At 45.6% G+C, this 72,089-nt stretch overlaps 1 long non-coding RNA gene across 1 annotated transcript; it reads right to left on the minus strand.

The window, feature by feature from the left end:
• Positions 1-619: 619 nt before the first annotated feature.
• LOC139045548 (uncharacterized) lies at positions 620-39,113 on the minus strand. The gene is made up of 3 exons (XR_011504117.1): positions 33,722-39,113; positions 30,786-31,116; positions 620-30,160 (listed from the first exon to the last, which is right to left on the minus strand). It is a non-coding gene; the product is annotated as an uncharacterized lncRNA (long non-coding RNA).
• Between the last annotated feature and the right edge of the window lie 32,976 nt (positions 39,114-72,089).

Consider the following 72,089-nt stretch of genomic DNA (forward strand, 5'->3'; position numbering starts at 1 on the left):
ATGATGTCTGTCATGATCATTTGCAGGGCTGTCCATAGCGAGGCTCTCAGGAGGCCAACTACATTCTGGGCATCTCCCTCCTATGTGCCACAGTCTATCTTTCTCTTTGTCCTCTAAAGTATCTATAGGCATTGTCTTTTTTCTTGATTAACTTTATCTATCTTTACTCATCTCCATGACTCTGTTTATGGAGACTTTCCTCATTTGTTCGTTGACTTTTGCTATTTCTGCTCCACTTTCTTCACCTTTATAGGGGACAAAATGCTCTGCGTTGATCACACCTGAGCAAGGGGAGGGCTATTCTGTTATTTAAAGTCCTTGGCTTGGTGCCTTCCTTTGAGCATTTTGAATGTATTTTTAACATGTCCTACTTCTTCAAGGCATCTTGAAAAGGGAGCAAGTCTCCTCTCCCCTTAATGATCCCTTTTTAGTTCTAATTTCTTCCTGTTCCAACATAAATTTGCATATTCTCTATTGGATCTCGCCAAGCTTCCAAGATTTTGAGAATTCCATTTTGATCAGGAGAGAGAATCTTGGTCATCACCCCACTTCTATGAGCCATGTGACTTTGGGTCAATTGCTTAGCTCTGTGGACCTCTATTTTTCCATTTACCTACAAGGATAAACATACTTTACCAAGAGGCAAAGTGATGGAGAAGACAGTTTCTCAAACATCGTTACTGCTTTAACACCTGGACTTCTATGATCAGAAAAGAGATGGCTTTTGTTTTGTAACAATCTTTATTTCATGCATATCCTGCCCTTTCTACTAGCCTATTTCTCTCTCACTTTTCTTTTAGTAAGTTTATGTAATGTTATTGGGGTAATAAAAAAAGTTTGTGTAGCACTTTACAGTTTTCAAATACCTTCCATATGCATTATCTAGCCTTGTTCCATAGAGCCTCCATTTCTGTATTTTAAAAAATTGCCACATAAAGTACAATCAAGCTATGCTTCATCTCCCTCACTCTGCTTTTCCCCACCATATTATCATAAACTCATTGAAAAGTTAACATATGTAGCTTTACTTTATTCTTTTTAATGGCTGCATAGTATTCAATTGTATGGATGTATCATGATGTATCTAATTATTTTCCTATAAGTGAGATAATCAGGTCTTCTTTTTTTCTCTCTCATAAATTTTACTGCAGTGAATGTGCTTGTAAATATATATATTCATGCAATTATTTCTGTATGATATTTTCCTAGAGGTAGGATTATTGCTTCTAGGATATGCTCACTCTTAGTTTAATAGCAATGAGTCCTAAATATTCGCATCCATACATTATTTTTTAACAGCTGCCTCTGTCCCTCTTCCTCATGACAATTGAATTCTTCTCTCTACATTTAAAGTATGACATTGTTCTAAAATGTATATGTCCTTTCTTTGATGCAAAAATTCCAATTCTGGAAATTTACTTTGTAGAAATAATTAAGGATGACTACAGAGATTAGCTATAGGATTTTAAAAATTATTATCATTATTACTAAATACCTATTGTGTGTCAGGCATTGTATAAAGTGTTTTAAATATATAATTTCACTTAATTCTAACAATAGGTTTTGGTATTGAGACTATCATCAAACCGATTCAATACACAAAAAAACTGAGCCTTAAAGAGATTAAGTCACTTTCCCATTGACATACAGTCTATAGGCAGGGAATGAGTGGTGAACCTAGATAATTTGTCAGCAGATCCCATAGGTTTAGCCACTACATGAACTTCCTATAGAACATAAAGAAATGTTAGAAATAGCCTAACTACCCAAAAATGAAGGAATGGTTAAATAATTATGACATGTTTATCCAATAAATATTATGTGTAACCATTAAAATTGTGTTGCTCAAATTTATTTATTGTTACCTATATGACAAAATATTCCCAGCATGCTGGTTATTTGAAAAGACATATTGCAAAATGGTATGATGATGACCTCATATTTGTTTAAGAAAAAAGTGAGTGAACCCCGTTCCTTCTATATGTCTAGAAGAGTTAGAAGAGTGTTTGACAGATTGTCTTTGGGTTCATAGGATTGAGCATATTTTTTAATATTGTCTTTTCAGCTTGTTTATTTATTCTGATTTTTTTCTATAATGATCATATGTTACTTTTCTAATAAAATAAAAATAAATACTTTTAAAAATAGGAAGGAGATCCAGTTTTGCCAAAGAGGTTATTTGGTTTTTGTTTTTTTACATATTGCAGAAAAAAGTTGAATATTATTGAACTGGGTTTGAATTTCCAAAAAATTTATTTCCTCTATTTGATATTTTAGCTTGTTTCAGATATTAACCATAAATTTACATAAAATAATCAACTTTTTCCTTTTGCTCTTTTTGGGAAAATCATGAATATTTGCAAGTTTGTTCTTTTACTTTCCCTTTTCCTTTTCCTTTCTTTTTCACGTTTGGTCACCCTTCCAACCAGCTTGCATAGCTTTTGAAAACCCACATTCCTCTCAGGGCCTTACTTCTACTTTTGGAGATGTTGGGCTGTGACACACATATGACCCATCACCCCCTGTCTCCTCACCCTGTAGAGTTTCTATGTGACTCTTTTATTCATTTTTTAGGAAGCTAGTTCAAACACTGCATATGTTTAACTAGGGTTTTACAGTTTAAAAGTGCTTTCATACACATAATCTTATTTGATTTTCCAAGTAGATCTTTATAGGAAGGAGAAAATAAAACTGAGTTTCACCAAGTTTGACTTCACTAAAGCCGGACATCTAGCATGTGGCAATGCTGGGAGCAAACCCTGGGTCTCCCGTTTCCAAGCCCAGTACTCTCTCTCTCCCATCCCATACCACCTCCGAATAGAGCTGTCAAAGGCCACAAGATGGGTAACAACTATTCCCCACATCTAAGACTTCTACCTTAATTGGGTGAGCAGATGCTTTTAACATCCAAAATAGGACCCAGGCCGTAAGGACAATCAAGGTAGCCCTTGTCTATCTTGTTAGAACAGGCAGAGCTATCCATGGTCCTGAGATAGCCTGCCCACGCTGACCCCTAGGGCTCTCGCCCATCTGACTTGTTCGTTACTTGGCCATTATTGTGCCACTTATTTTTTTGAATCTCACTGACTGTTCTGTCTAATGTTGCCTCTATTTATTGTCTATCATTTCAGCAGGTCTCAGGGGCAGTGGTGTCTACTGATTCAGAATTCCATATATACTCCATGAAAACTTTTTCCTGTGTGATTGCCATCCTTGAATCCAGGATTAAACCCAGCTCCTTGATAATAATGAATTTCTTTATTCATCTTTAGCCTTGAAAAGTGAAAATCAACTTGCATCCAATTTTTTCTCCTTATGCTTCCTCATATTTATGCCATTTGTTCCATGTGTTTCTGCTTTTAGTCATGTTTTACCAATACTTGTGTTAACATCTTTTCTCCTTCAAGTCTTTTTTCCTCTCTCTTTCTTAAATTTGTCTTGTTTGTCTCTCGCTTGCTTCTCAGGCTTTGCACAATGCTTTACTTCTATTGCCACTTCCTACTTCTGGGTTTTTAGTCCCAGCAATAGTTAACCAATGTGCTTCTTAGTTTTAATTTGTCTTATCTGGCTCAGTGTTTTTCAAAGAGTGGCCCAGAGTCTATCTGAATCAATATCCTCTGTGACTATCACTAACATTTAGATTTCTGGGGTCCATCTCTGATTGATTTTCTACTTTGGTCTGAGGTCCTTCTCCTTCTGGTTTCCCTTCTTATGATCTGGGAAACCCCTGTCTCCAGCAAAGCCCTGGCCAGTACATGGGAAAGTGGATCTGAGCTCTGACTTTCCAAGACCCCACGCTCTCATTCCTATTGGCGGATATTTCTACTCTGCTCCCCTCTGCCCCCCACTGGACTGTGTATGGTTTGTGACCACACTATACTCACATATCTATCCCCTCCTGCTCCTCCTTCCTTCTCATCATCCTCTTCATCCTCTACCTTAACCCCATTTTTCTTTATTCCTCTCTTTGGCAGCCTGTGTGAATTGCTCTAGCATTTCTTATAGCTCTCTTATCTAGTTTTAATAGTTATAGTATTCCCATAATATTTCCTCACTCTTCTCTTTTTTTTATCATTTCTGGGGGACATGTGTTTTCATCTCAGAAGTTATTTATAAGGCAAAGCTACTTTGGTTCTAATGATAAAGTTGTAAGAGAAGTGAAATATGTATTATCATTCCTTTTGTACAGGTAAAGAAATTGAGATCTGGAAAACTTTATGTTCAAGGCCAGTGACAGAGGTTATACTAGAGGCATGGTCTAAAGACTTTTATATAGCAGTTCAATTCCACAAATACATCCTGAGACTCTACTATGGGCAAGCCACTAGAGATACAAACATCAGAAAAACTGCCCTGTCTGGTTTCATGAAGCTTCCAGTGGTCATGAGGAAGTTAAGAAATGCCCAAGTAAAAGCACCAGGCACTGTGTACAGTGCCTCAAGCTCTAATACATTTACTCATGAAATATGAGGACCCGGAGGATGGGGGAATTCTTGAATGCTTTTAACTAGGAGGTAAGGAGAGGTGGCACAGGGAGGAATTCTGGGGCGTGTGGAGTTTGATATGGGCATTGGAAACCACATAGAACTACTAGCGGGCGTACACTGCATATTTGGAGAATGCCCTGGGATTTCAGCGTTGGGGGTTGAGAGATTCAAGAAGTAAGTTTAGGGAGATACCTTGAGGCCACATCATGTAAGGACTTTAATCTTGGAGATAGGGGAAGTCAAAAACTCTTATCATTAGGCCAGGCTGTCTTCACGCATGCATGAGATAAACAGAGAATCTTAAGTATCATTTCACAAATAATAGCACAAATTCAGGCACAGGAAGTGGAGAACTTGCCAAAAATGGTGGGCAAGACAAGCACAAGAACACCTGGGCAAGGTGGTGGCAGTAGTTCTGAGTAGCAAGTGGAGAATCAAACGTCAAAGAGTTGCTTTGGAGAGGGCAGCCTCCATCTCAAAGAGAATCCTGGCCCATGCTGCCCAGGGCTTGTGTTGTCTTTCTGATGAGCGTCCTAAGTCTGAATATAGCATTTATAGCCTGAATCTTGGGGTCTCTGCAGTCTCGCGTTGTAGTAATGGTAAACAAAAATTCCCATAAATGCCTCAAGCCACTTGGGCAGTGAAATGGGGGAGTGTGGAGAAAGGTGATATTTAAGTACAAGGCAAAGAACTGACCTTTCTAAAGCAAGTATTAGCAGCCTGTGGTTAAAAATAGCTGCCTGTTCCAGGTCGGATTCCAAATTGGAAGAGCTCTTCACATACCAGATTCAAAAAGCATCTGTCACCCGGTAGCCATGGCAACAGGCATCCCTGAATAAATGTGGAGAGATGTTTTTGGAAAGGGGCTGGGAAAGGAAGTGGACATGACAGCCTCTGGATAAGGGGTGAGCCTTTCTGTTCCTCCGCTGAGTTGAAGCCTCATCTTTCGTTCCCACTTCCCAGTCCTTCTAACTTTGCACAGTCATTGCAATACTTCTAGAGTTAGTTAGTGACTTTCCAATAGACTGGACAGGGAGAGGAGATGGGGAGTATGGTCAGACATCCCACTGGCATGAAGAGATGGGATGTGAGGCTGAGCTACTTGGGTGAGCCTTTGGAGCTTCTGGAGAAGGGAGTGGCTCAGAATCTAATGTGTGCTATATTAGTTTACTGTTCACATATTTCCTTTGTCAGTGCTCCTCTTAAAATGTATTTGTCACTTCATGTTGACAATACTAAATGCTATGAATCTCTTTGTCTCTAATGCTTTTTATTCTCTGTAAACTCCTTGAGGGCAGGAGTCCTCTTTCTAGTTCCTCTCATAGCACTTGAACATTCCTCCAATCTGTCATTGTTGCTTTCATGATACAGCAGCATGAAATTCTCTCAAGACTCAGAATGCCTACCCCAAGGCTATATTTAGCTTCCCATCTGCCAACTCTCAGAATCTCCAATTCTGACAAATGGTTGAAATGTGTAAAGTAGGAATCTGTTGTACAGGTTCTCCTTGAAGACAGTTGTAACCTATGAACTAGACCACTCTGAATCATTGTGCACAAGAAACACTCTTAAATGTATGAATAAATGTAAATGACTAAGGATGCTTGGAATGACTTTGGTGATGATGGCAGAAATGCAAACATGAAAAAAAGCCAGAATCTCTTGAGTATGTTCTCCGGGTGACCAACAGCCTGAACGAGGCAGATATTTGGCCCCTGGAGAATGAGGATTAAAATCAGATCAGATGAGGGTCAGTATACATATTCTGAAGACGAAGTCAGGAGGCCTGTGGCATTCACGAGACCTTCACTAGAAAAAATTTGAAAACTATGTAAGTTCCTCTAGGAAGAGCTCTTCACAAGCATGTAGGTATTAAGGTTGCTGAGAGTCTCTTTTCTCTGGTATTCATCTTATTGCCATCTTGCTTACCTGATGAAGAAAATGACGTATTTATTGAGCACCTACACCCATGTGTCCTTCACAGTGCATGAAGCTCTAGGCTCAGCAGGATGGGACCATGCATTCAGTTACTCATTCAAAAAACCTTCCTGAGTGCTATTGTGTGCTAAGGTCCTTGTCCTCATGGACCTTACATATGGACAAGAATGGGACACTGTTGCTATTATCATGATGGTTCCTGATGATGGTGACAATCACTCCAGCCATGGCAAGAGTATTCACAAGGCAGCCTAGTTTAGTGCACAAGTGTATTGACTATATTTTCTGTATTCTTTATTTTTTGGGGAGGAAGTTCTGCCCTAAGCTAACATCCATTGCCAATCTTCCTTTTTTTCTTGCTTGAGGAAGATTAGCCCTGAGCTAACATCTGTGCCAATCTTCCTCTGTTTTGTATGTGGGATGCCTCCAAGGCATGACTGATGAGTGGAGTAGGTCCACATCCAGGATCCAAACCTGCAACCCTGCGCGGCCACAGCGCAGTGGAGTGTGTGAAATTTTAAGCACTTGGACACGGGGGTCAGCCCCTACTTTCTGTATTCTTGATGCTCTGCCATCTTGCTCATCTTGGAGCCTTGCTCATCTTGGAGATACTGGCCTCCCAGGGCTTGTTAATTCCTAGAGATAGCAAATGACTCCCCAGTAAGTATGCCTTTCATATGGAAACCAACCAATCCAGAGCCCAGACTTGCCAACTGTCTCCTTTATCAAGCTCTCGCTGATTGCCCCATTATCCAACTGCCATAATCACCCCAGGGCCAGGTACCAGGAAACTAGGGACAGTCCCTACAACCTAGGAGCCCGCTCCAATTACTCAGACTAGCCAATCCTAAACCTGAAGAACCTGCTCACCCTGCCTTGCCCATTCTTCCCCTTGAAAACCACAATAAAGGCTCTTGCCCATGCTTTTCTCTTACTCCTTCTGCCTTCTGACCCAAACCTCATGCTTCCCTGCGTGGCCCTGCATGGTGTGGAGTGTCCCCTCCTCTTGGGAACTATAACAAACTATCTTTTCGATGGCAATTTCCTCCTGATCTGTTGGTCTCCTCATACTTGAATAACAATAAAACCTATATTTTAAAACAATACAAGCTAAAGCCTAGTGTCAGATATCCTGGGTTCAAACTTATCTCCAGCATCTACTGACTCTGGGACAAAGGCTCAATTTTTCATCTCTACAACAGAAACAATAATATCCAACCTATTGGGCTGTTAGGAGGATTAAATGAGAGGATCCAAATAAAACACTTAACATACAGTAAGTGCCATATGTGAATGCTAAATAAACATGAGATCTAGATTTGTATTTGGGAGGAAAAAGGATGCAGGGACCCTGCCTTTTTGAAGTCTATAATCAAATGGAACTTTCTAGAATTTCCAAAGAATCTTCATATTCATTATTCATTTGCTCCTTACAGCTCTGTGAAGCTAGATGGGTTGGTGGGGCACCCATGTTTTACAGACAAGGAAATTAAGACTAAAAGAGTACTAGCTACTCAGACAAGTTTGAACAAGGATCCAGCTCTCCTGACAACTGGTTCTTTCTCCCAGGCTTTTCTGCTGAGAGGCCAGATGTGGCGTGAATGAGGACTTGGCAGTCAGACAGACCAGGCTTAAAAGCCAGCTTCACCACTTCTTAACTTGCACACGCTGAGGAAGGTTGGAAGTCTCTGAGCTTCCATTTTATCAGCTGTTGAAAAGGGGAAAATAATCTTTTCACTCATGACTTCTTTGAGACTTTTAAAATGGAATTAAATCAAAGCTGGTTAGGGTATGGGAAAATGAGCACACTCATATACTGAAGCACTCTTATTTTCTTACAAGGACAATCTCAAATATAGAAAGAGCCTTATGCACAGGATTGCTTATCACAATATGATCTAAATACAATTTGGAAGCAAATGACATATTCAATAACAGAGAAATAAATAAATTGTAGTATATTTGCATGATGGATAATATACGGCATTAAAAATTATGTTTACAAAGTTTGTAACAAGATCCGTGTTTCCTGTTAGGTCAGTAAATCTTTCCTTGTCTCCCTTGTTGAGGCCGTTGATTCATTTTCATCAAAGTTACACAAAGATTAAAGAGGCAAATAGCTTGACAAGACTTGCCAGGAAAAACAACCGTTCTCCCATGCATTCTTATTTCCCCTCTCCAGAGGCAACTTCATCCAGCTCCTTTAGCTGATTATTTGGTATTTTCTTTTCTAGGTCTAAATAATAAATTTTATTATTACTTCTTGATTTTTTAAACTCAGAAAAAGAGACCAGAAAAAGACTCGTTCCCACTCTGCCTCTTTTCTCTGTTTCACCCCTCAGCAGTGCTGGAAGAATTCCTCCCAGGGCCCCCGTCCCTCAGGAATGGAATGGATGTCCTCTCTCCACCATGTAAAATGTACAAGTAAGAGACAAGCATTTCTGTCTTAATGTTTGCAAAGTATGAAGTAATGCGGGAGAATTGTTTCTGTTTTAATATTGAGTGGTAAATGAAGCCAGTGCGGTTTCAACTAGATACACATGGATAAGGGGCCAGGAGGAAACAACTACTACATTGAAGGTAATTTCCGCATGGTAGAATTATGGGTGAGGTTTTCTTTCTTTTCTTCATATTTTCCAAAATTTCTATAATGATCATTCCATTTGTTTATTGTGGATAAAATCTTTAGTTCTAAAAAGTTGACGCAAACTCTATTTATTTCTTGCAATTGTTGTGAGCCCATACCTGCATGAGCCTGGTTCATATTAATTGGGCACCCCAGAAATTGCAATCTCCTTTCCTCTGTCATCCCTGACCATCCCTGAGGCCTTCACTCCTCGTCAAATGGACGATGAGGTGGACACTGGAAATCGGATCCAGGAGGGGATCATCTGGGTGCTATTGAACTGCAGTTGGAATTTGACACAGCAGCATCTGCTTAGAGACCCCGCAAAGGCATTTGGGTTTGGGGTGAGGGCATGACCAACAGCAGGTCTCAGCCACCCAGACGCAGGTCCACCCCAACCTGCTGGTTACTCGGTCCTGCACTGACTCAGCCAAGGATGAAGGGAGGGCCCTGGCCAGGAGAACTGTGCAGGCAGGTGAAGCGCTGAGACTTGTGGGGACAGGGCTGGCTTAGAGTGGGGTACATGGAAAGGGGTGCAAAGGAAGTTAATAATAATAGGGCTCCCTAGGCCCTAGGGAGGAAAAAAGGTAGCTTTAATGTCTCAGTTTGGGTTCCCCCAGAAACCAAGCCTGGGGCAAAGATTCAAGGGCAAGCAGTTTACCAGGCAAGAGCAGGAAACACCCAGAGGGGAATGAGGAAGTGGGACAGGCCTGGGGGCAGCCAGTAAAGGGTGTGCTATGAAGCAACCCTACTGCGGGCAACTGGAGCATAATCTTACTGGAAAACTCTGGGAAATGGTGTAGGGTCCATGCCATCCTAGGGCTGAGGATGCTGGGCTATTATACACAGTCCTCTCCTGTCACTGGCGGAAGGCTGCTCCTGGGAGATGTTGATTCTCTGGTGTTATTGGCCTGGTGTGCAGTTGGCCAGAGTAGCTCTTGGTGCCTTGCAAAAACTTCTCAAGTAAACAGAGGCAGCTACTGGCAGGTGACAATCTGGAGGAGATCACTGACATGGTAAGGCCGAAGGGGCAGGCCCTGCCACCCCCTGGTTGAGGGTGTTATTTCCCAGCCAGTGGGTCAATAAAACTTAATTTTGTCCTCCCTATGGGGCAGCTGTATAATTTATTATCCAAACTACAACAATTTCAAAGTGAAATGGGACACTATTAAAATTGATGCTGGGATAACAGGTATAAACAGAGACTGTCTGAGTTCCCTGGGCGTGTAGTCACGGCTCCTCTCTGGATATCCTTCTGAACTGGGCCTGTAAACTTTCTCCCTTTTGCTTTTCTGTTAAGAAGTTCTATGGTGATTAAAACAACTGAGGAAAGGGTAGTCAAAGTGTTAACTAACGTGCTTGGATATATAACAAAGACTATGGAAGATGCAAGAGATTCATTCATTCTTTCATTCATTCATTCATCAAAACTAAGTATCTACTCTGTCTCAGGCACCGTTCTACACTTGGGGGCCACAGAGATGACTGGGACAGCATTCTTGTCCCCATGAGACTCATAGCATAGCAGAGGAGACAGGCATACAACCAAATAAACTACAACATAGTGTGTAGATGCAATGAAAACCTTTTCCTAAACCATATGGATCACAATGGTAGCACTGGGAAGAGAGTGATTAACTCTGTGTGTGTGTGTATGTGTGTGTATCTGTGTGTGTGGTTGGGGTTGTTAGGAAAGGCTTCCTGGGGAAGGTGAAATGTGTGCTTACCATAAAAAGAGTTTATCCAAGAACAAGGAAAGGGGGAATGGCAATAATATAGGCAAGGATGTACAAGATTCCTGTTTTCATTTGCACACAATGGTTATAGCAGCAGTATTCACAACAGCCAAAAGGAGGAAACAACCCAAGTGTTCTTCAACAGATGAATGGATAAACAAAATGTGGTATTTATTTACAATGGAATATTTTTCAGTCATAAAAAGGAATGAAGTTCTGGTACACGCTACAACATGGATGAACCTTGAAAACATGTGCTAAGTGAGGTAAACCAGACACAAAAGGACAAATACTGTATGACTCCACTTATATGAGGTACCTAGAGTAGACAAATTCATAGAGACAGAAAGTAGAATAGGGGTTACCAGGGGCTGGGAGAGGTGATAATGGGAAGTTATTATTTATTGGATACAGAGTTTCTTTTTGGGATGGTGAAAAAGTTCTGGAAATGTATAGTGATGATGGTTGCACAAAAATGTGAATGCACTTAATGCCATTGAATTGTACATTTAAAAATGGTTAAAATGGTAAATTTTGTTATGTATACTTTACACAATTTAAAAAAAGTATTCCTGTTTTCATAGATCTTTTCTTTCAGTAGAGGAAACAGATAATAAATGGATGAACAGATAATAGACCCAACTATTAGAGATATGACAAATGTAATGAAGAAAAAACCCTGAGAGCTAAGATAGAACAACTAGGGGAGTTTATTTTAGGGCAGTCAACTTGTTGTGTTGGGGGACCAATTTGATACCCCTAGGGAATCAAGATTAAGAGAAGAACAGTGGGCGATGGGGCTAGAAAAGTAGGTGGGCGCCAGGGTTGACATTATTCAAGAAACTTGAATGTCATATCAAGATGTTTTAGCTTTATCCTGAGAACCAGTGAAAGCTTTTAAGAAAGTCAGTAGTATGGTTGGCTGTGGCCCAGTGTGCAGGAAGCACTAGGGGGTGAAGCCGGGTGCAGGAACACCACCGCAGGAGGCTGTTTCCTCTAGTCTGGTCAGAGATGAGGAAAGCCTTGGCTTGGGTGGTGGCAGAGGATGAGAAGAGTGGAGAAGTATTCCAGAGATAAAATCAGCAAGCGCTGGGGACTGGTCAGAGGTGAAAAGTGAGGGACGGGAAGGGATGCAAGTTTCTGGCTTGAGAGACTGGGTGGATGGTGGTACGTCAGCTAAGTGAGGGATCCGGTCTGGAGGAAAAGATAATGAGTTTGAAATTGAACATACTGTGTCTGAAGGGCCTAGAGAAGCCATTGATAGCCTTGTCTCTGGAATGTGAGAGTGATTTGAATCAGAAATATAGATCATGGAGTCATAAGTGTTGAGGTAGGGTAAAAATCATGAAGATGGCTGAAAATTTCTGAGAAGTGGGTGTAGAGTGAGAAGAGGAGAGGCCCAGAATCAGGATCCTGGGGAATGCCTGATACCAAAAAACCTGAGACCCGAGAGATGGAGGAGAAACAGAAAAATGATGACCAGAGAGACAGGCAGTCAGGGGAGAGAAGTAGTCACTGAGCTATACTCATTGTATCAAGCAGTTCAGAGTGCTTGGTGGTCTTTGCCAATGCAGATTCCGTGGGGGATTGGGGTAGAGACCCAAATGTAAGGAGAAAAGCAGTGAATGGGAAGAAAGTAGATACAATGTATGTGGACTAGTCTTTCAAGAAACTTGACTGGGAAGGGAAGGAAAGAGACAGAGGAGTAGATAGAGATGTGGGGTTAAGGGAGGTTTTTGTTTTTTAAAGAATGGAAGTCTTTTTTTAAAAAAAAAATACGCATCTTGAAATAATTTTAGATTTACAAAAAAAGTTGCCAAAATTGTAGAGTTCCTTTATGTCTTCCACCCAGCTTCCCATAATCATATGTAACAATTTCCTAATTTTATATAACCATTGTACTATTATCAAGACCAGAAAATCGACACTGATACAATACTATTAACTAATTTACATGCCTTAGTCAAATTTCACCAATTGCCCCATCAATGTCCTGTTCTGGTTGCAGGATCCAATTCAGGATCTCACACTGCACTTCAATCTGTGACAGTTCCTTAGTCTTTCACGGCCTTAACACTTTTTAAGAGTGCCGGCCAGTTAATCTGTAGACCGTCTCTCAGTTGAGTTTGGCTCATATTTTCCCATGACTGGATTGAGAGTAAGCATTTTTGGCAATAACACCACAGAAACGATATTGAGCTATTCTCAGTGCATCACATCAGAGGTGCATGATGTCGCTGTCCCATTAGTTCTGATATAAACTTTGATCACTTGCTTATAGGGGTATCTGCCATGCTTCTCCACTGCGAAGTTACTATTTTTTCCCCTTGTAATTAATAAATATCTTGTGAGGAGACTATGCAAATGATGTTTCTTATTATAGTATGTTCACTAATTTTAGGATCTATCAAAGGTCCTTGCCGGCAATAGTTATTACTGTGGTATTTGCCTAAAGATGATTGTCTATTTTCATCATTCCTTCCAAATTTATTCATTGGAATTCTACTGTATGGAGGAGCTGTTCCCTCTTCTGGATATTTATGCTGATTATTTTGTTGCTCAGCTTGTCCCAGATTTGGCTGTTAGGAGCTCCTCTAGGGTAAAGAGGAAGACTGAGTCTGGTGTCAGGTCATGGTGTCATGGTCTTCCTTATTCCTTGCTCCACAGTCCTCTAAGGTCCCAGGATGAGTCAAGTCAATCTGTAGCTGAAGGTGAGGCTCCCCTGACATTCATCGATAGAAGCAAGACTTGAATTCAGTAGTTCTCAGCCTCAGCTTTGGGGGCCCTTAGTCCTGGTGTCACTCTGAACTGGACCCACTACCTGTCTGGTTCAGGTTGACTCCAGTCCTCTTGAGGTATGGACTTGGGACCCAAGAATCAGTTTCAGGGAGTGCCATTGGTTGTGATGAATGCAACAATTCAGTTGCATTGATCTCCTGGTCTCAGACTTACCTTCTGGATTCATCCCCACCTGCTGGACAACATCTAGATCTGCTTGGACTCCTGGGTGCAAGTCTTCCTGCTCTGGCCCATTTTGGTATCACATGAGTGCTGAATGGGGACTCCTAGAGGCCAGCAAGAGCATCACAAAGTGAAAAGGTCTAGAAAACAACAGATCTAGAAGGTAGGCTATGAGTCCACAGACTGGGCACGTGCTCCCCACTTCTTCAGTGAGCACTATGATGAGACCCTGGAAAGGTTACCTTTGTTCTCCTCACATGGGACCATTATCCGTCTCTTTCTGAGCATTTCTGGATGGATTCATACCCTAGTGCTTCACACTAATGAGGCGACACTTCCTTCACCTCCTTTCCATGCTGTCCAAAACTGCTTTGCTCTGCGCCTCGAAGTTCGCCCTGCCTGGACCTGAGCTTTCCCTCACACGAGTCAGCTTAAATATTCCTTGCTCTGGACATCTTTCCTGACATGTAACAGGATTGGATGCACCTACTGTGTGCTTCTGCGTTGGAGGAACGTCTCTGTCAGTATGCTCATCAGTCTCCACTGTAGTCACTGGGCAAATATCCTGCTTCCCCATAGGGCTGAAAGCTCCTCCAGGGCAGGAGCTGGGTTGTCTTTCGCACCATCATTTCTCCAGCACTCCACACGCAGGATGCAGAGGCTCAATATACTTTAGTCAATGAATAAATGAATGACGTGCGTACACATGTATATCTGCATGCATGTGCTTGTTTGCGTGTAAGGAGGATTTAGGGTATGAGTTTCTGGAATTCTGAGGAACAGGAAGTAGAACTCTTCCAGCTGACAGGTCCCCTCCTCTCTGCTTATACTGGGAAATGGCAAAGCCAGCAGTACCCACCAGGATACGAGCATTAACCTTGTGCCGCCCTGTGTATCACAGACAGCCTCAGGAAGGACTGAGGGCTGCTGCTGGCCTCTTTTCTCTGCCTAGCCCAGCAGAAGTTCTGGGACAGCCCTCCAGGGGCTGGTGCTATGCAGCCAGTACAGGCTACTGAGCCGAAAGAGGCTCTGAAGGGGAGGTTTTGAGGGGCGTGCTCTCTCCTCGAAACCTGAGCAGGGCCTCTGCGCTCCTTTGGCACTATTTGTGTATCTTCCTGCTTCCTCCCAAACAGCTCATCCCAGCTGGATCATAAATAAGAGAACAATATAGCCACATATTTATAGTCTCTGTGAATCACTGGTGACTAATTTTTCCCATTCTGTAACCCCAAATAGTTTTCTCTTTAGGTGCCCCGTGAGGGCACAAACCAGTCAATAATTTAGATGACAATGCACATTTTTATTAAAAGTAAAAAGTCCCTTTCTTAATGTGGGACAGAAGGTTGGCAAATAAAATGCTTAACCAAAGAATTAGCGGTTTTCTTTCCTTAAGTTGACATTCTTATCAGCTCCCAGCTCAGGAGAGTCAAAGAACTTTTCCCAATGAATCTTTCCATCGGTAGGACTTTCCAAGGCTCTATGGTCGGCCCTCTAACACCCAGGGAAGACTTAAAAATAAAAAAAGCTCCCAGAGTTAAAGGTATTCCTCCTGTTTTTCCACTGTGTTTGTTGGCTGGGTCCCCTTAGCAAAGAAATGGCCTTCCAGTATTTTGGTTACATATCATTATGTTCCATTTAGTAAACCCAACTTACAAAAGAAGGCAGAGGCGGCCAATTTCCAATGCCCCAGTGCCTCTGACATGTTCTTATTTAATACTAATTGCTCTTTGTAAAACTTGGCCTCTTGAATTTTGTTTTTCCGCGATCAGCATTCTTTAACATCTCCTACCAAAAGGCTCCATCACTCATGCATATCTCAGGTAATTTATTGCATTGCCTCTGAGGAATTTATTTCTATGATGTGTTTCTAGAAAACTCATTCAACTCCTAAATCAAACAATGGAGGGATGGAGAGCATGAAGGCTGGGAAGTAAGGTCTGGAGAGGAGATCCGGGGTGAGAAGAGAAAATATCGGAGGATGTTGTTTAAGCAGAAAATAAGATTTTCTGCATTCGGCATTTCTAAATTTCTAAGAAATCAATTGACGATGGTGTTTAGTACAGGAGCAGGGTTTGGCTTGGAGATGGCCCATGTGTTATAGAGGTAACGGCAAATGTGGATTGAGAAGGCATGGCCAGCTAAATGGTGGGACCCAGGCTAAAGAGGGCGGCTGGAAGGAATAAGAATTGGGAGGTCCGTGGCCTTCTGAAGGACAGGCAGGATGTGTTCTGGGAAGCCTTGGTCTTCTCCCACCTGGCTGAGGCCCAATCATAGCAGAAGGCTGGTGTCCTCCACTTTTCCCCTAACAACTCTGGCTAGGATCGGCTCCTCTGCTGATGCCCATTGCAGTGAGTGCGTCTGTGAAATAAGTGAAGCTGCCATCTGGAACAATCTGACGCATGTACTGTCATTTTGCCCTAGAGATCTGAAACCTGTTACTTTGGTTTTGAGTCAGTTTCTTGCTCCCAGAAGCAAATAACTTTTCACCCCTGGATCTCTACCCAAGGTCTGTTTTGACCATGGAGCCTGGCGGGCTTCGAGGAGCCAGGTTTTCTTGCCTGCCAATTGAGATTTGCCAGTGCTGATTTTACACATTCCTATTAGTTTTTAACGAGTATTTTGTTTTAGTTATAAAATTGCAACTGCAGGGCCATAAACTTACAGATCATGTGGTTGGAAATGCACACTTTAGTTTGCTAAGGGTCTCTATGCAGAACTGAGCTCCTAACCTTTCATTTACCCCATCCTTGGTCAGCTACACCACAAGTATTGATTGAGCACTTACTGTATGAAATCTCCCTTGCTAAATTCTATAGAAGGCATGGAACAGGTCAGAGCCTCCTCTCAGGGTTTGAAACCAGAAGGGAGTGAGGAAATGCGAACTAAGGAGTTGACTCCATCAGACCAGGTGCACTTGTCCACCTATTCCCGGCACTCTCCTATCTCTCAAGCCTCATCTTCCTCCACCCCATTGCCCTCTGTGCTCCAGTCATCAACTTCTCTCAGTTCCCAGCAAATGACGTCTTCTGTCTGCTCACTGGTCATTCATACCTGCTGTTTTCTTGGCTTGAAACATCAGTATCCCCTCAACAGTCACCTTTCTCAGAAAGTCTTCCCAGGAACCCTCACTCTAACTAGCCCCTCCCCTGCCAAGTGCTCTTAGACGCCCATATGCTTTCCAGGTGACAACATCCATCATGCCCCATTGTTGTCCTTCTTTCATTGTCTGTAACTCTTGCAAGCTCTGTGATGGCAGCGTCTTTGTCTGTCTCCTTCATCACCATACTTCCAGGGCCGAGCACAGTACCTGCCTCTCAAGGGAGGGACCCAATAAAGATGTGTTGAAGGAGAGAAGAAGCATCTTCCCCACAAGGTAGATGGAGAGAGGCTCTGTAGCAGCTCTCTCCATGACCTGTCCTGCTTTGGAGGAATCCCCCATTTTTTTCTTACCCACTTTAAATTCAAAATGATGAGAGCGCACTCTTCTCCCTTCACATCCCATGGCTTCAGGAATCCAAGACAGGTCTTCCCCAAGCCTGGACGGGTCAAGGCTGTGCAAATCTCACACTCTAGATATTGGCTCAGACACCTAGTGACCAACCCTCTATGAGAGTTTTCACAGAGTTATCCATGAATCTTTAGATCTGTGGACTGGTCAAGGCCTGATGGGTATGAGGACTCACCTGACCTCTGCCTCCCCAAAATACAGGCAGTCCCCTCACCATTGCTGAGCCAGTATCTCATTTTGGGCCTGTTAGGGCCAGATGTACAACTCTTACCTTCTTTTCTCCCAGCAAGTGGGCAATCACAGTCTGGCTGGGAGGAAATGATGACTACAACCCAGGAGATGTTGGCTCTGGTTGTTTCTCATTTCTCTGGCATAGTTACTTGGGCACATTTCAGCCATTTTGGAATTTATATTCACTCCCCCCCACACACACGATTATGAATGTTCATTGTGGTGTTGGTTACACAGGCCAGTAGCGCCATATGATACCAGGGCAGAGATTGGGATCTTTGGGGTCAAGGCCAGGAATAGGGACAGCTTGGAGCCAAAGGTTCAAGCCAAGCTGGAGAGCAGAGGTAAGGCTGAGGTCAGAATCACAGATCCAAGAGTCAGGTGGAAATGGAATCAGGGTGAAAGCAGGTTGGGAGGGAGTGGCCCTGGGTAGCTGCCTGGAACACTGAGTAGTGGTTGGTGAGCCAGCAGCGGCGTGGTCCATGGGTGGATCAGGCTGGTTTCAATGGTTATGGGCAAGGTGTATAAAACAGGACAAAGTTCATGCCCCCAATAAGGTTAAAACATCATAAGTGGAAGAGGAGTCCTGGGCATAAGTAGTTATCATATGAGAAGGGCCAGGGAAACACCATCCTGTTCAGGGGGTTTGCTGGAGGAGGTAGCACTTTAGAGGAGCCTTAGTGATAGAGATTGGATGAAGTTTATCTGGGTAAGGGTGGAGGGGGAGGCACTGCAGTAGAGCTAAGCCATGAATTCAAGGCTGTGCTCCAGTTGGCTGGAGACTGAGTGAGGAGGGAAGTAAGGCTGTTAAAGCTGCTGCATGCCAGATCCTGCCTAGAACTTACTGCTAGCTAAGATTTTACTAAAATTTATTTGCTTATAGAACTTCTTAGAATTCTCACCATAACACAGTGAGAAATGAATGATTAACTCTATTTTAGAGGTGAAGAATTTGAGGTTCTGAGAGATGAAGGAAATTTTCCCAAAGGCTCATGAAGTTACAATCAGGAGAGTGATAAAGAAGAGAAAGTTGCGTGGGCCATAAGGAGGAAGACCTGAAAGTCCTGGTGAAGGGTTTGTACCTTGTGCTTACTTTAGTGGCTTTTGATTATTTGATATATTTTTTAGGACACTAGCAATTCCATACGACTGTCAAAGGCATTTCGGAGCCTGGGACCAGGGCTGACTCTTAGTCTCCAGGGACTTTGGTCTGTGAAGTGTTAAGGCTGTGTGATTCTTTCCTGCTCAGGCAGTGAAAGAGTCATGATCTCAAAGGAACTAGAGAGCAAAGACATCAAGTGCTTGGCTTTTGAGGCCCAGGACCTCAATCCAGGTGTGAGACAGGAAAGATGAAAAGAAGATATGATATAAAATGTGTAAAATCTTTTTTTTTTTTTAACACTCTTCCCCATACCTACACTCCATCCTCAGACCAACACTCCATCCTCGGATTAAGCTGGAGAAGAGGAAGAGAGTTTGGAGAGTGAGATGCAGCTCTGGGGCTTTATGAAGCCCTGGGCCCAGTTGCCTCCTGGGTCCTGGGGTAGGGAGACAATAGACCACTCCCTTAAGGATGGGCATGGTAAGCACTCGTGCCTCACTTCTCTGGGAAGCCCAGGGAGATGGTGATCCTTGGGGAGTCCTCTTGGCCACCATGGTGTGCTGTAGAGCTACAGAGCAGAAGTGGTAGTGTGGCATGTCAAGGCATAGACCACCTCTGCCTGCACCCCATCCCTCCCCCCACGCCCCACCCTCACACACACAGCTCTCCCATGGCTCTTCCAGAGAGAGTGGAAATGCACCTAGAGACAGTGACCATGAGGAAGCTACAGGTCTGCAAACAGGGCTTTGGCAGGAATGAGGGCATGGTGCAGAGAGGATGTGGCAGTGTGGAGCATCTGGCCAGGAGTAGGATGAGGTGTGTGCACCAGCTTGGTGCGGGGCACATCTGAGGACCAGATAGGGACACATTACATGTCAAAGGATGACTTGGGGCAGATTGAGCAGAAATGTAGCCTCCTTCTCTCCATGCATGTGGCAGATCCTGCACTTAGCATCAACTCTGGGGATGGGATGAGAATAAAATCCTGAATTTAATAGAGTCAAGTGTGAAATGATTGAGAAAATGACTTAAGTGACAGATTTACCTGGATGTAACTACACTAGTTATTCTGCATCAGCCAGAATGGGGTCTTGAGATAGAAAACAAATCCAATCACAGAAAAATAAAGAAAATTACATCGTACGTACCAGTCTTCCAACTGGGAAAATCAAACCCTCTGTGTTTACTTCTTGCCTCTCTACCTGCTTCCCCATCCGGTACCCATCCCATCCACTTCAACACGCTGAACTGTGGCTCCAGTTTACGGAACGGTGGGCCTTGTAAGAAAACCAGGAGTTTATAGACAAAAAATAGTAAAGTTAGAGGGGGCCTTAGAGATTGTTTGTCCAACACCTTCAGTTCACCAATAAGGAGACTAGAGCCAAGGAAAGGACATGTCTTGAACAGGGTCCCAGTGCAACTGGATGACTGAGCTGAGAAGAGCTGGTTCTTCAGCTTTTCCCACCACCCTTTCCCAAACCAGCTCCTGGCCGTACTGGTCCCCAGGTGGGCAGACCACCCCATGGCCCCTCCTCACCAGGCCCCGGCTTGCCCCCCAGCCACAGCCCATTAGCAGCCTCTCTGAGCTCAGGGACAAGCCACCCAGTCTTCCTGGCTGGATTGGTGATCTGGAGCAGATGGTGCTGAGGACAGGGAGCAGGGGAGCAAGGGATGAGGGGAGTTGCCCAGCACGTAGACTTACGTGTGATCCTCCCACAAACTGACCTCTTGGCCCCAGAACAAAGCACTTCTCCAACACACCACAGATCATGGCTTGTGGGGGACGACATGACACATGCCAGAAATTCTTTCCAAGCCACAATTGCTTTGGAGCCATGGCAGCAAGTCTCTGCCTGCTGGGGCCTGAGAGCTCCCCTAAGCCATGCTGGAAGGAAAAGAAGTCTTAGACCTCATCCAGTTAGGACTGCTGGCTGCCAGGAGACCACCCTGAACATTGAGAAGCCAGGGTAACAAAAAGTTGGTCCTCCCTGCTCTGAGAGTCAACTCTCAATCAATGGGCAACCCTACAAAGAGGGAGAGCCTCAGTGTTGGGTTTAATCTGCCAGCCCTGGGCTAGGAGGTTTTGCTCACTGTTCTAATTTAATCCTCACAGTCTTGTAGACCGGTATTATCATTTCCTTTTTAGAGATGAGAAAAGCGAAGTTTGGAACAGCTGACTTGGCCAAGGTTAACACAGTTTTTAAGGAGAAGATCTGGGATTAGAAGCCAGGTGTGTTTCACTCATTGGATACGGTGGCCTTTTAAGATGGCTCCTTGTGCATCTTCCAGCTGCAAGGCAGGCTTGGCCATGCTTCAGGGCCTCCCTGAGTCTCTCTCCCAGGAATCCCTTTCCTAGGACCCTTCCCACCAGAATCTAGGATGTAGAGAGGGGGACTGTGAACAGCATGCCTTGCAGATTAGGGGCTGGGAGTCAGCAGACTCAGGCATTTGGCTTCCCCTCTCGCTGGCCAGTTTCCCTGACCAGACACTGCTCTCCAAGGAGGCTTGTCATTGGGCAGTGCCTGGAAGTGGTTCCTCCTTAGGGATGTTTTAAGTTATGAGCACAGCAGCTCTGTATCAGGAGCAGTACTCAACGAAGGTCGATCACCGATGAGCAGAACTTAATGTAATCAACAAACTTACAGCAAAGTCAATGTTACATACGATTGAATGATAAGCATGATCATTATTGAGCTATATGGAAATTAGACCTAAATGTTGAACAGGTCCTGAAATTGACTGTAGTGTTCCTTTTATATAACTCAGCAAAATTTTTATTTTTTCTATTCTCACTTGGTTGGCTCTTTAGTTATAATCTGTTATCAGGGTTGAAAGTTTTCCTTGGTGTCGTGAACAGTTTTATCCTCTCTCTACTTCCACTCCTCAGACCCAAATGCATACTGATCCCCACATATATTAAAAGATAGAGGTTGGTGCTTCTGCTAACTAGCAGTGGGGGCCTGCCTCAACCCCTCCCATGGTCCAGGGATGAGGTTCCAGGTGCTTCCTCATAAGTTTACTGGTGATTCTAGTTTTTTCTGCACCCACACCTCCCCCCAACCATACACACACACCTGACAATGCTCAGAAGGAAGAATCCTTAAAATGCTGTCTACTCCCTGACTCCAAGCTTTGGGTGGGCTCCAGGCGCAGGAACTTGGGTTCTGAGGCTGTGGAAGGCCTGTCCCCAGGGCCACAGGTTGGAAAGGTCCCCTATATCCTCCCTCTAGGCCCTCAGCTGCATCTGTTCCTGTTCGCTGAAGGGTTAAGTTATCCTGCAGTGACTAAGTGGGGCCAGAGCCTCGCTCACTGGTGGTCTGACTCAGAGAGCAGTGTGTGGTCCCTGCTACATCCTGTTGTGAAGGATGCTGTCCCCTGTTTCCAAGGACCTGCTCTAACCCCAAGGCAGGCAGAGGAAGTGAGGAAAGGGAAACAGCCATGGAGTTTATAAAAGAGGCTGGCCTCTGGCCTCCTTCCTGCATGACGGCTTTCCTGGGCCCCTGTCAGCTCCCCAGGAGCAGTGCGTGCTGTGGAGGAGGCCTCCTGGTCAATGCCAGAGACCAAAGGAAAGGTAATTTTGGCATATGCTAAAAATAGGTCCTGTGGTTATTTTAGAGCTGTTTTGCTTGCATCGGAGGAGAAAATCTTGGATTTTGCTCAAACTTCCTGTAGTCCCGCGAGTCTCTTCCTCCTCCAGGCTCACTCTCCAGTCTGGTGACCTTCAGAGGCTTTTGACTACGACACATGGTCATTTTACATTCAGGCTCTTTGCACACACAGGAGCACAAACATGGAACCAAAAAGTACTGTGAAGCATGACTTCCCTTTACTAGCTACAATGCACTCTATTTTCTATCCTATTTTGTTTCATTTTTTAAAACTCCTGGCTGTGACCCACTAACGAAATTAATGACCCGCCAGTAAGTAGCACCAACAGTTTGAAAAACATTAATAAATCCATCCTTCCTTTTTTCTTTTCTCTGTTGCTGTCACTAATGACTTATGTGGCTTTGGGCAAGTCACCTACACTTTATAGAGCCTTTGTTTCTTTCATCCATAAACAGAGGGTTGGCCAATAATCTCCTTGATTCCTTGAAGTTGTGTGGTCTTGTCACATTCTTCTTTTAAAAAGAATCACCCGTGGCATTTCCAGGGCAGGCCCAATTTGGGACTCAGTGTCAAGTTCAAAACCAAGGGAGGTTGGTGTCTTGTCTCCACCGCTCTAGCTATGGCTTTATGGTAGAGGTGAGCTTTGGAGAGGACAGATCAAACCCCAGCTCCCCACGGATTAGTAGTGTGGCTTCCTTAACCTCTCCATGCCTCAGTTTCCTCATCTGTAGATGAGGATGATACTGTCTCATGGGCCTGTTGTGGATGTTAAATATGACAATGGCAGTGCAATCCTTACCACTCTTCCCCTCCGTTCTCTTCCCCTCCGCTCCTTACCCCTGCCCTTCCCTTCCCTCTCAGATTGACTAAGCTTCTTCGTGGAGAAAGTTTATCAACACCATTTCCTTTATCTAGAGTTTTACAGTTTGCAGAGCACTTCCACCACCATCTCCTTGATCCTCACAAGAACCCTGTGGTTTGGTAGGGTAGGTATGATGCCCATTTTGTAGATTAGAAAAAGGAGACTAAAGTGACTTCTCAAGGTCATTCAGTCGTTAGAGGCCATCAGCTCACCACCGCTCAAGCCAGGGTCGATGGTTTTCCCTGCAAACCTGTTAATTTAGTATAGTCTTGAGGAGACCCATTGACCTGGGAGGGGCTAGCGGCCGTCATGAGACCAGTAAGCAGGTGTGATCACAGGCAGTCTGCCATCACACACTGGAGTTAATTATTCTTGTGGACAGTGACCAAAAATTGCTTACAATAAGCATAGAAATAGTTTTGACTCATTCTGATCTTTACTACAATTTCCAATCATTATATTTATTCCTTTACCTATTTTTGTCTTTTTCCCTTACCAAAATATACGCTCCATCTGGGCAAGGACCATGTTTGCTTACTCGTGGTTGTATCCCCAACACCTAGCACGGTGTCTGGCACAATAAATATTTGTTGCTTGAAAAGTATTTGTTGAATAAATGACTAAACATGCCACCTGTGGAGAGACTGGGCTGGAACCTCCGTCTTTTATTACGTGCTTTATTTAATATCTGTGTTCTTTGATCTGGATGATACTAACGCTAAGTCTTATACACACAAAGTGAACGGGAAAATTGAGGTAATTTATGGGTGATTCAAGCAGAATGGACCACCCACTTCAACCTCAATTATCTGGTTATTTTAGGCGGAAATATTTTAAAACCTGAACAACTGGAATAATTGCCTAATTTGTCCATTTCACTTGATTCTTGCAGTCCTAGCTGCAGACAGATGTGGAAATGCTTCCCTGTTAAGATAGTGGTCCTACAGCAGACACACAGCACACAGGCACGTGTGCGCACACACACAGGATTGTGAAGGAGAACAGGAGTTTAAGAGGGAAACTGGGAAGGGTGTCTAGAGGCTCACTTTCCACCAGAAGAAACCCCCATGCCTGGCCTTCTGCAGCATTCAATTTCCTCCCCCCAAGTGTGCATGGCTGGAGCCAAAGGTAATCACCTCTTGACCTTGGCAAACTGGGCTACTTGGAGGTGGACCCTCATGGGCAGAAAGGACTGGGCTGACAGGCACAGTTCTAAAGGAGATACATTCTTCAATTTTGGATTTAAAAAAAGAACAGGGAAAATTCAAGCCTAAGCCAAGAAGCGGCTTTGTCATGTCAATAGTATTTAAAGATGCTATTTGGCTGGAGCTGAAAGTCCTGCAAATGAAAAACAACTTGTCCCTCCCGCCGCCCTCCTTCTCCCTGTTGGTTCTCAGCTCTGTCCTTAGCTCTCCACCAAAGCTTTCCCTCCTGACAGAGTCCAAAGTCACCTTCCACTGGGAAAGGCACGTGTCCAGTTGATGGCAACCTAGCGCATGGCCTGCTTCCCCCTCTGTGCTGTCTTCTTCTGAGGAAGTAGGGTATCTCAGGGATCTACCAGCCTCCTGAGGAAGTGGGCTATCTCAGGGATCCACCAGCCTCCTGAGAATGGCCTTGGGCTAGGGGCAGAGTCGCTTCTTGTCGTTTTAGGGAGGGTGAAATAGAGGCCAAAAGAAGGAAGGAAAAGGAGCAGGGGGAGACACAGTGTGTGCTGCCTACCATGTGCTAAGTAGGCACTGGTGAGTTCCTTTACATGATAATGTATTCAAAGCTCAGACAGCCCTGTGAGATGGATACTGTAGGTAGTAAGATCCTCACTTTACACATGAGAAAATGGAAGCTCAGAGGGGTTAAGTGATTTACCTAAGGTCCCATGTCTAGTACACGGCCAGATATTTTGAATTCCAAAACTCAAGTCCGGGGCCAGCCCCGTGGCCAAGTGGTTAAGTTCGTGCACTCCGCTTCAGCGGCCTAGGATTTTGCTGGTTCGGATCCTGGGCGCAGACATAGCACTGCTCTTCCGGCCACGCTGAGGCAACGTCCCACATGCCACAACTAGTAGGACCCACAACTAAAATATACAACTATGTACTGGGGGGATTTGGGAGAAAAAGCAGAAAAAAAGAAGAAGATTGGCAAGAGTTGTTAGTTCAGGTGCCAATCTTTACGAAAAAAACAAAAACAAAACTCACATCCCTTGAACTGTGTACAGGAAAGTGATTGGCTCTGAGTCAGGGAGCCATTTGGGGTAATTATGAAAATGTCTTCAGCCTTCCTTTGTTCTTGCCTCCAAGCCTTTGCTGACAACATTCCTTCAGCCTTCTGTCAATATTCTAGCCATCTCTCAGGCCTAGTTCATCTCTTCCCTCCTTCATGAAGCTTTCCTCGATTCCCCAAACCATAATTAATCACTTCCTTTGTGTCCCTCCAGCGGGTCTGCTAACACCTGTGTTGAAGCATCCGTCTAGGTCAGAGTTGTGGTTTGGCTGCTGGGGTGTGTGGGTGACACACGAGGCTGGGGCACTCTGATCCAGCCTGGCACCAGCTTGAGAGGCACATGGTGGAGACACAGAGTGGGGGCATGAGGCAAAGGAGAACTTCTCCACTGCAAGGTTTGGGAGGAAGCTCAAAACCCAGAGGCTGCAAACTGTTCTCCACTGGATTTTGCTACGCTGAGGCCTACCCACACCATGCTCAGATTCCAGAAGGCCTCCTTCGTCCTGTTGGGAAATCTGCAGCGCAGGAAACACCGGGGGATATAAGCTCTGAGCCACCCCCCCCCACCCCCCCCCCCACCCAGAGCGGGGTATAGGTCTGCTTCAGAAACGGTTGTTAGGTGAATGCGTGAATCGCTTAATGATTGAATGTTGCTGCTCTCAGGAGCCACCTGCTTGGTCTGGGGTCAGGAAAGCAACGGAAAGATGATTGTAAATATCACTCCCCGGTCCCCGTGGTTTACCCAAGCATAAAGTCTTGACCCAGGCACTGACTGGTCTTCTAGGGCCTTCCCAGCTGAGCCCCGTGTTTTGCCCTCTCTAGGGCGCTTCTAGGGGTGTGGTAAAGCCAAGGCCCTACACCCCTGCCTCCTGGCCTACCCCAGGGCGGATCCCCATCCTCCTCTTCTTTCTTGCATTCTCCTTGGCCCAACAATCCACCTCACCACTGGCATAAGGCAGAGAGATCAGACCAGAGGGTGGCCCTGTGTCTGTGTCCTTCTGTCGCCCTGGGGAAGGCCTAACAGCAGCAGCTAAGATGTGCCTGAGCCTGGAACACAAGCCCCTGGCTATCTCCTAACATCAACTTATTCTGACTAGAACCCTAGGAACAAATGTGTGTGTCAGTGTGAGCGACTGTGTATGCATGTGTGTGTGTGCGTGTGCACGTGTGGGGTGGCTTTTTAGGCTCAGGGTATCTAGAGATGCCAGATTGCACTTGGACGGAGCTTGAAGTTCAGCCCGTCCAATCTCTTCATTTTGCAAATAGAGAAACAGGTTGTTTTCATTAATAGGAGTCTTTACCTGATAGGTGGGACATTAAAAATATGAAGGCAGACCCTGTGGCTACCCAGAAGGAGGGGTCCTTGTTCATCCTGGTCTCCTCCCCTCCCCACCCTGTGTTCCAGGCCCCTTCCTCTCCTCCCAGGGAGCTCCTCTCCTTTCCTCAAAGCCTTCATCAGAAACGAAACAAACGGAAGATGTCATTGAGGATGCAAGAACTTTTTCATTGTCTAGGAGCCCCACCTGTCCTTCCCTGTCCCCACCACCATGTGGCCCATGTGTCCTAGCAGACTCATGCTCTACGACACACCTTTGTCCCTTTCTCCCTTTTCTCATATAGCCCTGTAACAACCTTGCGAGGATAGTCTTCTTATCCCCACTTTACAGGTGAGAAGGCTGAGGCTCAGAAGAGTCAAGAGACTTGTCCACAGCACTCGACTGGTACCTAGTGGGAGTGGGATTGGAAACTCAGCCTTCCGGACCCCACGTGTGTGTTCCAAACCAGAGCAGGCTGGAGACAACTCCAGACGGAATGCACAGTGTCCCTTGATTCCTCCAGGCTGCTGAGCTGCCTGGGAGGAAGCCCATGGCTGCTTCTCTCCCTCCGCCCTCTCTCCACCACTCCAGAAGCACTCAGCCTGAGCTGATAACCGTGGCAGGTGCTTGGGAAATGGTTCTGACACCACAGGAGCCCCCAGAGGGGCCAGCCTGTGTCTGTAGGATCCAACGCCCCCACCTTTGGAAGGGCTCCTCCTGCACCAGGACCACTGGCTCCTGCACAATGAGTGGCCCCAGAGCCCTGACTCCCAGCTGTCAGCACCAGCGATCTTCACTCAGGAGCTAAGCCCTGGCACTTCCCAGGTCTGCAAGAGGCCAAGATTCCCTTCCAGAGAAACACTTCATCTGTGTCCGAGCCCAGGGCCTTGTGCCCCATCCAGTGTCTTCATAGTTCAGATTCTTGTGACTATAAAGGGCCTGGCACCCATGAGCATACATCCTTTCAGCTGAGTTCCATGAGAATGGTGATGGCTTTTCCATTAAATATCAAGCTCTCAAGTCCTTTTGGTTGTTATGGGATGAGATGAACCTCCGCAAATTCTGCTGGCCTGTGATCCAACCCAGATATTCCGGGTATCCCCTGTGATGGAGCAGGTGACTTTCCATCCCAGGCAAAGGCCTGGGGGTGGCATCAAAACCTGGGGACAAGGGTCTGGAGCTGCATGGAAGGAGAACAAAGGAATATTGGCAGCAAATGAAGCAGGAGCTAGGATCCTACACTTATGGGGAGTCACATCTTATATGGAGTTATTCTCTAAAGTCAGCACATGAGGAAAGATTGTCCATGATCAAAATCACCTTGACTCCCCTTCCAGAAGGTACCATGTTGGAGACTCTGACAAACTCTCTCATTTAGTCCCACCAGCTGGTGTTGCCATCAGCATGAGAACAGATGCTGTGACTTTAGGTGAACAAATGCAACAAGGTGGCTGTCTTGCATTTAGGGACCATGTTGTGTGGAAAATGTGTACTTTGAGCACTAGACTCACACTCACTCATGAGTCAGGCAGACACACGTCTTCTGGCGTCTGGGGCATATGCTCACCAAATGGACAGCTGGCCGAGTGTCCCCACGATTGCCCCTCCACTAACGTGTTGTAGTTCCACGGTGTTCTGCTCAGCATTTCCACTCCTGGGTGCGTCAGGCGGGGCAAAGCAGCAGGATCCGGAGGGCACCACCAAGAAGCTGGGAGACTGCCCCAGAAGCTGAACCCTGCATACCTGGGCCACCTTTGCTGTACTTTCCAGAAAGTTTCTCATTTTGAAGTGCTCCCCATTGCTGTCTCCTCAGTACGTCACACCCGGGGGCAGCCATGCTTGCGGCCACTTTCTGGTACAAAACAGCGAGGTTTCTCTTGCACAATCACATTTTTAGAGCCTCTTTCCTCTACTCCTCCTGCACTGGGAGTTATTATTTGTTAGGGGGTAATTAATCCTACAAGCTGGAGGCAGGTGTGTTCTTGCTGTTGAGGAACGAGGCATGAAAGATGTGTGTCTCCGATGTGACTGTAGAGACAGAGCACCTGGCCATGGCGGGGGAGAAAAGCAGGGTTTTTTCTTTTTCTTTTTCTTTTTGATGGCAGAGTAATAGTAAGAACAGAAGAGCTGAGTAGGCCTAAAATGCTTCCATTGGGAGTGTGAAGGGCAGCCCCAGGACTGAGGAAGCTGTCATTTAAAACAGCTAAGACAAGGGAGAGGGCACCAAATTGCACCTGTGTCGCAATACTTTGAAAATCTTTCTCCAAATGACTGACTTTCTCTGAAAGGCCATTTGAAAGCATAGGTACCTGGTGTTCTGCAAATATTTATATCAGCATTTAAAAATTCATTATTTTTTATGACAAAAGTAGTGCAATGGTTGTTATGAAAAAGCTAAATATCAAAGAAACAGACGACCAGGAAAGTGAAAGTTCACCATCATTCCACTGTGCTGGAAATAAACACTGTTAACAGTGTGGGATATTTATATTAGAGTTGTAATCGATCGTTTATTTATACAGCACAGGCGTGTGCGGGTGGGGGAGCACATGCCCTCACTTGCCTTTCAGCTGTCGCTATCTGAAGAGCGCCTTGCCAGGGCTCTTAAGACAAAGCATCACTCTCCACCTGGTGGCACTACCTGCATTTCCTGGTAGGACGGGATTGACCCACTCTGGGCTGCCTTTCCAGCTCCGCAGCAGCAATCTCATCCCTGTGCCTCCTTCCCACCCCCTCCCCCAGTCACCTCTCACAGGTCATTGGTTGGCATCTGGGTCCTTCCCCAGGACTCCTCTGGGCAGGCAACACTTCTGGGGTACTCCAAGTCCTGTCCTTAAGGCTCAAGAACAGTCAGATTCTCAATTCCATCCTTGCTCACAATTTTCTCTGTCCATTGTTATATAATAGATAGCGGGCTGAATTTGAGGTGGGGGCTGGGCAGGGAGAACACTGGTGTTTCTTGAGCACTTGTGCCATCTTAAGAGTTTAAATAAAGTCTTTCATCGTGAAGTTAAATGACCCACTCAAGGCTACACAGCTAGTCAGTGGGAGAGGTGGTCCTGCAAGTGAGTCCTGGCTGATGGAGAATTAGAAGACCCTGGATGGAGTCCTTAGTGGTGGTATGGGTTGCACAGCCTGGGGAAATCTACTTCCCCTCCCTGGGCTCAGTGTCCCCATCTATACAGCGGGGAGGTTGCTTCTCAACCTTGACTGTGCATTGGAATCACCAGAGAGGCTCTAACAAGCTGATTCCTGGGCTGCACCTGGAGATTCAGATTTAATCCTTGTGGGATGTGGTCAGAGTGTCTCACCTTCTCTGGTTCTGCTGCAGTGCTGTGGGTCCCAGGGGCCTGAATGTGGCAGGGCCAGAGCTCCTGGCCTGTCCTCGTGGGAATAAGGACACTGCTAACCTCCGCTTTATTTCCACTCCCTCAGTCATGTCCCAGACTGAAAATTCTCCCGCCTAGAGGTATAAGACTCCAAAAGCTGTGGGTTCACAGTTCTCAGTTCTCTCACTTGGTGACCTCAGGCAGACTGCTTAACCTCTCTGTGCCTCTGTTTCCTCACCTGTAAAATGAGGAGAAAAAGAGTGCTTGCCTCGCGGGACTGTTAGGAGGATGAGATGAGATAACACGTGCACAGTGCCACCCTCAGTGCTGGGCCCTCAGTAGCGCGCGTTCTCTGTTTCCTTTCCTACTTCCTCCGACAAAGCTCTCTCCAGCAACTGTGACTCGATGTAATGACACTCATTCACTCTGTCACTATAAGGTCTGAGTTCAAAGGATCACACTGAAGAGTCCTGAATGTCCAAATAAGAGAAACCAGGAGAAGGTCCAGAGAGAAGTCAGGGAGAAGCACCCAGAAGAGATGAACCCATTTTTGGGCTGATTACAGGGTTGCCTCCATGACCTTACTCTTTCTCACTGAGCCCTGAGATGCTCACATGCAGGACCTGCTCTGAAAGAAGGAAACGGGCTTGCCCTGTGCAGCCACTCAACCTCTGGCAGAAGCTAAAGAATTTACCTCCTTGAGTTCCAGACAAGTCTCTTAGCATCTAAGCACCTCGACCAGGTGGTAGGCACCTCCTCAACCTCTGCTGCCTTCTAGGTGCTAGAAGAGCTCTCCTGACCACCACCCCCGACACACACACACACTGCCCTTTTTTCCTCCCAAGGGTTGGGTTTTGACTCACTGTTTTTTGTGACCCTGTGGTTGGGCTTTCCAAGGCTCATCCAGGGGAGGCCTGGCTCCTTCTTCATGACTCAGTCTTTGCAAAATCTCTTGGCTCTGCTCTGCCTGTTTTGGCGAGGAAGGCTAGAATATTCTCCGCATCCAGGGAAGGAGGGAGCCCTGAGCGCTGGAACCAGCTGCACCTGCATTCCTTCCTTTGCTTTGCCACTTGTTAGTGCTGTGATTTGGGCCTGTGGTTTGCCTCTCAAGAGGAGCACAGACACATGTTAGCCCATTTGACTCTGTCCTCCTTCTGTCCGGCATGATCACAGAGCACAGTTCCTTCCTCATAGCTGGAAAAAAGAGCAGAGGCAGCAAATGGTCATGATTGGAGTTAAATCCTTGGGCTTCCCAGCCCAGTACCTCAGAAAGAGCGTGCTTTGCAAAGATTGCAAGCCTGCCACCTGCAGTTCCAGCTGACTGCCACCTTGGGCAAATCGATGACTTCCTCAGCCTCATTTACACAGCTGTGCTCTAAGGCAGTTGGTCTAAATCAGTCATTCTTAAAAGTGAATTATTTGGCATACCAGTTTTGCAAACTGCTTGTCAAAAAAAACAGGTCTCAAAGTTCCAATAAGTTTGGGGGATTCTGTAAACCCTTTCCCTCAACCCCCTGGAGCACATCCTAATCTACACATCCTCCTGGTCAAGGCAGCCACACGGCCAGTAACAGAGAGGCCAGTTTGGCTTCATTCAACTCACTTTCTCCTAAACTCATTTGATCATGAAAACTTTTCATTCCTGTTAACATCCTGGAGCCCTAGTGACTGGAGAAAAACATGAGAAATAGTGGTCTCATCCGGAGAGGGCTTCTCAAACGTGAAGGTACATACAAAACACCAGGGCTCTTGTTGAAATACAGAATCTCATTCAGCAGGTCTGGGGCCTGTTGGAGATTCTATTCGTCTAACAAGCTGCCAGCTGATGCCGATACTACTAGTCCCCCGACCACATATCGAGTCCCAGAGGGCTGATTCCTAAGGCTTTTTCAGCTTCAAGATTAGAAGCAGTGCAGAAATGGTGACTCAAGGACTCTGGACTCATAGAGACCTGGGTTAGGGCCTTGGCCTCACCACTTAGCGGCAGTGTGAGCTTGAACAAGTCTACCTCCCTGAACATTAGTTTTCTCATCTCTAAATAAAGTGGTACCTGCTCCAGAGGACTGTTTGAGGATTAAATTAGACTATGCAAATAAAACATGTAGTGCTAGACCAAGCCCTAGGAGCAAAATCTGTACTGGTTAACAATATGTACATCTGTGCATCATTACAATATCTGCCTGCTCCATCTGTGGGTGGTACCACCTCTTCGCCTGCCCTCACGTTACTTGCACTGCTGACAGCTGCCCTCAGACCTCTTTCTTCCCAGCATGTTGGCACTGCTCTCTCTGTTCATGGGACTTTGCATGGCCTCTCTTCTCCAGCACATTCTAGTAAGTTCTCTTGCTTTCAGGGTATCAGAGGAGCTGAGAGACAACAGCTCTCCTCCAGTGGTTACAGACAAACCAGTCTAGTAACAGTACAACCCACTCTGGCAGAAGTAACACAAGTCCTTCCTGATCCTGTCCACAGGGGTCCTCACTGACCAGCGAGGCACTAGTGCTCACATTATCCCATCAATTATCCCGGGCATGGGCCCTACCGACTGTCGTAGATCTTGTGTGTCACAAGCAGCTACCGCGAGTCTTTAACTCTCATTGTATTCACCTTCCTGTTCCTCAATGTGTTTCCACACTCGTGTGAAAACCTTCATATAAATATGTTCACATGGTAAAAAAAATAATCCTTTGTGAGCTAGCAAGGCCTATATTTGGGATCAGTTAAGCTCCCTGCTTGTGTGTAGACAGTGGATTAGGACCCCATCACCCTGGCTGCCCCTGATCTTGCTGCATCTTGGAAGCTAAGGAAGGACGAAGGAAGGAAGATCACCATTTATCAATCACCTCCTGGTGTTTGGCCCCTGATATGCGTCATCTCATTTTAAGCCTCTCAGCAACCCTGTGTGATAGGTATTGGTATTCTTCTTTCTCAAGCTCAGAGAGGTTAAGTAATTTGTCCAAATGCACATGACTAGTAAGTACTGGAGATGGAGTTAAAGTTCAGGATGACTTGACTTTTTTCTCACTATCAACTTCCTCCTTTCCCAGACTACATGGCAGAAGGGGAGGGCCCACATCTTCCAAGTTGTACCTGTTACTGCAACACTTGGAGAGAATAAGTTCTTTCTCCACTTGATCCTGCCTTGGGTCAAGTTCTACATCTGGCCCCATCAAATGTGACCATTAGAGACAGTGCCACATTGTGCAAACATGGCAGCTTCTGTTCTGACCATGTGGACATGAGTCAGGGCAGAGGGGAGAGAGTTGGTCAATGCAGAGAACAGAGTGCTGGGCAGGGTTCACTCTAGTTGGCCCGTCCATGGGATACCCCTTGTTAGGGGCAGTAACTGGAAAGAATAACATTTAAAAGGCAGAAGAAGGGGCTGGCCCGGTGGCGCAGCAAAGTTTGCACACTCTGCTTCAGCGGCCTGGGGTTAACTGGTTTGGATCTCAGGTGCAGACGTGGCACCACTCATCAAGCCATGCTCTTGCAGGCATCCCACATATAAAGTAGAGGGGGATGGGCATGCAGTTAGTTCAGGGCCAAGCTTCCTTAGCAAAAAAAAGAGGAGGATTGGCCATGGATGTTAGCTCAGGGCTAATCTTCCTAAAAAAAAGAAAGAAAGAAAGGAAGGAAGGAAGGAAGGAAAGAAAGAAGGAAAGAAAAGAAAGAAAGAAGAAAGAAAGAAAGAAAGAAAGAAAGAGAGAGAGAGAGAGAGAAAAAGAAAGAAAGAAAGAAAGAAAAGTGACTGCATAAAAGAATGAAATAAATAAAAGGCAGATGAGAAGGCAAACTTCACCTTGACCATACCCAGGCACCTCGCTGGTCATCTTCTGACCCTGGTGCAGGTTGGCACAGCAGCTCCCCCACCAGCAGCCGCCGTGGTCTGCTCGGGAAGCTCACCCCTGGAGGGGCCCGGGGATGGGAATATGTCACATCCTCGTTCCTGACCTCTGGCCCAGACCTGAGTCATCCCACCATCTATCACAGAGCCTGGTGTGTGGTGAGGTGTGTCAGGCTGACCATACACAGTTGCACATATCTGGGAGGCTCTGGACCGCTGGATCCCTGCCACACTGTGCCACATGCTTTGTTTCTCTGACCCTCAGTTTTTCCAGTGATAGAAGACGGTGACTATACCACCAATGTCACAGGCCCATGTGAGAAACCATTAAAACCAAGACTTTCTGGAACCTCCATGGAGTTGCAGGGTAAAATGACGTGAAGTGCAAGTTGTCCACCATTCCTCCAGACTCCTGAGAATGGACTTGGGAGAGCCTGTCCGACCCCTGGTCGCCAACCAGTCATCCAGATGCACAAACACCATTCAAAGATGACAGCTCCCAACTTGACGATGGTCCTATACAGTGTGCAAATGTGAGGGTGCTAAATTCATAACCTGGGACACCCTGTCTGCTCCACACTCGGGAGCTTAGTGCCTTTTTCTCGGTTGCCACTGTGAGCTGATTTTTAATTATCCTTCGGGACTGTCGCCTCTTGGAATGCTGGAAAGGAAATGCTCGCCCCAGCTGGGCTGCAGTCAGGCCTGTTGGAGAACAATGTCCACCTCCGAGTCCATTCTGTTTATCTCTCTACTGGAACGCAGACGAGAGAGCGGTGCTCTGTGAACCAAGAGGCAGAGGGAGCATGGTGACTTGTCAGCACTTCTGTTGCTGCAGAGCCGACATGATTCAAAATACCAACCTCTTTTTAAACCTTTAAAACTTGGCTTCTGGGAGTGCCTCATTGAACAAGGCAATGAAGGTCTTTTATTATTTTTCAAATCAACATCATTATGATCATTTTCCCTTTAATTATAGCACCTCATGTTTATTGAGCACCTACGCTGTGCCAGGCACTAGGTTTACATGCATCGCCTCATTCAAGCCTCACAATTGTGTGAAGCAGGTCCATTTACTAGCCCCTTTTTACAGATGAGAGGACTGAGGCTCAGAGAGGTTTAGCCCTCTCCCCTGGCCAAGGTTGCACAGCAGCAAGAAGATAGTGGTGGTATTCAAGCCCAGGCAGCCTGACTCCAGAGCCTCCCCTTTAGCCACAACCTCTTCCTCCCTCCTTGGAATTGGGTGTTTGTTCAGTTCTATGGACCTGGGAACAGGTATTGGGAAAACACCTCATACACCCTAAGCTTCTGGTTTATAACTTTTACCTACTCCATCCCAGCAACCTGTGCTCACCCATAGCTGAGTAATAGGAGGACCGTGTAGGGTCAAGCTGCCATATTCCACCCACCACAGAGAGAGGCGAGGGCCAGGGCTCTGTAGACAAAGGCGCAGACAGATGTCTGTTTCCAGGATGGGACAGCTGAGCTCCTGGGCTTACAGGTTCTGCATGTTCTCTAGCTAGCTCCGCAGGCTGTTTTAGGAAGATGGCTCATTTTTTTTCATCTGGAGGAGAGGAGTCTGGGACGCTGCAAAGAAGGAAGGAGTGAAAAATGGGGCAGCTGGGAGCAAGGCACTCCAGAGAGAAGACTTTCCTGCTTGTGCAGTTCATTGTTTTGCCACGGCCTTGACTGCTGGGCCTGCAATCCTTCCACTTCGCTTGCCTCTGTAACCTTCCTCTCCAGCATTTTTAAGGCCACAAAGCTAATAAGCCAGAATTTTAAAGCAGCCCAGGGCCAAGGGTAGTGGGTTGAATTGAGTCCCCCCAAGGTATATGCCCAAGTCCTAACTTCTGGCACCTATGAATGTGACCTTATTTGGAAATAGGGTCTTTGCAGATTTAATTAAGTTAAGGATCTAAAGAGTGGGCCCTAAATCCAATGACAGTGTCCTCATAAAAGAAAAGAGAGGAAGACTGAGACACAGAGACACACGGAGAGTAAGCCCATGTGAAGACAGAGAGAGAAATTGGAGTTATGCCACCACAAGCCGAGGAATGCCGGGAGCCTTCGGAAGCTGGAAGAGGCAAGAAAGGATCCTCTTTCAGAGTCTTTGAAGGGTGCAAGGCCCTTCGGACACCTTGATTTTGGACTTCTAGCCTCTAGAACTGTGGGGGAAAGATTTCTGTTGTTTGAAGCCACCCAGTTTGTAGTAATTTATGGCAGCCCTAGGAAACTAATAGACCAAGGAAGACTCTCTCCTGCCATCTAGATCACTGGCAAGGATCTGTCGAGTGGTACCTACCTCCCATGACACAAAGGAGCCAGCTGGGAATTTGAGGCTGGCCTAGGTGCCAAGCTTTGCCCGCAGTCAGCAGCCTGGGTGTATTTACTTGTCTGGCTCCTGCACCTTTGAGAACGGGTACTGTGGTTAGTGGCTGGAAATTGGTGCTTGTGCCAGCTGACCACAGTCAGAACTGCTCTGGAAAACAAAGGTCCATTTGGAAAGCCACCCTCTCTCCCATTTTCTCTCACCCCTCAAACTAGGCACAGCTTGTATGGGTGGATGGGAGAGAACTAGAAAAAGGGAGGGTTAAATTGATCCATATAATACGGGAAGAAAAATTAGTGAAGGATCCTTGGAAGCACAAAAGGAAGGAGGTATGGGTCTTTCCTCCTGAGGGGTGGCAGAGTCTAGAAGAGGGGAGACGAGGGGAGAGGAGAGACCGCTCTCTGTCAAGACAAACAGCAGCAGTGGGTGGAGCCATGAGGACTGGAATGGCTGGTTGATGAGAAGGTCCCTGAAGCAGTATTGACAAAGGAAACTTTGTATAGTGGTGGTCTCTCCCCTGTTGTAAGTTCCTCCCTTTCCTCTGCTCTACTGTCATCCCCTCTATCTCTACCAATGGGGAAAAGTTGGTTACACCAATAGTCTGTCAACTGGTAAAAACTGCTTACACCAATCGTCTTGTGTCAATGCTTCTTTGGGGAACTCAGGGAGAGGGACACGTCATGTGTGGGTGAAGCCACATGGAGAGCTGGCGGCAGCCACAGGGGACAGACCTATGAGGGTGTTGCTCAAGAATTCACTGAAATAATAAATTGGATCGAGAGAAATGTAACTGCAGAATTCCTAGGGATTGGGCAGGGAGGAAAAAGGAGAGTCTAGAAATCGAACTGCAAGTGGGGTGGGAGAGTTAAGCAGGTGACCCAGATGTTACAGGAAAAGGTGGGCTCAGCCATGGGTGGACTCGGGGACAGCCAGAGGTAGCCCTTTGGGACCCATGTTTGATTCAGCTCTTCATTCCCCACAGCATGGTGCACTGCATAAGACAGATTCTTAGTAAATTCATAATAAATAAATTGTGTCTTGCAGGGGCCATTTGGAACCAAAATACTATATAGTATTATGCATGGGAAGATCCCAAGCTACAAACCAAAATCAAACCATGCCTGGAGAGCTGATAAGGGATATGGTCTCCCTTCTCAGTCCCTCCCGGCTCTGTGGAATTTATTTTTCTCTTCCCCTGGTTTTCCCTAAACAAATTCTCCCCAGTGACTGATTTCAATTTGTAAAATATTTTTTCAGATGACTTCTCCCTACAGTTTATAATTCTCATCAATTTAAGCTATCTTTTATTTCTCCTGTTCCTTTAAAGCAAATTTTATTACTTTTCACATCCTGACTTTGAGATCTCCCAATCTCTCCCTTTCTCTCTGAAGAGCTTTATTGAGATATAATTTACCTACCATAAAATTCACCTTTTAGTGTACAATTCAGTGGTTTTAGACTATTCAGAGCTGTGCAACCACCACCATTATCTAATTCTAAAACATTTTCATCACCCCAAAAGGAAATCCTGCAACTATTACTAGTCATTCCCCATTCCCCCTTCCCTGGAGCCCCTGGAAACCACTAATCTACATTCTGTCTCTATGGATTTGCTTATTCTGACATCTGACATAAATGGAATCATACAGTGTGTGACTGGCCTTTTGTGCTGGGCTTTTTTCACTGAGCGTAATGTTTTCAAGGTTCATCCCTGTTGTAGCACACACAGTACTTCCTTTTTCTGCTGAGTAGTATTCTACTGGATATACCACTTTTGTTTATGTGTTCTTCAGTTGATGGACATGTGGGTTGGTCCCACATTTTAACTATTGGAAATAATGCTGCTATGGACATTCACGGAAGGTTTTTCTGTGATCACACATTTCCATTTTCTTGGGTAGATACCTAGGAGTGAAATTGCTGGGTCACATGGTAACTTCATGTTCAGCATTTTGAGAAACTGCCAAATTGTTTTCCAAAGTGGCTGCATGTACATTTTCCATTCCCACCAGCAGTGTATGACGGTCCTAATTTCTCCACATCTTCACCAACACTTGTTACTGTCTGTCTTTTCCATTTTAGCTCCCAATCTCATTTAAAAGTTGCTTTTCTCTTTTAACTTCTCTCCAAAAGGATTGGCACACAAGCCAGTAGTTGAAAATTTGCACCTGAAACGTCAGGATATCTAAACCCTTCATTTACATTACAGATATTCCTGTTTGTTCCAGCCGTGCACAAACTCGGACCCACGTCAGAAAGGAGTTTCCCCCAACCCTGGTGGAAAAGAGAATACCATGGAAAACGCTTCTTCTCCTGGTTCCTAGAGAAGCTGCATGCAGGGTATGTACGTGTTCCTTATTCCTTTGAGAAATTTTAAGGACAATCTGTTTACCCAATACTAACTAGTCCCCTTGGAGCTCACGCAGGAATAGCCAGTATTTGTCAGCATTCTACCAGTAACAAAACATGTTATGGTTCTGGCATTTAATTTGCCTTCTCACAGAAACCTCAGGGCAATTCCTAGGAGTCTCTTCAACTTCTGGATGAGGCTTCTTGCCTAAGGTCAGCCAGCTAATAAATGATGGAGCAGAACCTCCAACTCAGGCCAGGGGATGCTCCCCTCTTACCTGCAGACTGTTCCCAGGATCTTTCCATTTCGTCACTGACTTGTTGGAAATGTCAAAGGGATCCTTTTTCTACATCTCACATTCTCTGCTGGTAAACCGGACACACACAGTCTCAGCCCTTTGCACGCCTGACGGGCTTCCACGGTCTGCCCAGGCTGTGTGGAGCTGGGTTAGCAGAAACTGGGCTCTGGATTTTGCTTTAGTTGTTTTCTTTTCCACTTCATTGTTTCCATAGGATGTCTGTCTTCCCAAAATAGCACCGGGGCATTCCAGGTAAACTCAACATCCGACCAAAATCCCCATTCAGCAGCAGGTCCAAGGGGTTCCAGCGTGTTTTCCTCCCTTCCTTTGATCACTGTGGCTCTGGGGGAGTGGGAGTCTGGGACAGGCTCACTGTGGAGCCTGGACATAGAGGGAAGTGGGAGGAGGCGAGGAGGGCTTGGCCAAGCTTTCTTGGAATCCAGCCAAATGACACTCCCGCCTTCTGCCCCAAGGCTAGAGCGGAGGCCTTGACCCTGGCCTTGGGGAATGTTATGAGGATTGGAGGAAAGAACTGAGCAGGGCCTTGTGGTCTAAGTCGTTTTGATCAGCGAACGAAAACAACCAACGTGGACCCAAATTCTTCCCTGATTTCAATGGATGGCAGCATGGTGTAATGGAGAAACTCTGGCTCTGGCTTAAGACAGAGCTGGGCTGCATCCTGGCTCTAGTGCTTACCAGCTGTAAGGCACAAGGCAGCTGTAAATCATATTAGCATCTCATTTACCACTCTGAGCCTCTGATTCCTCATTAGTAAAATAGGGATAATGGTACCCACCATGAGCAATAAAGACCAACGGATACAACGCCTGTAATAGGGCCTGGCCCGTGGTAGGTACTCAATCAGTATAGGTTAGTTTCCCACCCACTTCCTAGAGTTCAGAAGAAAAAGTTGCTAATTTCTTCATTGCATCTTTTTTTTTTTTTTTTACCATTTTTTTGGTAGCAAGAACATTTAAGATCTACTGTTAGCAACTTTCAAGTATACAATACTGTATTATCAACTACAGTCACCATGCTGTAGGTTAGATCCCCATAAGTCATTATTACTGAAAACTTTGCCATCTCCCCATTTCCCCCACCCCCCAATCTTCACTGCTCTTGACGTCATTACTACCCAAGTACTGAGAAGGTCCTGGGAGGCAGTTTAGAGAAGTGAAGAAAAGCACAGAATTTCATCAGACAGGCAGGAGCAGCAGTCTTTCACTTTACTTGTTTGTGTGTGTACCCCAACATAATTTCCTCAAACCACCCACTCCCTGCCTCCAGCACGTTTTAAAAATGGTCTAAAAATTGTTCAAGTTTAAACAGCTACAAAAAGTGTGATTTCTGGCATATTGTAAATATTAACATTTAAAACTAACTGTTACATCCCACTTTTAAATTCACCCAATGAAATATAACATCTGTGATTTGATACCCACTATGATCCATTTAAAAATGTGTGAAAAGCTCATTTCACGTTCATAAATTTTACATCCTTTAATCTCCTTGAATGTGTATTATTATTCCTACTTCCTCCACAGATTTTTATCCCGATGTATTATTTTTTGTGCTTCGAAGTGTTTTATTGAGCACATTTAAATAAATGGAGAGAGCCATTTTTAGCATTGAATACTTTTTCTCTTGCTCTCACAGGGCTCTCCTTCAAGAGTGTGCATTCTTTGATGAAAGTACAAGGAAAGAAGAACAAAGTCACTAAGTGAAAATTGTTATTGTTCCCACCACCAGTCCAGGAGCCCAGCAGGCCCTTGGGTATGGAACCGTCCAGGAAATTGGTGCCTGTGTTGGGTCCCCCTTCTTTTGCAAAATGGGGAGAGTCCTAGTGTGGGAATTCAGTCTTTTTCTCAGATAATTCCATTTTAGGAAAGAGGGCCTATGGAAGTGGAAGATCTGGAAAGTGGTTTCCTGGTTACTATTTTTGCTCCATTACCCTCTGGAATGTCCGGTGTATCTCAGAGGACAACTGAGTTCAAATCTGAAACCCAGTTTTGCCACTTACTTGAGTCAGGTAACCCTAGGCAAGTTACCAAATCTGTGGGTTTCCACAAAGGATTGTTATTAGAATAAAATGAGTTTAAAAGAAATTGTGATCCAAAGCAGGCTCTCAATAAATAACATGGATTCTCAGAGGACCCATTTTTCACTATTTAGGATAGACGAAATTATGATGTGTATTATTTTCATGGTGTACATTTGAAAGGGTAGAGTTTGTCTCCCAAATCTATTATTAAATTAATGGTATGTCTTGCACCTGATGGCCACTTGGAATTAAAGATATGGGGCAGCTTGCATCCTTCCAGCTTGTCCGAAGTCTGGCTTCTTTTGGGTTGCCAGCGGTTTACTTAATAACATTCTGAAATGGGCTCACTGCCTTTGGGAGCCAATTCTACAGCAACAGCCTGTGACACCTCCTGGATCTTCTTCCTAGGTTGTCACTATGGCTCAGAGCTCATCAGCATAAGTTTCGCGGGACTCTTTCCTCCAGGTCCACCAACCCTAACTGTGAGTGCACTGAGTTTCATCTGATGTTTGTTTTTCCCTCCACAGCTTTGTGAAAATTTCCTGCAATTTTCCTTGGTTGATTTCACAGTTCATTGTTCAGAGGAGCTACTGGCCTCCTCAGGTTTGGCAACTTCACTTAATACTCCTTATCATTTAAAACAAACAAAGTCAACTAGAAAGAGATCTTAACGTTGACCCCTGTGTGAGATGACTCTAAGCTGTGTCCAAAGAAACCTTTGTTCCTGCTTTTGTCCCTCCACTCTGAGGAGATCCCAATCCAGCGTGAACCACCATCTCCAATCACGTATGAGGTATTCAGCAAATGTTGTTGAGTGAACAGATGCCAGGGAAATTCATTTTTAAAAAACATTTTATTATGGAAGGTTTCAAACAAGTATAGAAGTAAATAGCATAGTGATTCCCAAACCCCACCCAGCCCTAGAAAGAGCCCAGAAGTTCCTATTTTGAAGAAGCCTCTCCAGTGAATCTGATGCACTCAGTGGAACCACACTCTGAGAAACTCTGATCTAAACGATGAAAGCTTCCGTCCCTCCCTCACTCCTGTTCAACTCTGTGGCCTCACCTCTTGCCGCGCCCCACCTTGTATTATGATCCAGTAGCCCTGAATTTATTTCAGGTCTTTGAATGTGCCGTGCTCTCTTCATCTGGCCTTTGCACAGGCTTTGCTTCTGCCTGCAGCACGTCCAGTCTCCATTGGACACCTTCCCCCACTCTTCACTTAATTAACTCCTACTCATCTTTTGGGTCCTAGTCTGGCACCGCTTCTTCCCTGCCACCTTCCCCCACCTCCAATTCCAGGTCAGGTGTCCTTCCCACCTACTCTCCCAGGGCTCCACCCTTCCCTTTCCTAACAGCCATCATACTGCTTTGTCATTGTGTCCTAATGACTGGTGTTTCTCTCCTACCAGACTGTAGGCTCCCTGAGAGTGGAGACCTTTTCCGTCTTGTCCACTCTTAGAGTCCAGCACTCAGCACACGCCTAGCACACAGCAAAGATTCAGCAAGTAACACTGAAACTGAATTCAATTGAAAGTTTATTTCAACCACACAAAAGAGGAGGACAATTTTAATAGTAGAAAATACTCCCTTTTTATTTGTGTGCAGTATAAAAACCTCAAGCATTAGCACATATGTGCAAAATACAGTCAAACTAATTATAAACACCTATTTTCTAAGCTGTTTCCCATCACATTTATTGGCTACATGTTCACTGTTTTTTCGGTCAGCACTTGACAGATTGCAGCAGTAAGTATTGAAGAATTAAGAAGAATGTAGAAATGTCTATCTGCTTAACTGTGTTCTGTCCTCTTATTGAGAAAAGATTGTCTTTATTCATATTTTTTTTCAGCTTAAGGGATGCCAGCCAAGTTTTGAGGCCATTCTTTTCTTCTTTCTCTACATTCTCATTCAGTCCCAAGACAACATACCATCTATGTCTGCACTGTCCAGTAGAGTAGCTGCTTACCCAAGTAGCTGTTAAGCACTTGAAATGTGGCTAGTGCAAATTGAGATGTGCTCTAAGTGTAAAATACAGGAGTTCAAGGACTTAAGAGGAAAGACAGAATGTAAAATATTCCATTAAAATTTTAAATATGATTACAAGTTGAAATTGATAATATTTTGGATATATTAAGGTTGTTAATAAAATGTACTATTAAATTTAATTTCACCTATTTCTTGCTACTTTTTTAATGTGGTTACTAGAAAATTTAGGACTACGTATGTCACTTGTACTGTGTTTCTATTGGATGGCGCTCATCTATATGGCTGCTTAAACTCAGCCACAGCTTCCCCATCTGTAAACTGGGGATAATACAATACATTTCTCAAAGGACAGTTAGGAAGATAAAATGAGTTAATATCTGTAAGACACTTAGAACAATACTTGGCATATAACTGGTGCTTTTTAAATGTCTGTGAAATAAATAAATGATGCTTATCATATTTAGCGTCTAAACTCCTCTTGTTAGCCCAGTCCCCTGCAAAACAGAATTTGAGGCTCAGGGGCTAAAGTTTCATTGGAGGATATAATCCCAGGGAAGCAGGACTGAGGGAAAAAGGGGAATGAGGCAGGAAAGGAAGGAAGCAAACACAAGGTGGGTGTTGTGGAGCACGCCACAGCTTCACAAGAAAGTCTGTATTTGGTTGCTTGATTACGAGAGGCACAGAGAGGCCCTGTGGAACCAGCGCATCTTGGAAGAGTTGCTGGAGGGCCAAGGTGAGCTGTTTATCTCCCACTTCCTTCCCATCTCCCATCTCACATTGTCAACGTTTGCCCCTTGTGGTGTTAAGTCTTTTGCACTTTCTGATTATGTCACTGGGCAGCAGCAAGGAAGTTGTAGACTCTAGAGGTCCAGGTGGGTTGGACCCAGGCTCTGGAGCTGCTGAGGCCCCTGACATGGCAGGTGTCATGGAAGTCTTGATGAAGACTGACGCTTATCCCTGGAGGGTCAGCCAGCAGTGTCAGATGGGGCAATGGCAGTGACAGTGAAGCTCTATGACTACAGGGAGGTCATCCTACGTTTGGGACTGGTCCAGCTAGGACTCAGGCAAGGGCCAAGCCCAGGGGCAGATGGGACCAAGTGGAACTGAGATCCTGACTCATACTTGCTACTGGTCTTCTCCCCTTGGATGTCTCACTAGCATCTCGAGTCTAGCATGTCTGAGACTAAACCTTCGATTTCCATCCCCAAATGTGTCCCCTGACCCAGACCCTTCATTTCTGTTTTCTACAGCTTAGTAAATTCAGCCACTTGCTCCAGCCAGAAACCTGGGTGCTATACCTGAGGCCTCCCTCCTCCAGCCCCACATGGCTCCTTCAGCAAGACCTGTCGGCTCTACCTCCAAATCCATCTGAGAATCACCCATGTCCCTTCGTCTCCACCCGAAGGCCAGGACGCCAGCTCTCTCCCTCGGCTATCATGGTAGGTTATAAGTGGGTCTTCCTGCTTCCTCTCTCCAATTCTTTCTCCACGCAGGAGCCAGAATATCCTTTTAAAAGTGTACAAAGCAAATCATGTCTCTTTGCTGCTTTAAAACCTTGCCGTGTCTTTCATTGTGTTTAGACTCAAACCCAAATTCCTTGTCTTGATCTTCAAGGCCCTCCTTACTCTTGTCTGTCGGCTCTTCCTCACCTGAGTCCCTGCCCTCCTGGCTCCCTGTCGATCAGCCCCACTCTGTCCTGACACACGCCGGGGCCTTCTTGTTTTAGGACACGAACTACGCCTGCTTCTATTTTGTAAATAAACTTTTTTTTTAAAGATTTTATTTTTTCCTTTTTCTCCCCAAAGCCCCCAGGTACATAGTTGTATATTCTTCGTTGTGGGTCCTTCTAGTTGTGGCATGTGGGACGCTGCCTCAGCGTGGTTTGATGAGCAGTGCCATGTCTGCACCCAGGATTCGAACCGACGAAACACTGGGCCGCCTACAGCAGAGCGCGCGAACTTAACCACTCGGCCACGGGGCCAGCCCCTATTTTGTAAATAAACTTTTGCTGGCACACCGGCAATACAGAGATTTATGGGCCACGAAGCCTCACACGTTTACTCACTGGCTCTTTACAGAACCAGCCAGCTGACCCCTGTTTTAGGTTCCTTTGACCTTGCCTTGGGCTCTTTACTTTTAGCCCAGTGGGTTCCTTGACTTTTGACTCAAATGGAGTTTCCTTGATTGACAACTTTGCTTTAAAAAAAGCCTTTCCCCTCCACCCACCACACACCCCTTTATTCTCCATCCTGCCACTCTGCTTCTTACCTTTCCAGCACTTTCTCAATTTGAGATTGTGTATTTATTTCTTCACCTGTTTATTTTCCCTTTCCTCCCCTTATGACGCTAAGCTCCATGAGGACAAGGGCCTCAGCTGTTTTGTTTGTGTTGTACCCCAGCACCTCCAAGGGCTTCTTGATAATAAGCTGGTGGAATAGACTTGACCCCTTGGGAGTGGTTCCCACCTCCTCACCACCGCCCTGGTCTGGACACCAAGCTGGTAATTCTGCTGCTGCTAACAGCTTGGGGGCAAATGACACTTCCAGAGAACAGTAGAGTGTTGAGAGTGACAATGCTGGAGTTCCTAACAATTCTCCCCCATCTGGGGAATTGTGACACCACCTCATTGTGTGTTTAATTTTTTTTTAACAACTCTACAATTTCCACACTATTCCACACACATCAGAAAATAAACATTGAGCACAGGGCAGCGTAACTTACATTTTTGTTAAAACAGCCCAGAGTTGCTCCATTGGGGAGCATCTACTCCAGAGGGCTGCCTGGAGCAAGTCCTCAGCTGTGGCACTTGCAGTGGGCTCCTCTGCAGCCACCAGGGGGCTGTGCCACCTTCCAGGGTCTTGCTTCCTTCCTAACTTCCCCAGAGTACAGGTTGGACAGGCTTCACGGAGCTGGGAACCCAGGTGAGGAGCAACAGCTCAGGGGGATGGAGGAAGCAGGCCTGGAGTCCCTCCCTGGGGACAGGCCAAGCTAGGGCAGGAAGAGCCCACGGACATGTCAGCACATGAGACTGAGACACAGAAGCAAGCACAACTCCCTTCGGATGTGCACGGGCAGGCATGGGTGGAGAGGCAGAGCAGGAAGTGGCTTAGAGGGCCCCTCCCTCTTCTCCACAGATGACAACACCGAGAGCTAGAGGAGGGAGCCAGCTGGTTAAAATTAGAACCCACTAGAACTCACATCTTGCCACTCTCTCATTACGTCTCTCTAGGCTGAATCTTCTAGGCTGTTTTTCTGCACAGTATCTAGAATGGCTGGACACAGGTAGGATTTCTCTGGAAAACTTTCACAGAGAAAGCTTGAAAGAACACTGGACAACTCAGATGGACCTGGGCTTGAACGCCGGCCACCCAATAGCTGCAAGGCCACAGCTAAGGCCCCAAGCCTCTTTGAGCCTCAGTTTCACATCCATAAATTGAGACAAGAGTCCCTGAATTGCTGGGCCGTTTTGAAGATTAAATGAAGTAACACCTGGGTGTGCCCAGCAAGTACCAGACACGTAGCAGACCGGTGGGCATTCAGTTGATACTAGTTTAATTTTGAGCAGCCAACGTGGCAGAGGCAGGAGATCAAATATCTGTGGGTTATAATGGCCCCTGTAATAATTACAAATAAACTCACAGAAGGAAGAATCCACAACAAATGCCCCTTTCCCATCCCCTCAACCCCGTCCTCCCAAAAGGCCAATATGGCTAGTGGTTCTGGGCCAGCTTTAGTAAACAGAAGAAATGACCCAGCATTTAACCCCTGCCAGGGCAAAGCTCCGTGTTCAGGAGCTGTGAGGACAATGGGCTTTCCTCGACATGTCTTCTGAGGAATCAGGGTGTGTTGTAATATTTTACCTTCTGGGATCCAAGCTTCAGTATTTCTCTACCTGGCTCTTATTTCTGGATATGTCCTGAGGACCCTCTCCAGGCCATTTAATAATTATCCTGTGGAGCAGTACTATTATTATTGTCATTTTTTCCTTTCCTCGGAGGCCTGAAGCAAATGTGTCTATGCAAAATGTTACTATTGCCTTAATGGACAATTGGCTGCCTAGCTTAGGAGGTGAGAGTAGAGCAAAGGATGCCAAGGTCATGGGTTTGGTCCCATTTATGCTGATTATATTGCCCCCCTTCCCTAGCCAGGTGGCCATCTGGAAATGAGTCAAGAGGGGCTCGTGTAAACCCATTAGGTCTTCTGGGAGAAAAGCCCCAATGCACGTGCCATTGATGGTGGGTCATTAATGTCCTCTGTGGGATCAAAGGACACCATTTGTTAATGTGGGGCATTTATTCACAGGCCTTGAGATCTCAGGGTGTCTTGCTTCTCTCAGATCTGGATTATACAGCTGTGCTCTGAGGAATTCTGGGCGTTTGGGAGAGTGTCTGCAGTGTGGAGAGGGGCTGAGCTGCCCACCACCCTCCCTCCTAAGTCCCACTTTTAGCTGTCTACACATTGGGCATCTTTGTAAGATTACATATGAACCAAAATTTCTGCAGCTAAAAACCAGTTTGAAAACCAGTGCATTAGAGACTTAAAATAATGGCTACCAGGCACTATTCTAGGTGATCTATGTGTGCCATCTTGTGACGTATGCTGCTCCTTGAAACCATTTCAATAGGTCTTGTTAGCCCCATTTCACTGACGAGGAAACCGAGGCTCAGGGAAATGAAGGAATTGGCCCTGAGAGCTAAGTAAGAAAGGAGGTCAGGACTGGAACCCAGTCTGCCTGGATGAAAGCGATGCTTGACATTCCTCAGAATAATGTCATAGCATGATGCAAATAGCACAGGAGTTTGGGCTAGAGATCTGGGTTCATGTTGGGCTTCTGCCTCTCCTTACCTGAGAGGTCCCTGACTAGACACTGTATGCTTTCTGAGCATCACTTTCCTCCCCACAAGATGGGCACGATGATAATCCCAGTGAGGGGATGCACACATCGCATCAAATCCTAGTGGTGCCATGTGTGTGGAGTCTTGGGAAATAGACCAGACTGCCTCCGTCAGGACCCCTCACCCCGCAGTAAGGCTGAGCTGGCGCTGAAGCCGCAGACTCCTGATTCCCAATGACCCCAGGCTTCGGGTTGCTGAGTTGTAAGGGTGGAGGCTCCCATGGGGGCTGGAAGCCCCTAGCTGCTCTTAGTCTGGGGACCACAGCGGAGGTTCAGGATCAAAGTGAGTGCTCTGCTGTCTGGCGTGAGACACACATCCCTTCACCCTGAAGGCCTCTTTAATTAGCTTGGAGAGCTTGGTGCCTTAGAGAAATACCTTTTTGGGTGCTTATCAGTGCTTCCTGATAAAGTAATTAATGAGTTTCTCTTCTCCACTGAGCATCCTCCTGCCCTGAGAGGGCTGTGCTTGGAAGGAAGGTGCTAATTAGTTCCTGTGTGACTATCTGATTGAAGCAACTGCTCCAAGTCTCAGGAAATTACCCTCAGCCCTCGCCTTCCCCTGGGTGAGACTCCCGCTCTCTGAATGTTTATTCCTTTTGCTAGGTGCCAGCTCTGCCCACAAAGTTCAGCCCCTTCCGCAAAGAGCCTCTTACGGTTGGCAACTGCAGGTGGCACTCTGGTGCCCAGGGCCCTGCCCTAAGCCTGTGAGCCATCACCAGGAAGCTCTCAGGGAGGTTCCTGGAAACACTTCAAAGCAATTCTGGACTTTCCAAGGCTGCCTCAATGAAAACAGCAAGGGCAGCAGAGTGTTGTGGAAAGAGCCCTCTCTGGGGCCAGAGAACTGATTCTAGACTGAGCCGTGTGACCTTGGGTAAATTATGCTTTCTCTTCTTGTCTCAGTTTCCTTAGCTATGAAAAAGGAGTTGCTCTACAATCAGGGATGGCAAATGTGTGGTTTTGCCCACCGTGATGAATTGGTAACAGCTCTGCACTGTGTCGAGAATAATGAAGCCACAGCCAAGCTCAGTGGGAAGAGTGAGCTGAAGAGGTTGATCTGTGATGTTGGTCACTGTTGGTGCAGGTGCCGTGTTTCCCAACAGCAGCACTATTGGCACTTGAGCAAGGGTGATTCTTCCTGTGTTTAACCGTGCTGCGCCTTTCAGGATGCTCAATATCCTTAGTCAACACTCACTAAAGGGCGAACAAACACCCACACATTTCCAAACGTCCCCTGGGGGCTATGCCATCCCTGGTTGAGAACCACAGGCAGGGAGGTAGAAACAAGAGTCAGGATTCTTTTGGCTACAAATGACAAGACTATCCTTAAATCAGCTTAGCGAAAGTGGGAATCCATTCTCTGATGTGATAGAGAAATCGTGGGAGAGCCGTGGGCTACCTCTCTCCAGCCAACAAAGATATGTCTCCCCGTCAGAGAAATCTGCAGTAGGGCAGGTTTTTCCCTATGTTTGCCTCTCCCTACCCCTTTTTATTTCTGGGGGAAATAACAAAACAGGTGGGCAGCAAGGCCTTTCCAGCGATGGAAGCTGAGTCGGGATAGAGAGCCCCTTTCCTCACCCCTGACCTCTAGAGTATCAGCAGGGACTTAAGTGTGGCCAATCCGGGCATCTGCCTGGGAGTTGGAATCTAGAGAGACCACACAAAGGCTCAAAGGTCCGTCAGGAGTTATTCGTGGCAGTGGTGTTGAAGTTGAGAGTTGAGAGGTTGCTCAGTGTCCGGTGGTGACAGGCTCCTGCAGGGCAGCAGCGGGTCCAGTGGCAGTGGCGGCTACAGCAGCATCCCTGGCTGACTGCTCCCGTAATGGCCTTGGCTGAACCTTTGCTGTCTTTGGTTCCTGCCTCTTCCCTGTTCTTCAGCCTTCCTGTTGATTCTGAGTGATCCAGTACCCTTCCAATAAATGGTTTTCCCTGTTAAGTTAAGCAGAGTTGGCTTCTGTTGCCTGCAGCCAAAACTCTCACTGATACAGTTGGAGTAGAGTGTCTGGGCAGGATGGAAATCCAGAAAGCAGGTGGGGTGCTCCAAAGTCTTGGGGGCTTGCTTGGGGCAGTTTGAAATCAAAGCCAATAGGACACAAAGTCCACCAAGGCAATTTTCCTTGGTGGTGACTGCGCCAGTGATCTTGTCGAAGACCGGGAATTCATTCCCACAGGGGCAGACTCACTTGTGTTTAAGGCTGGGCTTTTTGAAGCTAGTTCTTGGCACTTCTATCTTGTGATTTACCTCTTTGCTAAGCTCAGGTCCCAAGAGCAAACACAGTGGCAGATGAGACGGGTCCATATGGTACCCACCACCCATGATGCCCTCTTCTTTACCATATAGGGCTAAATGGACAGGTGACTCCACACTTGTCATTGCCGGTTCTAGAAAACAACAAGTGCCTGAACTTCAAAAAGCAACCACACCAGGGCCTGGGTCTTTCCCTCCTCCCTGATCACCCAGACCCAGCAGAAGGAGGGCAGGGTTGTTACCACGGAGTCTGTGGGTGGGGGGAGTCCTCTTTGCAGTGGAGGTGATTATTATACCCTCCCCTTTTTCCTCCAGCAGGAAATGGCAAAGGTAAAACCCTAGATGGGGCAGGAGTCTAGAAGAAGCACTAGGAGAAACAAAAAGAACCTTCTCTGTTGGAGCTACAAAGAGCAGAGACCTGGAGGTGGAACTGGTTGTTTCCTTTGTGGTCTCCTGCTTCATTGTTGGACTCCGGCTGTGGCTCTCGAGTTACTTAGTTAATGGTTCACCCCTCCCCCACCAGCTCACAAGTGCCCAGAGGGTCAAAGCCATGCAGCAGAGACTGAAGATTGAGACCATGAACTCTGGACTCTGGCGCCAGATTTCCTGGGTCCAAATTCCAGCTCTGTCATGAGCTGTGTATATTTGGGTGAGTTGTTAAAGGACTGTGCCTCAATTTCCTCCCCTAGAATGATAAAAATAGTGATAGTTACCTCATAAGAAGATAATGAAGATTAAATGAGTTATACATAATGAGTTATACAAATGAGTTACATATAATGGGCTCAGAATGGGGCCTGGCGCAGAGTAGGATCTCAATACCCGACAACATCTTAGTTTCTCTGTGTGGCACCTGGCACAAGGTTGGGCCTCCTGACCTGTGGAATAAATGATCCAATTCTCCAGGGGATTCCTGAATGGGACCAGGAAGTTATGAAGAGCAAATTTATCACAGTCTGGGCAGGCCCAAGGTTAACATTTGTTCCTTAAAACCAAAGGGTTAGACAGCTCAGTGGCCCCTGTTGCTGGAGTCCGTCACCTCAGGAACCCTCCGACAGGGCCATGAGTGTGTGTGCACACACATGCACATATACACACACACCCTAACCACAGGATGCCAACTACAGGCAGCCAAGCCACTGGCACGAAGCACCTTCGTTACATCTTCAGTGACTTCCCTCCCTTCCCAGGAATGAGATTCCTCTAGTCCCTTTTCCTAGCCTACAGACCATTTCTACACCCTCAGTGTCCAAGATCAAGGCCCTGCCTATAAGAGGGAGAGCGGGCACCTGGTATAAACCAGTGTTCTTAAATTCCTCCCGCCTATAAACCCCCTTTTTTTCTTCTCAACCCTCCCAACACACGGAATTCAGAAACTCAAGAGCTGTTGACCTTTGCAGGTCTGGGAGCACACAGCCATGCCCTTGCCCCCGTCTTCTCTCCTGGAGCAGAATAAGACATTTAGTGACAATAATAGTAATGCTGCTACTACTAATAATAGCGAATACTTACACAGTACTTACAACATGCTTAGTACTGTCCCATATGCTTTCTGTGTGCTGACTTCTTAATCCTCTTAATGATCTTATGAGGTAAGTACTAGAATCATCATCCCATTTTACAGAGGGAGCAACTGAATCACGAAGAGGTGGTAACTTGCCCGCAGTCACACAGTGAATAAGAGGCAGCCAGTCTGGCTCCAAAGGCTGAAGCATTAACCACAGCACCCCTCACCCCCCTCACGTATGTAGTTCAAAAGTAAAGCCAGAACTAAATCATAAGAGAATGTGAGAAGGTGCAGCGGCGTTTTGATTGCTTCCCCTGATAATTACTTTAATGCTTAAAAAAAGTCTTTTCAAACATACATGTTGCCTCCTGCTCGGCTGGTGCCCCAAGCAGGGCTCGCTGGGCCCAGCAGATGATCCAGGCAATGCTTCCTCCTTCTTCTGGCCAGAATAGCCTCTACCTGAAGTTCATGGCTGGGCAAGCCCGAGGATAGTCACTGACCCTTGGGAGGCATGGAAGGTGCTTCTTGGCTGGAATGGGAGTGGCTTTGGCCCCAATTTGTAAATGGCAGGAGGACAGCTGCCCTGGAGGACAATCTGGTGTGAATTGAGGAGTGTACCCCTTAGGAGATGAAGGAAGCTGCCCTCTGCAGGTGTGTGTGTGTGTGTGTGTGTGGGTGGGTGTGTGTGTTGGGGGAGGGGGGTTTCTTAAAGCCCCTCCTGTTTTCCTTGACCCCTTGGCTCTTCCAGTCTCTGAGGTCATTTCTGGCATCCCTTTCACTCTTGGGACTTAGGCTGTAGTGTGCTCTTGGTCAATAGTGATCACTGAGAGAATATTTCCCTCCAAAACCACTTTTCATTTCAGTCATTTCTGCGACATGATACAAACAGAGCTGCAGCCTCTGCAGCCTCCAACCCACTGCCTTTCCTTCACCCGACGTACGACAAGGACTCTTCGAGCCCCCTGGGCCAGGGCCTGTGCTAGGTTAAAAAGGTGAGTAAAACTCACAGTTCTCATCCCCAGCATGCTGAGTCAGGCAGGACCTACATGATTTCTCCCCCTCGCCCATCCCCCAGCACAGGTAGGACCGGGACAGTGTTTTATCCCTCTCTGAATCCCCGCCTCCTCCGACCTCACAATGGCCCCTTTGCCCAGCCCAAAGCCTTGTTTTCATGGACTCTCCAAAGGTGTTTGCTGATGCAGGGGCTGGAAGCAGGGAAGCTGAAAGGCTATCTAGCCCAGCGGTTCTGAAAGGGGCAATACCAACTCCCAGGAGTGTTTTGAGAAATCGTGGGCCACTTTTGTTTGCTAGTGGGGGCCACAGATGCTAGATGTCCTGCGATGCAAGGGACAGTCCTGTACAATGAAGACTTGTTCTCTATCCCACCTGTCTGTCCAGTGTTTCTCCAGACAGTCATATATTGAAAACCCTGGTTTTCTGAGCCTTGAACTTCTAACTCCATATTACATATAAATACAAAGTATTTTTGAGTGGTTTTAATATGTATTGAATATTCCAGAAACATAACCACTGTGAACACGGAGGGAAAATTGCACTTGATTTCAATCAGCACTTTACTAAGAGTTGTTCACTGCTTTGGAAAATCACATCCTGGATGGCAACTCTGCTCCTGGTGTTAGCGTCACCAAGAAAACAACACATGGATGTCACTCCACATGTGTAGCTGTTGTTTCACCCTCACTCTGTGTGGAGATCCAAACTTCTCTCATTACGTCTTTTGGTGTAATGGTGCTTGGGTATTTACACATTGAATATGTAATTGAATACATATATGCATATATACATATCCTTTTATTTCTCATTTTTGATATTATTAAGGCATTGAATTGAATTTTTGAAACTATGTGTGCAAGTAGTTTATATTTTTTATGAATTTCATTTCAGGATAATGTAGGGGGTATTATAAAATATTTGTTATCAAAGGAGAACATGGGGTCCGATGAGGTGAAGAATGCTGGACCTAGTTTGTCCCCTCAGCTTTGGTCTCAGCTGTCCCCAAAGGATGCAATCTATCGAAATTTTAAAGCTTTCAAGATGAAGAGTTTTTACCATCCTCCATGGCAACCCATTTATTAAATGACTAATGTTGCGGGTCCCTGTGGTGTGAGTGAATCATCTGTTCAGTCTCCAGCAGAAGTGATGGTGTGCTGGGGACCATGTTGAATCTCAGGCCCTTCTAAATTACTTTTCTTGGCTTGGGAAGGACGCTGGGGCAGAGGGAACGGTGAGTGGCAAGAATCTAGCTACAGACAGCCAGAATGGAGAAGGAATGGGGAGGGCCTCATAGAGAGCAGGTTTTAAAGATAGAAGCTGGGGCTGTAGGCCCTGCGTGGCCACTAATCTGTGAATGGTCTGGACAAATGCACAGAACGAGGTGTCTGGGCTGGACCCATCCAGTGCTGGCAGTCTGTGACTCTGTGGCTGGTTCTTTGGTTCTTCAGTGTTGGCTCAGAGTGAGCAGTTAAAGAGCAAGTGCTTTAAAGTCACAGCCTGGACTCCAAATCCTGGCTCCTCCATTTAATAGCTGGGTGACCTTCAGAAAGTGACTTAACCCCTCTGAGGCTCAGTGACCTTGCCTGTAATATGAAGAGCAAAAAAGCACCCACTCCAAAGGGGACGTGTGCACATTGAAGGAAACAACGGATGCAGTGCTCCTGGCACCTACTAAATGTGCGTTATTACTGTGGCCCCGCCCACCACCGAGGACTTGCGACCAACCTGTCCACTGTGCTTCTGTACTGTTGTTGGCTGTGAAAAGACATGAGAGGTGCCCCCACCAACACACAGCGGTGCTCACAACACAGATAGCTTGAACTCACCCTGTACCAAGTGGCCTAGTCTGATATTTCTGATCTAAATACCCAGCCCTAAACCAAAGCTAAAACCTTCCTACACTCCAGGTCATAGAAGCCCAACCCACGTTAAGATAATCATCAGATTTAAAATGAAAAGGGGCTACGTTGAAAGCATTTGGCTATTGAAATAATAGGTTGATATGAGCTCATTGTTCATTCGTTTAACAAATACTTTTCTATGCCTACTGTGTGCTAAGAGCTGTGCTAGTGGATCCAGTGGTGAGAAAAACAGACATCTACGATGTGCAAAGCAGAGTGGTTGCTACCATTTTCTATTTGGCTGCCAGAGGCACATAGCATTTAACAATAATATCTGCATAACACTTAGGAGTTTTCAAAGAACTTGCACAACAAACATATGAACAGTCATTATCACTCCCATTATGTAGATCAGGAAACAGAGGCTCCAAGATGTGATGCATGTCGCCCAAGGTCAACGATCCCTCTTGCAAGGGGCAGAGCAGAAACTCATACCCAGGTCAGTCTAGCGCTGTTCCCACTATGCCACACTGCCTCTCACACTGCATAGGGTGGTTTGGATGGAGCTTAATCTCCTGGCTATGCTAATAAAAATATGCTCTTCCTGAATCTAATTGAGAGTGGCTTACTCTGGGCTCCCTGACCTAGCTAAATGTTGTTGGAATCATGGGATGGTTGGGATGCCAGGCCTCTATCCCCTCCTCTAGGTTGGTTCATTGGGTACAAGGAGGTGAAGAGTCAGGACAAAGCCCAAGGCTGTGACACTCTCAGGAAGCAAATGGACCCAGCAGATGTGCAGACCAACTTAGGCCTGCCCCAGGTGGAGGCTTTTGCTGTATCAGTAGGCTCATCTATGCAACGGGCTTGGCACCTTGTCTGCCTGAAGGCAGGGGGCTCGGCAGAAGGCCGGTGTTGTCCCATCTCACCCTCAGAACCCCGATTATAAGTCTGTGACTCAGAGCGTCTGCACGTCTGCACGGCTGAGAGGTGCTAATTGGTTCACATGCTGTTTTCCAAGATGTGAGCTGGGAAGGCCTAGCTCTTCTGGCACAGCCCATTCCAGAGCATCCCCTGGGGTTCTCCATGATTCTGGGGCAGGACATGGGGGAGGGGCGGTGAAGAGGAGAGAGTGTCGGAAAATGCGAGCAAGGAGTAGACATTATAAATCCACTGGCTACCAAAATTACTGAAGCTGAAGACAGCAAACAACTCTGCTGAAGGACAGTTCTAGGGATTTTCTTTCCCACCAATCGGTGCACAAGTGTATGTGCCTGTCTATCTGTCCCTGATGGGATTAGAGCTCAAGTCCTGGTGGTTCAACCCTCCCGGGGTCATAGAGGGTAAATGCGAAGACAGAGCCACCTCTGGCCAAGTCCTCAGGAGTCTCAGAGCCCTCGTGCAAGACACTTTGGTCTTGTGCCTTCTTTCCTTCCTGGGACCAACAAGGGGTTAAAGGTAAGGCGGTGCCTGGAAGACCTGATAGACACAAAGGTCGTGTGCGTTCATGCAGAAGTGTGCCTGTGTGTCGTGTATGCATGTGTGTCAGGAGGGGCTTGCAGAGTGAGTGGGGCCTGGGCACATTTTATCTGGTACACTGGGGCCTTCCCAAGGGGAAACACACCTGGCCACGAGCTGCCTGGCCTGCTCCCTGGGAGAAGAGGGCTGGGGCGCACACGGCTTCATTAATAGCCCAAGCCTCCCAGGCCCCTTTCCCCTAAGTCGTTCCCATTTGTGGTTCCAGCGGGGTTTTGTTTTTGGTTCTCATGAGTTATTTTCTGCCCTCTGCCCTTCTGCCCTCTGTCCTTCTGTGGTGGGTCAGCTGAGGGAGCTGACTGGTGGCACGCAGTCCTGTCATCCAAGAAGAAAGGCTGGGGGTAAGGGGTGGGGATAAGGCGATGGGAGGGTGGGGTCTCCCACAGAAAGCCTCCACCAAGTGCTTTGTGGGGACTCCAGGGTTATTGTCGCAGACAACTGGGACCAATGTGGAGCAAACCAGGCATTTAGAAAAGGATCTAAGTAGAGATGTGGGGGAGGTGCTTCTGAGGACTTCCAATGCCTAAGGCTTACCCCTAAGGGAAGGGACAAATGTGCCCCCTCTGCGCAGAAGGATGGAGGTCGTGCAGGGTGCAGTCTAGAATTCCGCAACAGGTGCTAAGGCCACAGACTCAGGCTTAGCTCTTCCTTGTTTCTGTCTTCCTTCTCGCTGGGAGCCAAGGTTTGCAGGATAGACAGGAGACTCCACTGAAGTGGTTCATACACAGCATCACAAGCAGACACCTTACTAATTTAGGTCAATTTTGTTAAGAAAGAGAGAACATCTTGCGGCTTAATAGCTGTCATTATTTGATGGGGATGGTGCTATTCATCACACCTGTTCCTTACTACCCCTCAGGGATTTTGCACAAATAAATATGTTTATCAAGTGTTTCCTGCTTCAGAAGAAAGAGGAATGCAGCTGACTTAGGATCTCCAGGGGGATGGGATGGGGCCTGACACTGAGGAGAAAAGTCAGCCCTAGATTTGTAAATCTAGGAGTGATTGATTCACTCTGAGTTGAAGCTTGAAGTTGTGAAAGTGGATGAGATTTTAGAGAAACAAAGTATTGGAATCGAAAAAATGACTAAGGATTGAAGCCTGGGGTGGATCACCTTGAAGAGTGAAGGAAGGGGAAGAATCATGCTTCATTCAACTTTGTGTCTCTTCAACTAGTCCAGTGCCTAGAATGTGCTCAAGAGAGGGAGGGAGGGAGGAAGGGAGATAGTAAGGAAAGAAGGGAGGAAAAGAAGGAGGGAAGAGAGGAAGGAAAGGAGAGAGGGAGGGAGGAAGGCCATCAGAATGGCAAGGGAACTAATATTTATCCAGTGCCTATTCTGTGCCACAGACTTCGAATACATCCCACCCTTAATATTCCCCACAACTCTGTAAATAGAGATGATTCTTCTCATGTTACAGATGACAGTCCAGCAGTTCAGAGATGGGTGCCCACAGGAGCACAGGTAGTAAGCGGTAGAGATCAGACATGATCCCAGCCTTTTCAACCCATTTTCTTTTCACCATATTCCTGTAGGAGGGAAACAAAAAACAGCTGGTCAGAGTACAAGCTTAGAGAGAATTGGTAACACACAGGAGAAGCAAGAGCAAGGCAACGTTTGTTCAAGACTGGGAGACCAGAGTGTTTCTTTCAACAAGGTGGATGGAACTCCCGAGATAGGAAGAAATGAAATGTTCTGGGATGGGGTGGAGTTGGGAGTGGCATTTAAGAGAAATGGCCTGTAGAGGTAATATGGGCGTAGAAAAGAAAGAGGAGCCTGGAGGGGTAGGGAGGGGCTCAGGGAAGTCCGCAGAGACTTAAAATGAATGGAGAATAAGAGTTCACTAGAAGAAAAGACAGGGAAGGCTGTTTCAGGCAGGAGGAACCACATGAAGACATAAAATGCATGACTGTGTCAGTTAAAATGGAGTTTGGCAGGGAGCAGCAGAAAACCTTAACCCAGTGGCTTAAACAAGTAAGGGGTTCATTTTTCTCATATAACAGGAAGACCAGAGGGAGAGAGCACAGGGCTGGTGTGGCAGTTTAATGAGGATTTTGGGGACCGACTCCTTCTGTCCTCCTGCTCTAGCATCCTTAGCTCAAGGCTTTTGTCCTGTTCATCATAAAATGGTTGCTGCCACTCTAAACATTGCTTCAGAGTTCCAGGCAGGAAGAAGAGGGAAACGATGGACAAAGCTTTGTCCATTTATGTTGGTGGGAAGACTTCCTCCAGGACTTCTGCCCACCTTGAACCAGCCAGAATGGTATAACCTGGCAACTTACCTGCAAGAGAGGGTGGGAATTTAAGTATTTCTCTCTCCACCCTCTGTAGAGAGGAAGGTCAAGCAGAAGGATATTGGACAGGTGTTGATCAAACCAAACTATGGAATCAGCCACAGTGAGTTTGGGAAAGGTGTGAGTGGTTGAGAGCAGTCAGAAGATGTGAGAAGTGACCGGAGATGGAGCTGGTAGGTGGGAACTGAATTGTGAGTGCCCTTCTTTCTCCAGACTTAGCTTAGACAGCTTCTAAGAGGCCAGACCCTGGTGGCCTGTCAGTACTTTAGTTGTGACCCTGGGTTTGGTCCTCAGCAAGAGTGAGTACATCTCTGCAGAAGGGTCTACTCTTAATTCTCTGGAGAATCTCATGGATAAACCGTTTCTCTTTTTCCCATCATATCCCTTCTTCCATCCGTCCACGCAGTACTGATTAAGCATCTACCATCCATGTGTCAGGCACTGTGCTGAGGTTGTTCTCTCTCCCTCACTCTGCCCCGCCCTCTCCCTCTCTCGCCCTCAGTTCCCCAGGCTGGGCCAAGACCTTTTCCAAACGTGGGAGCCTAAGGATGAAGAGTTATCTAAGACAGTTGCTATTTCAGTTCGGAACTTGAAGCTAAAAATGTTCGAATGGAAAAAAAAGTTTAAAAATATAGATGTGTATTTTTCTAAAACCCCATTAAGCTGTCAAGGGCCCTCAGTGTGTGTTTCCTTTCCCATCGTTGCTAATCGGCAAGGTATGTGTGTGCCCTAAACAGAAGAGCGGCCAGCCTCCTCTTCCTTCCCTTCCCCACCTCTTTCTGCTGTTGCTGGCATTGAGCTGTTCCCTAGCCTTGGGAACCCAGGAGCAGGGCCTCCACTCCCCAGGGAGATACTGGATGGAACAGCACCCCAGCTCCTCCACAGAGCCTGGGACAGCAGAGCCAGCATTCCCAATGGCACAGTCAGACTGTCTGGGCTCAGATCCTGGCCGCATCACCAATTAGGTGTATAACTTTGAGGGTTTTATTTTTGTGGGTCTCAGCTTCCGCATCTGTAAAATGGGATAGATAACATTACCTACATAGTAGTGTCGCTGTGAGATTAAATGAACACGTACAGCACATAGAACAGTGCCCGGGTATGTAGCAGATGTTCAATGCATGTTGCCCATTATTATTGTTACCATTACTAGTATTGCTAGTGCCTCATGCTCTCCATTCCTTTCTCCAAATTCAGAGAGTCTCACGGGAAAACTAGAAAATGGACCTCAAGATCTCCTTTTCCAATAACATAATTTGAAGATGAGAAAATGGAACAGAAGAGACTTTCCTAAAGCTGCCCGGTTCATCAGCGGCAGAACCAGGACGTGGGTCCAAGTCCCTTTCCAGGCTACCATTGCTTGGGCCGCCCCTCCTCCTCTCTTCCCAGCGCACTGAATGCTGGCACCAAGTATTTCATATTTTCATTGTTTCCAAATGTGTCCCTTCACTCCATCTCATCATCGTGGCCTGTCTTGCGTTGCTTGTGTCCAGAAAGCAGAAACCATACAGGTAGCTTGCTTTGCTCAGTGCCCATCACAGCAGCCAGGCGGACAGAAGCCTGAGGAGGAGCAGCTTAGAAGAGGGACTGATGGTGGGGATGCCCTGGGGCAGTTCCAGAGTGGCAGCTCTCCACTCAGACTGGAGGCAGCATCTTGAGACGCTCCCTCTTCCTCAACTTCTCCTCTGGCTAAATGAGAGATTGCTTCAAAAGAAGTATTTACAAGAGGAGATTTGAATATAAGCCAGAATATAGAGAGCACTTTCTAGCCCTGGAATCATATGATTCTGATATTTATATAAATGCACAGCATCACTTCCAACCCACGGATAAGAGGTAGGGGACGGAGGTTCTGGGGATATTGTGTACATTCCCACTTATTGATCTGGGTTGATCTAGGAGCAGCCCTTCCAGAAGGAGATGAGTATTGTGTATATATATACATACAAACATAAATATATGTGTCTACATAGAAATAAATACTTTGTATATTTTTTCTATACATTATTATGTTTTGACATCTTAAAAAACCTTTCTGGCAGGGGAGAGAATTCTCCTCCCAGGACTAGCCAGTTCTTAGAGACAGCAAAGGACTCAGCCAGGCACATGCATCTGTCGTGCAGGCTAACCAATCCAGAGCCGCCCCTCCTCTATCTGCCTGTCCACTCCAGAGGGCGAGATTCCTCTGCCTCGATCATCCCAGGGCTAGGTTCTGAGCAACCAGAGACCACCCTATAACCCAAAGCCCACTGAGCCATTCACCCTGCCCTGCCGAAAGCCCAGTAAAGACCTTGGCCTAAACCTTCTCTTCACTCCTGTCTTCTGTCTCCTGATCACCCCGGTGTCTTTCCCACGTGATCCTGTGCCATGCCTCCTGTCTCTAGGACCTGTGAGCACAATAAAGTTTGTTTTTTCCTGAGCCTCTCCTTTGTGTCCTCTTGTGGCCACACCTGACTGACCATCACATGAAATACAGAACAAGGTGCAAAAGTTCCCCAAACATCTCACTAGCCCACGACATTACGTCTGGTCTCTTCACTACATCAGCTGCTCAGAAACCACATGGACTGATTATTAGTTGTCCAGGTCGCGTAACGCAGTTGCTGCATGTGCTATGTGCACCCTGAGATCATGTGGACTGATTGTTAGGTGCCTGGGGTGTGTACTGTAGCGTGCAACCTGTGCTACGTGTGCCACGAAGGGTCCCAAGATAGGCATGCCAAGATCCCAGTGTTTGAGAAGCTTGTAATTTAGTTGAGAAGATAAGCTATACATAGGTGAATAGTTAAATGACAGTTCAAGACATCCTAGCACAGCACAAATAAGGGTGAGGACAAATAAGTGCCAGCCCCAGGGTGCTGAGAAAGGCCACTGGGCCGGGGGCCAGGAAACGAGGGCCCTGCTCCAGGACTACCAACATCTTGCTCTGTCACCTGAGTAATCCTTAACCCCTCGGGAAGTGAGCGCTTGGCCTGGACCCCTAACTCCTTGTGTTCACCTCTGTGGGCCTCCAATCTGCTCATCCTATAAATATGGTGGGAATTGCTGCCTGCTCTCCAGGGCTGCTGCAGCTCTCCTGCTCTGTGGGTCTCAGAATGCCTGCTCCACAAGTTCAGGACTGGGACTGGGCTTCTGGTGGAAGACCCAGCTACAAGACTGGTGGCAGACACACAGAAGGACCTGCCAGTGCACCTCATCCTCTCACATCTGGGGGTGCAGCCCCCTCTCCACACTGGACAACTGACAGGCCAGAGAGAAGCAGGGTCAGGAGAGTTCCATGGCGAGGAGGGTTCTGCTGCCAAAGTGCACAGCCTCCAGGCCTGATTCACTGCCTGAGAAATGCAGAAAGAGAGAAGAAAAGCACTTTTGGGAAAGCATTCTCAGAAAAACACTGTGCGCTTGAAAACAGCTATCATTGTCCCTCATTTATTTTATATGAAACAAGCATTCAAACAAATTCTAGAACTTTCCTGTGGGCCATTGGCCTGAAGGAGTGCTTGCATGTTGCTGCAGTGACTGACTTTTCAGCACAGCTTCCCCTGGCGCCATCTTCTGAGATGCCTGAACCACATCCCTTATTAATGTCCAAATGCTTGGGACCCCCCCAATGCGGGCTCAGCGAGTCATCGTCAAAAGAAAGATTTCTTGGACTCTCAAGTTCTTGTAGTGGTGCTCCTTCATTCAGAGAATAGCATGGATTAGCACGGGGATAGGACTCATGGGCGGTGAAGAGCTGCAGTGGCTTGAGGTCAGGGCTAAATTTACAAGGCATAGGCATGTGAGTTATTTCTTTACAAGACAAAGGAAAGATTACGTAAAAAATGTCATTAAAATGGTATCAGCACACGTGGGGTCTGGTTAGCAGGTGGTCCTATAACTTTGGATACGAATCAGGTCGACTCAGGTCAGGACATCCTGTGCTTCCGGGAGGATGAGCTAGATCAGTATGTAGGGCAGGACGCCTTAGGCTTTTCTCCCTGGGGCAGCCTTGATCCTCATCATAAAATCCCCCTTGAACCCATTTGGCCTCGAAATCTTTTGGGGGTATGGACTATGGTCAGTCTTCTGTAACTACCTCCAGCTGTACAAGGTCGTAGAGCTGTCCCTAAATGGGGCCATAGGGGTACAGGAAGGAAGTTCAGTGGACCGGAAGGTTGTGCCTGCGGAGTCCAAGGCTGACAAGGTATACAGATCCTCTGGAGACGAGAGAATCATTTGACGAGAAGTGGTCCAGGAGACTAAACTTCGTTGACATGTGGAAGACAAACAATGAAATAGACAACAAATTATAATAAGAAATACAAACAATATGATTAACTCAAAGAAAAAAGCTTTGATAGTAATCCAGAGACCTGGACCTGACCAGGAGTCCAACCAATCATTTAGGGATAGGGTAGGGTCAGAAATGGATTTAATTTGGTGGCTCATAACAAAGAGGAAGCCAGAGATATTTTGGTGGTAGTCAGGAATATAGACACAACATTTGGTTTTTATAATGGCACAAGTGCCCCCGTGTGCTGCCGTCAAGACATCCAGTGCCATTCAGTTTTGGAAGGCCATCTCTACACATTTGGGATACTTCTAAATAGAGCAGCAAAAGGCTATGTTGTGTATTGTTTAATGCCTTCATGGTAAATTTGTTTAGGGCTTCCATGTGCCAGATGACACTTCTGAGTCCTAACTGGGGAAGAAAAATTGAGGCAAGCTGATCATACCAGTGGAAGACAGAATGGATCCAGCATTGTTGTAGGTTGGGTAGGTTAGCAGGAGGAGATAAAGTAAATGTAGTTCTACCTTGCATCCAGAGGAAGCCTAGGGTGCACCATCCAATCTATCCAGGCAGCAGCCAAGGCCATAAAGCTGGAGCCGCATAACCATTGAGTGCTGTTAGGAGCTAACCGATGTATGCTGGGCCATCTATCCCAGTCAGTCCCAAACCAATCAATATTTTTTAAGGCTATGCTATCAGAACACATGGAATGGGGAATTTGTCCCATAGGTTGGGTGCTATTAGGCCACGTATCACAAGTGTGATTGGTTTGTTCCCAACATAGAGTGGCCTTTTGACTGAGTTGACCACTAGTAGGAGTGAGCCAAATATATTTGTCCCAAATTTGATATAGTCCATCCTGTGTGTATCAATAAGTTGGGGACTTTACCTTTGGAACTTGTTGTTTATGATGCACCTGTGACAAGGCAAACTTAGTTAGTATTTGGGCAGTAGAATTGAAGGAAAAGGTTTGATTGTAGCCAGGGAGCTCCCAGGTATCAGAGACGAATGGCCACAAGGAGACATTATCATTAGTAATAGATAAATCTTTTAGAGGAGAAGAGCTAGAATCTAATATTCATGAATGTGTAATATAGCTTCTACTGAAACATAATTTTTCTCTCTAAAATCACCCTCATTTTTACAAAAGATAGCCAAGTTAAGATCAACTGGTTTGCAAAATAAGTGTAGCTTCAATAAAACTTGGTCCAACTATTTACATAAGTGCAGCAAGACTAGCAATTGATTATAAAGGCTCTTTTAAATCTGCTTTGCTGGAATTTTTTATGAGGAATCTCAGATTGAACTATAAAGCCTCTCAAGGCCAGGGAAGCCAAGCCAAAGACTTGCCATCAAATCTTGCCTGCAATACCTACAGATTTGGGTGGATTCCGCTCTTTTCAAGGTCCCCCCAAATATTTCAAGGTTTCTTGCACCTGCCAGGAGAAGTGAGCGTCCTTACTTACCAGGTAAGATTGCTGGAATCTTTGTAAACAAGGTACCAGGCCAACATTTCCAAGTGGCTTTGTTCCAGAAAGTCAACCTTATTCCTCAAAGGCAGTATTGTCATATCTGAATCTGTATGTTTCTCTCAAATATGACATTCCAGCCAAAGCCTCAGCAATAAAACCAACATTTCCAAATGTGCCCTGCTATAAGGAGAGCAGATTCAGGGATGGCCCGGTGGCGCAGTGGTTAAGTTTGCACATTCTGTTTCTCGGCGGCCCGGGGTTCGCCAGTTCAGATCCTGGGTGCAGACATGGCACCACTTGGCAAAAGGCCATGCTGTGGTAGGCGTCCCATGTATAAAGTGGAGGAAGATGAGCATGGATGTTAGCTCAGGGCTGGTCTTCCTCAGCCAAAAGAGGAGGATTGGTGGTGGTTAGCTTAGGGCTGATTTTCCTCAAAAAAAAAAAAATATATATATATAAGGAGAACAGATTCTTATTGAACTTATGCAAATAACTATATTGCCATGAAATAACCATACTCACTCAAAGAGTTTCCAAATTCTGGAGGGATCAGGTAGGGAGAAAAAGATAAATGTTTCAGTTCTGCTCACAAAGGTATAATTTCACGAAATTGCTGTAAGTCATAGTTAGCATAAGAGAAAAGATTTCCTTAAATCTGAGAACACAAAACAAAACATCAAAAATTCAACAATATTTCAAATAAAAGTTATAAAAAGTTATAATCATCCTCATCAGTTCATACAGTCCTGTATAATCAATTCTTGATCTTAGTCTTCTGTTAGGCAGGTTTATGAGGCCAAGTTTCTCTGTTAGAATTCTGTAATTTCTTACCCAATTCGGTTTTACCATGTGAAAGTTTATCAGAAAGCTGTATTCTAGAATCCTGTGTCAGAATCCTTTCCACGAATTTCTCTGAAGACAAAATATATTTGCAAAACCAAAAAGCATCAGAGTAAAACAGCAACTATCTGCAATTGACAGAATATTCAAAAAGGAAATTGACAAAGAAATTTGGCTGTGACATCAAGATAATAACTAGAATTATGGTTGATAACCAGGACAGATCAGAATTTTAGGAATGTTATATAATTTTAAAACATTTATAGCAATATCATTCACCCACATAATACCACCTAAGAAAGTTTATCATCACTTATTTGACAATGCTTAGCACGTAGTTTAATAGACCAAATAAGCCTAATTAGTTTAGTATTTTTCTCCCTTAGGAAGAGAGCATAAATTTCTTTGAGAAGTCTCAGGGGTCCTCTGAAAATCCTCAGAGAAACACTCTTTCTTCTTCCAGGTCAAAAGAAAGGCTTTATTCAGGACTTGAATATTCTTTTGAGGGAGCAGCTTGTCAAAAATATCAATAGGTTTTAAAACCCTTGTTCAAATAGGAAACAAGGCTCACTAGAAACAAGCCTCAGGTATATATTCAAAATGACAAGAGAAACAGTCAAGAGCAGTTAAAACAGTCAAAAAATCTTAAGCGAGATCTCTTTCTTTCTGAACATAGGAAATCATTTTAGCAAAACATAGATTTTCTGTCTTTTAGGTAGACTTGGAGCAGGCCAAAAGTTCAACGAAATTATCTTTTGAGAGAAAACCAAATTTGAACTTTTGCACCAGCTTATTTTTAACATTAAAACTCATTTACTTAACTGGATTTACTTTAATCTTAGCCAACTTGACCAGGCATAAAACTCTCTGAGACCTTCTCTTTCACAAACCTTCTAAAATTTTCTTTTTACATTCGGAATTTGTCCCATGCTTTCATTCTTCCCCTCTAGTACTTTAGAACAAATTTATCTTTCTTAATCCAACAAACAGAAATACTTACATTCTTTATACCCTCTTCACTGTAAACATACACTACTTTCCTTGAATACAGAGCCATTTTCCTTATTAATTTCCAGTAGCTTTAATTACATATATTAGCTACAGTTTTTAAACACTTACAGACCCTAGTGAAAACTAAAAAACTAATCAACTGTGAACTGTCTTTTATATCAACATTCTCAACACTTTTCATAGGAAACATGCTACTTCACAGTAATAAAACACAGGTATGTTTACTAATAGACCCAAACATCCTTTAGCCTCTCTGCAGTAAGAAGCCCAAAGGAGACAACTTAAGATACATTTAACATTAATGTTTCAGTGTTCCATCCTATCCAAAAATGACCCAGATATGCAACAGATTTTTATCATTTAACTTAACTTGGCAAAACTCTAAAGTTTTAAGTTACCAAAAAGAATTTGGAAGCTGTTTTTTCCCCAAGTATACAGACCATAAAACATAATTATTATACCCACAAACTCTTACCCATTTTTATTGGTTTAAATCATTTCCTTTTACCTTTTTTTCCAACAATTATGTTCAGACTACCCACAAAAACTTCATGAGACATTAGACAAAATTAGCTATCATTTAAAGCTATTATTTTTCTGACAAATTTCTAACAGACAACACGAACTTTTTTGACTAGTAAACCCAGGCTACATGCCTGCATCATATCCAAATATTGACAACCCTAAAGCCATGCCTATTTCAATCAAACCAACAATCTTAAACAAGCTTTCATTTACCAAAGGTTAATTCATGTCACATTAACTTGAAAGACATTGGTTTAATTTCTACTACATTTAGAATTTATGTAAGTGTTTAAGCCAATTAAACAGAGCTCTCGATTTTGGGCATACCATCCAGAAGTAAAATATCACACATATATAACATACATATAGACACACATACACAGAGTCTCCACACCTACTGTTTTAAAAATTACTGTCATGAATCAGGTACAGTAATACAAAACTTACCAGTTATGAATCCAAATTTTGTTCTGAGCCTTTTTACTAATATTTGTGGAGAAGACACTCAAGATGCTAGATTTTTGGTGAGGGTGCCCTTATGGCTGTTTTTTCCTTTTACCTTTTTTTCCACTCAGTCTTAGGAATTAGTGATGGGCTAGATAGTCCTCAGAGGATTTGCAATCTCTTTGAGATAAGGGAAATGGGTGGAAGCTGAACTGCCTCTAGAACTGCTTTTCCAGCCTTACAAGGATTTTCCAAGGACAGTTGCTTTTGATTTCCCAGAAACTGGGTTGTAACTCAAATGACATTATTGGTTGATCTACTTGTCCAACTACATCACAAAGGCACAGAGAAACCCCTCAAGTTTTCTCCAAGATGGAGTCTCCATCCAATTGAAAGTGTTTCCCATTAGTTAAAATGCATCCAAGGAGTGAGTCTCCAGGGATGCTTGGGGCATTCCCCATGGCAGTAAAACTCATGTCCAACTATCAATGGGCCCAGAGAAGGGTGCAGAGCTGACTGCAGGCATCAACATAGTTATAAGATTTAGTCAAGTCCCGCTCAGCCCAGGCACTTAGTCCCTGAGCCGGCACAAGTTGAGCCAGGGAAGAAGGAGGCAGAGGCCTGGAGCTGGCTGGGGCTCCCAGTGCCAGGATTGAGAGTTAAGTCCCTTGCAAAAGTTTTAAGCTTTCGATTTTACAGAAGGTCCAGGTTTTGCTCAAGTCCAGCCTGAACTTAACCTTGACTTGGTGACAACAGAGGAGGTGATGAACAAAATAGACAAAGGAAAAGAAGAGATCAGGCCTCGCCCTCATGGCCTCTTCTAGAGGCTTATCAAGATAAGGGTCACACAACAGTTCCTGTGCCAAGGCACACAAAACCAGCAGAACAGTTCACAGAATAAATCACAGGCCTCCCATCCTTATAACTGACTCAGTAGGTGCCTAAAATACTCAACGAGTCAACTGCCAAAAGAGGGCACCCTACTTGGGGTCACTGGGGTGATCAGACCCAGAAACCAGAGTGAGGGCTCCCAGGGTGGGGCCTTTGACTCTTTAAAGATTTCTTTTTTTCTTGGTTGCAAAGCTCAAAAGGAGACCAAAATGACCACTGTAACTTTAAGAGAGATGAAAGAAAAAGGTCCATTACCTTGAAAATCTCCCCTGAACCTAGGGCATCATCCTACCTGTTGTTCCTCCTGTGGGGTTCCTATAGCATGGGATGATGGGGGTGTGTCCAGGCACTGCATCCCTTGTATATCTTCCCTATTATGGCTGACAGTAATAGGTGCCTGGTGAATGGTCCCAGAGATGAAAGAATAGAGAAAAACAGTGAAGAATTTTCCACCAGTCTGGGGGACATTCTACCCAATGGCATCCTGGAGCCGTTCTCCCAAGAAGGGGATCCCATACTCAACCAAAGATTAAAATTTGGTTCTTTCCTTGAATTGGAGTCCCGATTGGGACTTTCCTGTGGTTTGGAGTGTGGTCAGGAGCAATAGGGAAGGATTCTAATCCAGCTTATGGAAAGAAACCTGCCACAGGAGTCTTGGAGAGTGGCAACCATCCTAATGACTTAAGTGGTCGATCCGTGCCCATGTAAAATTTATATATTAGAGATAGGATTAGGAAGGAATGGATTAATTCATTCATCACCCTCAGGCTTAAGATACTGATTCTCTTCGGGCTGAATGCCATGATTTGCCCCATAGAGTAGCCATGGGCAGCAAACGTGGATTCATACAACTGTCTGAGAAGGTTCCTGATGGAGAAATGAATTTAGATCCATCCTTGAAAAAGAGGAAGGCACAAGAAAGAAAAGGGCACTTACCAGAACTTCAGCTCACAAGTCAATGAAGCAAGATCCCCGTACAGGCCACCAGAAGAAATGATGCAGGCTCTGTGAGTCAAGGAGTCGAAAGAAAAATTTCTTGGACTCTCAAGGTCTGGTAGTAGTGCTCCTTTATTCAGAGAATAGCATGGGGACAGGACCCATGGGCAGTGAAGTGCTGCAGGCACAGGGTCAGGATTCACAGGCAGTGAAGAGCTGCAGGCATGGGGACAGGACCCATGGACAGGGAAGAGCTGCAGTGGCTTGAGGGCAGGGCTAAATTTATCAGGCATAGGCATGTGAGTTATTTCTTTACAAGACAAAGGAAAGACTACGTAAAAAAAGTTGTTAAAATGGTATCAGTGCAGGTGGGGTCTGGTTATCAGGTGGTCCTACAACTTTGGATACGAATCAGGTCAACTCAGGACAGGACGTCCTATGCTTCCCAGAGTATGCAGGGCAGGACGCCTTGGGCTTCTCTCCCTGGGGCAGCCTTGATCCTCATCACCCCCCAAACTAACCTCCTGTCTGCCTTTCTTGCTCAAGCCTGCCTCCATAAAATGTACTATCAGGAGAGAAAGCTTCTTTCTTAGCAACGGAAATCCCACTTATCAGTTAGGAGTTTTTAGGCTGCAAGTCCTAGAATATCCTGCTGATAGTGGCTTAAAGCCTTGTAGACCTTTACTATCACCTTTAACAAGAAGCCTGGAAGCAGGCAGCGTTATGATCATTCAGCAACTCAACGATTTCAGCAGGGCCTGGGCTTTTTCTGTCCTTTCTCTCTACCACTCTCATAGTTACAAGATGGTGGCCGAAGTTCCAAGTGGCAAATGCTCACATGAGAGACCAGAATTGGAAGCACGCAGGGGCTAAAGGTCATTTCTCTTCACATCTCTCCTTGATCAGGGAGGAAAGTCTTTCCCAAACAGAATTCTGTCCTGTTTCATTGGCCAGGACTGGATCAGATGCCCATCCCGGACCAATTGTTGGCAAAAGCAATTGCTTTGTTGATACAGATCATACTTTCTCAATGGGGCTGGTATCACACTCAAGGGGATGAACATTAGTTCTAGGGAGCAAAAAATCTTACTCTTTTTATGTGTAAAGCACAGATATACATACAGTATATAAACATGTATACAGTATAGCTGTGGTATTAAAATTTCATGGGAGGAGGCAATTAGGAAAAAAATGTCTAAAATGGATCCTTAGGGGGATAAAAATTGTCATTTTTTTGAAAAAGTTGATCCACACAAAAACCTGCACGTAGTGTTTACAGCAGCTTTATTCACAATTGCCCAAACTTGGGAACAACCAAGATGACCTTCAGTAGGTGAATGGATAAATAAACTGTGGTAGAGCCAGACAATGGAATATTATTCAGTGCTGAAAAGAAATGCAATACCAAGACATGAAAAGACATAGAGGAAACTTAATGCATATTACTAAGTGAAAGAAGCTAAACTGGAAAGCCTACATACGCTGTGATTCCAACTATATGACATTCTAGAAAAAGCAAAACTATAGAGACAGAGAACGGATTAGTGGTTTCCAGGGCCTAGGGAGGAGGAAGGGATGAACAGACGGAGCACAGAGGATTTTTAGGGCAGTGAAAATACTCTGTATGATACTATAATTATGGATACATGTCATCATACATTTGTCCAAACCCACAGAATGTACAACACCAAGAGCGAGCCCTAAAGTAAACTATGGATTTTGGGTGATTATGATGTGTTGATGTAGGTTCATCCTTGTTAACAAGTGTACCATTCTGCTGGAGGATGTTGACAATAGAAGCGTATGCATGTGTGGGGCACTGGGTATGTGGGAAATCTCTGTACCTTCCCCTCACTTTTGCTTTGAACCGAAGACTGCTCTAAAAAAATAAAGTCTTAAAAAACACTTTGAGAGCCACTGACTTGGACCAATCACAATTCATTGCCAGGGCCTGGGGACATTTCTTTTGGCCAGGAAGTCTGGGGAAAGATGGCCAGATAGGCACCGACAATGTTTGCCACATCCTGTCTAGAAAGAAACATGCTTTGTGAGGTGAATACCTGCTGGGTATGTGTGTGGGTGTGAAATTTCAAGGGCACACTGATTATAATATATAATCACAGATCTGCTTTCAAAGATGGGTAGGGCTGGCTAATTCCATGATTGAGCTGGCTTTGTAAACTGAAGGCCAGGGCTGAATTTCTGGGGATAATGATGAGAATAAGCAAGGGACTGTGGGGGAAAGAACAGAACCATTTAAAGGAGATTCTCACGAAGTTTGGTTGTGTGCTGAATGACTGTGTTAAATGATTCAAAGTATTTTTTTTCTCTCTCTCTGTGGCTCCAACAAGATGAAGTCTGTGTCTCTAGGTCATTAGCACTCTACTCCAGAGAACGCATACCGCCGTACTCATCGAAAAAATTGAGGGGACCAATCTTCTTGAACAGTTAACTATCTCCAGGCAGTGTGAGAAATACAGAGGCACAAGGAATTTCTTGCATTCTTCCACTCCTAGAATCCACCTCAAATTTTGCCCCACTTCTTCCTCTCATGGTTGTCCTTCTCTCCAAGTTGCTAGATTACTGTTTTTCCAACCCCCTATTCCTGTTTTGAGTCAAGTTTTTAGTCAAGTCAAGTCAAGAGTTCTTTGTTCAGGAGAAGTTCTGGGTTAAGCCCAGCCTTCTTTGCTGGGGGTTGGGTGAGCTGAGGAAGATGCCCCAGTGCCCTGGAGTCGTTGTGGAATTTCCCATCTCTCTCATCTACCACCACTATCACATCCTCCAATTTGGGTCTCCTGGAGTTGTGTCTTACAGACTTTACATGGTGCCTCAATGTTTGCTCTTCCAGCCTCTTTGGGCTCCTGGGTGGTAGGGACAAGCAACATCACATGCATCTTAAACACCTCATTCCTGAGGCAAGACTACGGAGTGATGATCTCTTCTGATGGCACTGGGCGCACCCAGTTGATGCTCCTTGACAGGGAGAGACTCCCAGTGTTCTCACTCCTTGACCTGGTCCCCGCAGCCCACACAAACAACTCCTCTGCTGATGTCACTGAAAATCAGAAGTAGTCATCCCTGGGGGGTGGGAGTAGTGGGAATGCACACTCTCTTCTCTGAGCCTTTCTGCAGCGCAGTGGTTCTCAGCCCTGGCTGTACATTTAAATCACGGGGGGAGTTTGAGGTCAATATTACTGCCCAGGCCACAGCCCAGACCAATTAAATCAGAATCTCTGGGGATGAGGCCAAGGCTTCAGGATTTTTTTAAAGCTCCCAGGTAAGGAGCTATGCGCCAGCATCGATAACATGTGTGTGTATGTGTGCACGTGTGTTTGTGTGTACTTTTCTTACAGTGAGCGCACACTTTTTTTTGAAATCTTAAAAGAAAATGAAGCAATTTTCATCTTAAAAAAACAATTAACCCTACTGTCTCAGTGCCTGCAAAAAATTTAGCCCTTCTGTTTAAAATTTTTGAAAATTTACTATAAAGGAAAACCTTGTATATAAGCAGAAAGCTTACATTTTCAGTGTTGTGTGTAATGAGAAATGAAGTAAGAAATTAAAAGAAAAGTTAGTTAAATCACAATTTTAAATAAATACCACTT

This window comes from Equus asinus, chromosome 6 (assembly GCF_041296235.1).
Source record: "Equus asinus isolate D_3611 breed Donkey chromosome 6, EquAss-T2T_v2, whole genome shotgun sequence".
Classification (NCBI taxonomy): Eukaryota; Metazoa; Chordata; class Mammalia; order Perissodactyla; family Equidae; genus Equus; species Equus asinus.